General features: G+C 38.6%; 3 protein-coding genes and 1 long non-coding RNA gene across 4 annotated transcripts; all 4 read right to left on the bottom strand.

The window, feature by feature from the left end:
* Positions 1-30,206: 30,206 nt before the first annotated feature.
* LOC113291234 lies at positions 30,207-30,866 on the bottom strand. The gene has a single exon (XM_026540790.1). The coding sequence runs from the start codon at positions 30,864-30,866 to the stop codon at positions 30,207-30,209; it is 660 nt and encodes a 219-aa protein (XP_026396575.1).
* A 4,510-nt stretch (positions 30,867-35,376) lies between these two features.
* On the bottom strand, positions 35,377-38,960 carry LOC113291233. The gene is made up of 6 exons (XM_026540789.1): positions 38,709-38,960; positions 38,291-38,354; positions 37,130-37,501; positions 36,793-37,040; positions 36,091-36,654; positions 35,377-35,934 (listed from the first exon to the last, which is right to left on the bottom strand). The coding sequence occupies exons 1-6, from the start codon at positions 38,958-38,960 to the stop codon at positions 35,377-35,379; spliced, it is 2,058 nt and encodes a 685-aa protein (XP_026396574.1).
* A 9,327-nt stretch (positions 38,961-48,287) lies between these two features.
* On the bottom strand, positions 48,288-49,229 carry LOC113285994. The gene is made up of 2 exons (XR_003329050.1): positions 49,068-49,229; positions 48,288-48,801 (listed from the first exon to the last, which is right to left on the bottom strand). It is a non-coding gene; the product is annotated as an uncharacterized LOC113285994 (long non-coding RNA).
* Positions 49,230-59,995: 10,766 nt separating this feature from the next.
* Positions 59,996-61,267, bottom strand: LOC113291231. Its single transcript, XM_026540788.1, has one exon. It carries the CDS (start codon positions 61,265-61,267, stop codon positions 59,996-59,998), a length of 1,272 nt encoding a protein of 423 aa, XP_026396573.1.
* Positions 61,268-72,089: the final 10,822 nt, after the last annotated feature.

Below are 72,089 nucleotides of genomic sequence, written 5' to 3'. Positions count from 1 at the left end.
GTCTCCAGGCCTGGCCACGACCTCCTTGTCTATTAGCCTGGCGAACCATGTCTACCGTATCCTCGTTAGCCGTCCTAGCCTGGCCTAATCACGAAAAGTGCCTCTCTAACTCCTAGCATGACATGGACTCCCTGTCTCTCGGCCTAGCCTAGACACGACCTCCTTGCTAGTTGTCCTAACCTAGAATCTAACTAGCCACGACCTCCTTATCTTTCGGGCTAGCTTATCTTTCATCCTACTATGCCTGTGGCCACAACCACGAACCAATGTGTCCAAAACTTCATAAGCACCCATGTACATGTCGACTCAGCTAGATATCGATTAGGTCGCGCCTGCGCTACGTCTTAACTAGATATTAGCTTGGTGCATTCACTTTCATGTATTAATATGGTTAGATTTTATACAATTGCATCTTATGGAGGATTCATTATTATCCATGCATAACCTTGGACCTAAGTTGTCTCTTCAAGCTATGTCATTCCGACTAGCTTAGTTTATTACTCAATCAAGTGTATATAGGAAAGACTAAAGATAACCCACGACTCTACTAATTCCTACGAGAAATCAAAACATGTCACGTGGTGGAATTATTTACGGGTATTGGTATGGTGGTTTAAAACAACTTGCAGCGTGGAAACACCCCATGATAAGGAAGTTACAAGTAGTGGTAACAGTTGAGAGAGGTTAAAGGAAGTGGCTAAGTAATGGAGTAATGGTTTACGGATTCCAGAAACTTACCTAGTATAATGGGCGTAACTATACCAGTATCCCACTATCTCAATCTTTCAATCTCTACTACTTATGAGGAAATAGTGATTGCTTCTTACAACTATAAATAAACTACCTTGTCTATTCGGAAGAGAGAACAAGATTATCATTCCCAAGCTCTTGTTCTTCTATAGTTCAATAAACTCACACCTAATTCAATCACCACTGATCTCCTCAACTTTCTTTTCTTTTCAAAATGCGGGGGGTCTAACAACCACACCCAACAATTCGTTTGGCAATATGAGAGGACTTACTCCAATATACTTTCTAGAGAATCAAATAGATAGTACGACTCTATATAGAATACAAGAGAGATAACTTGGATGGTACCAAAGACCAATGTCCAAGTGTAAATCAATGTAAATCAACAACCAAAGGTTGGATATTCTAATTGATTGATCTAACGCACAACCTGTGATATTTCAATTATATAACAAAATATAATGCGGAAAAGAAATAACACAGACACCAGAATTTTGTTAACGAGGAAACCGCAAATGCAGAAAACCCATGGTACCTAGTCCAGTTTGAACACCACACTGTATTAAGCCGCTACAGACACTAACCTACTACCAATTAACTTCGGACTGGACTGTAGTTTCACCCTAATCAATCTCACATTGATTGAAGGTACAGTTTCGCTCCTTACGTCTCTGATCCCAGCAGGATACTATGCACTTGATTCCCTTAGTTGATCTCACCCACAACCAAGAGTTGCTACGACCCAAAGTCGAAGACTTAATAAACATATCTGTCTCATGCAGAAAAGTCTATAGGATTGAATAAATCTGGCTCCCACAAAAATATCCAAAAGTTTTTTGTTCCGTCTTTTGATAAATCATGGTGAACATGAACCAATTGATAAACCGGACTTATATTCCCAAAGAACAACCTAGTATTATCAATCACCTCACAATAATCTAAATCGTATGATGGAGAAACTAGATATTGTGGAATCACAAATGATGAGACGAAAGATTTTTTGTGACTACTTTTTTTATCTTGCCCATCGGAGAAATAAATCTCAAGCCAATTTTACAATTGCACTTGTACGATAGAAACAACAAGATCAGATCACACAACTAAAAGATAAGTTATATCGGTCTGGCTTCACAATCCCAATGAAGTCTTCAAGTCATTAACCTACAGGGTCTCGAGAAGAAACCTAAGGTTAAAGGAGAATCGACTCTAGCTTATACAACTAGTATCACACAAGAGGTGTGGGGATTAGGTTTCCCAGTTGTTAGAGTTCTCCTTTATATAGTTTTCAAATCAGGGTTTGCAATCCAAGTTACCTTGGTAAGAAAGTATTCAATAATCACTGTTAGATGAAAAACCTGATTCAACCAAGCTAATATCTTTCAACCGTTAGATCAAACTTAGCTTGTTACACACAAATAAAATGTACCCTCATTTAGGTTTATGTAACCGTACCCAAACGTGTACACCCATGTTGCCTCGACAATGGTCAACCGAAGTTAGCCATATGGTTACTCTCATATTAACCTTATTCTTCTTATCCATAACTAGTTCAAATGACTCAAATGAAACTAGTTAAAGAGTTGTTCAATTGCATAGAAGACACAATTGAAACCAAATCGGTTTGATTCACTCGAATCAATCATGAACATTATAGCCATGGTTTGCAAGAATTGCATTCCTTAAGATTTAAATGTTTAAGTTCATGAACAAACCAATTTGACAAAATAACTAGCTTAAGTATGCGTACTTAAGCAACTGTATTTGAGTTTGTTAAGTTTCCAAACTCAGCAGAAATTCTCGGTTCGAAAACTTTCGCCAGTATGCGTATGGGTACGCATACTTAAGGTGACTAGTTTAGAAGTTTGTAATTCTCAAACTCAGCAGATATTTTCGGTTTGAAAACTTCCTCTAATATGCGCACGGGTACGCATACTTAAGGTGACTAGTTTAGGAGTTTGTAATTCCTAAAAACAACAGATATTTTCGGTTCAAAATATTCTACCAGTATGCGTACGGGTACGCATACTTATGCTGTCTCCTTCACTAATTTTGTATACACACATATGCATACACTTGGTTCCCATTTTATGGATTTATACACTAATGTGCAAACACACTATATATGCTTATATCCAAAGATGGTCATATCATCTACTCTTAATTTCAATCATTGAAACTTTCTTAGAGGACGTTATATAGTTGTTGTTCACAAATTATTTTTCGTCAAAACAATTTTCAAGTTATTGAAATTATCATAATGAAACATTCCAAGGCAACACCAAATGATTGTATCACACAAACCATATTAGATGTAACTCGGCAATTTTCATATGATCTTATTCGGACTTTCGTCACGAATGTAAGATGAACATGCCTAAAGAGAAAGCTTGCCAACACATATTTCCAGAAATATATAAGCGACATAAACTCAGCTCAAAATCTCAAATGTATATAATAGAAAAATATATCGTAATATGACTTATGTCTCAATATAGGAGATAGAATAGAAATAGACTTTCCAAATGATAAATGAGTTCAAGTATCCACATACCTTTTGTTGATGAAGTTCCACAAGCTCCCTTTAGTAGTTCTTCGTCTTCAAATGATGAACGCCGAGAGATCTAAGCTCAACTATACTATCTATGTCCTAGTCCGAGACATCTATAAATAGGATAGAAATCAAGAATTATAATTTTGATCACTAACATTGACAAACATGCTTGAGATAGAATACATGCGAGTTCGACCGAGCAATGCTCTAACAACTTTCCCTCCCCTAAGATCAACCCATTTTCTCTCTTTGTAACCGATGCAAAACGTGAACGGCCAACTTCTTGGTTTAGGCTCGTTTTTTGCGATTTTGATTTTTGAACCTAAAGAAAGTACTTTGACAGTACATTGTTTTACCTAGGAGCGATTTTTGGGTATTAAAAATTGGCGACCACAGTCGGAGATCAATCTCTCAGCTACAGATTTAGTTTTTCAATTGGATGAAGGAAAAAACGAAATGGTGGATCTTATGTCTGGTTCGGTGACCAATCCCAATGCAAGCTCAATAGCCGCCCATAATTCAAAAAACACTGGCGAGCTCAGAAGATACTATTAATCCAACGACACCGGTGGAAGGACTCCAGAGATCACTCCCCAAACATGTCCAATGAAAACAACAACACTCCTCCCCCCCACCGCCGGGGATGTCAGGAACGAAGAGCAGGAACCAAAACCATAGATGATTTTATGAAAAGGAAAGATACCTTGGCTGCAACGTAAGTAACCATGGCCACAACTCAGAAGGAAGTTCTCACCTATCTGAAGAATTGAATGGAGCGGCTTACACCCGAGCAACGTCATCACCAAATGTAATAAGATAGGAATGCATCTGTCGGCGGTGCCAGCACCTCCAGAGTCAAAACTCAGGTAGATGATGAAGTACGGGTTATCACTAATCACACAGCAGAAAGGAGTCAGCCGCAGCAAAATTCTATTATGCGGGAATATCTCGAAAGGCTCCTACAGAACCGTGCAAAGAAAATATCAGCCTCATTTCATCAGCACTAGTCTCCCTACCCAATAGATATCCATAGGATTCCGCTGCCAAGAGGTTATTCATCTCCTCATTTTTCACTATATGATGGTATATATAGTGCCGGAAACGCCATAGAACATGTCTCCCGATTCCTGGAGTCGTTTGGAGAGCATGAGGATAATCAGATGTTGCTACTCATAGAGTTCTCCAAATCTCTTACTGGGAGAGCTTACACCTGGTACAACAATATCGCCCCCAACAACATCTCCAGTTGGTCTCAGATGGTTAATATTTTTTACAAAAAATATTTCTTTGTCTCGGAGCAAATCACACTTTCATACTTGGGAAGAATATTCCAAAAAAATAACGAGCACCCAAACGACTTTGTGAAAAGGTTCTGGACTCAAGCTCTCGACTTCCACGATCAGAACGTGACTGAACTACAATTAGTGGAGCTCTATATCAATGGTATGATCCCTGTCTATCGTGCCTTGTTATAAAATTTATGATTCCAAACCTTTTTTGAGTTACATGAAGCTGCTAAGCGGTCGGAAACGATGGCTCCAGCCTTGTTGGAAAGAACGAGGCCCTCCAGAGAGGAAAGTCATGGAGACACTCGCGGAGATAGGCGCTTAGTAAACAAGCAATACGCTGGTAAACCATCCATAACTGTTGTCACCGACGAAGGGACTAAGAGGAAGGCTACACCTAAGCCGACATCGCAAACTAAGCGTTTTGCATCAAATCCAACCAAAGCTATGCGCCAGCAACAACAACAACAACCAAAAGAATATCCAGCGTCTCCAGGTTTTCCATTTCCCATGGAGGAAGTCCTCGAACTATTAGAAGTATGGATACAATACAGAGCTATCAAGTTACCACTTGTGCGACGTCCACTAACTGCCGAAGAAATGGCAGACCCAAAATATTGTCGCTTTCACAGATTTTTCAATCACCCCACTAATGAATGTAATAGCTTAAAGCGCATCTTTAAGGAAAATTAGATTCAGGAGAACTGCAACTGAGGACTGAAGGCGTTCACAAATACCCCCACCCTGTCAAGAATTTTAATCTTTTCAGAGACTCGGTCAACAAAACCATTCAATCTACGATGGAACGTATGTGCGAGATTCTCCACCTCCCAAAAGCACAACGCAAAGACATTTTCTCCGCCCTTAATCGTGTTGTGTCTGGTAAGCGTTTACTCTTTGCTGAAAAATATACTTTGGAAGATGTGGTTGTCAAACACAATGGAAAGCCTGGTTGGGGACTTCTAAATACTGCTTGCCTCATGGATGCTGAATTTGAGCAAGTATTAATTGATGTGGGGACCGACGTCAACATCATCTCTATCAATACTTTGAGGACGAAAGGAATCCCCAGACATGAAGCTACCTATTCACCATCCATAATAAAAGGTTCTTGTAAGGACCCTCGAGCTCGTAAACGCTATTAGACCAGTCAAGAGACGTCTTAGCCGATAATAACTCGATTAGTTTAACACGAACGTTAATTAATAGGAATTAATCTAACAACGTTCTAAATACGAAACTAGTATCATTGAATAAATCTCGAAAATTTATGCGAATTGGGCTACTCGAACGTGTCATTCGGATACCGGGCGAAGAAGATATCATCAGATCAGTTTGAAGGGAAAAATAGTCATTTTGCATTTTAAACGACTTGGAAGCCCTTATCCATAACGTTGTAAGCCTCGGTAATTTGGCCGGCCTTATCTACACCTAATCAAGAATAGTTATTCGTTTTCTTTTCTTTCTTCTTCTTTCTTCTTCCTTCTTTTCTTCTCTGTTTCCTCTGTTATTCGGCCTAGTGATGGTTAAGAAACATAAATGAGTGACTAGGAGATGATTAAAGAGGGGATGGATTATGCAGTGACTTTTGGTGGTGGTGTTGGTTAGAGTAAACTATTTAGAGTTGATGAAAAGAGCTTCTGAATTCATTGAAGATGTGATATGAGACGATTAAAGAGGAATTAATGATTGAGTTTTGAATAGCTTGAGGTATAGAAGAAGTTTATAATGTTAATTTGAGAATTCAGTTATTAAGAATAACTTTAATTGACATATTGAGGAATTAGGGTTTCTGGAGTTGGTTTTGAGTTTGTGTAAAATTGAAGATGAAATCGAAACAAGAGGAGGAAGATAGAGGATGGGTTGCTGACAGTGAGGATTACATGAAGTTTAATTTTGATTCAAAGGGAATTAGGGTTTCTGTTCTTCCCCAATTTTTTGAATTAGGGTTTAGGATTTGAACTGATTTTGAGGTGATAGTTTTAGGTAGAGTGCTGAATTGAGTCAAAGCAAAGAAGAAGTGGATTCACACGCTAGAATCAACTGTTGGGGTGAAACCAAATTGAGGTAATTGTTTTCTCTGTAAACTTAGTTAAGAATTGATTCAAGTTAATTATTGAGTTTATAAGTTAGTCTTTGAGCTAATACTTGAGACGGATGAATTAGTATTGCAAGAGCTGTAATTGTGTTGATAGTTTTGAATGAATGGTTTCTGAAGATTTCAGTTGAGATGGGTTTGGGATTGTGAATATGAAGTGTAGTTGAAATTGCAGAACTGGAGTTGTTGTGCTGATGTTATTTCAGTTAGGGAATTAGTCTCGCAGAAGATGAAATGGTTATGTGAACTGAATATAGTGGATTGAAAGGTTAGTGATAGGTTAATTGCAGGTGGTATCTAAGGATAGTGGTGGTGTTTGTGTAATGGAATTCCTGAGTTTGTATCTCAGATAATGAAAATGTGTGTTTGTTGAGTGATAGGGAAACTTGGTGATATTGTGAGAGTTGTATAGGGTTGGAGTTGAAGTTTAGATGAATTGGTTGTTTGTACGATGGATATGGTGTAGCTGCTTATAGTGATGATGCTTTTGGATTATGAAAGCTGATTGAATTGGAATTGAATTATAGTTTATGGTTATTTGTATGGGATATAGAAGTTGATATTCAGTGTGGGGTTGAATGTAAGTTAGGAACTGCCTGTGGGTAAAAGATGTACTTAAAGCTGCAATTGCAGGTAGGCAAAGTTGTTGGTTGTAATTGAATGTCAAATTTGTTTTGTATTCGATTTGAAGTTGACATGTTAAATAATAAGATGAGAATGTTAGAATTAGAGTTGAAGTAAATTTACCTTTGGATTTAGCCTGTTAGTCATCCCAGTCAGATTCTGATTGATGTTCTTTCCTGACTCAGTTAATCTGACTGAGAATGTTAAACTGAGTTGAATCAGTTCGACTCACTGTGTCACTAAACCCGAGTCATTGACTTGTTGACTGTTGACTTGACCCAATGTTGACCTGGACTTAGACGTTGACTGTTAGTTTACTCTTTCTGACCAAACATGGACCGTTAGTGACCGTTAGTTGACCAGACATACCAAGTCTTGGATTAATGGACTTGTTTAGTGGACTTGGGCTTATGACTAGATTTCCTAGTTTTATGTTTGACCCCTCATGGTACGAATTAGATTTTGATTCCTTCTACAAAGTTGTAGATATTCATTAGACTTATTTAATGAGTTATATAACCAATCTAATTGAATTAGTAAATCTTCTTTATGTTAAAGATAGAGAATGAAAAGGGGTAGAATCATAAACGGGCTTAGAACCATTAGATAAAATTGTATGATTCTTGTGCGAGTCATTGTGGCTAGATTCTTAGAGTTCTCGTGTGATTAACAGTTAGTTATTAACAACGATCGATTCAAAGGATGAACCAATGTATAATGGATTTCGAGGTAGGCTTGGATTGTCATCAAAACAGGTGGGAACTCTGTAACCTTCTTGTAATCATTAAGTTCCTTTTCATAAGCGAGCATGATATGTCATTACTTCTTATGAACATATTTGTATGTAATTGAATGGGTATGAGTTGTGATATGTGTTACCTAGTATCCCCTAAGGGAGTGTCTATGATTTCCCCATGGCTCCTTGCTAAGTCTTATTCAGCACAGGAAGTGTAAATATTATATAGCACGGGAAGTGCAATATAGCTATTTCAGCACAAGGGTGTAAATAGTATTACTTTTTATATTATATAGTAAATTTATGTTTTATTCGGCACGGGAAGTGTAACTATTATCTGCGAGGTATTTGGGGAAAACGGTCATTTGCATATCATACTGGTTTGATCGCAGAGATTGTAGTATGGGCTGCAAAATCTGCATTTCCTTTCCTTCTTAAAATGTTATATTTGGATGTTATGCTCGGTGGTTGGTGTAAAAGGTTTTATTTGCTTTCTCATATTGTTACACTTAAATTGTTTATCACTTAGTAACATGTTAGTGATTACTTGAAAGTTATTCAATTGGGCACCCTTTTGGGATGATGTGCTCACTAGTCCCCACTTCAGTTTCAGTTACACCAAGAAATGATGCACGCGAAGATATCTGTTTTAGTAGCATAAAGTTTTAGCGAACTGAAGATGTTTATGTATCTTTTATATATGTATTCTTTTTCTGTAAAACAACACATTAATATCAGAGAGTTTGGGTTTTGTTATTAGCACCTTATGTAATTATGATTCTTAAAATCGGTAATCTAAGATTAATGCTTCAATTAGGTTGCAATCCTATTATCTAAGCAGGTGATTAGGTTGGGGCGTCACAGTTCTGAAGTAAGTTCAAAAAGTGCATACGGTCACATCACTCTTGAGGCAAACATGGATGATATTCAGACATATGTTAAGTTTCACATTATCAAAGAAGATATGAATTATGACATGGTATTGGGAATCCCATGGATTTGCAACAATAAGATGAAAACAAGTGAACATTCTTTGTTGGAAACAATACCTCCAAGACTTTCCAACAAGCCGGCGAATCCGGGGGACGACATGTTAGACGAATTTCGCCGCATAGGAGAGGACATGGGCTCATATGTCCACAAATTCCGTGTACAAGTAAGTCACGCTTATCCGATTTCCACACAACTAGCTGCTTAATGCCCGATCAAGACTTGGGGACTTGACTCGGATATCAATCCCAAGATGACTCGTCCATGTGAATGGGAAGTTGATTCTTTTAGATATTTTATTAAGTAGGTAGGAATCGTCTGCGTCGAAAATAAAAAAACTAGTAACCCAACTATCCTTGGGATATGCGATAAGCCTGAGGTACCAAAGACCAACTCCTTCCAAGTCGGAGACACGGTCAAGAAGGTTACTGCTTCACCTGAAGAAGATCTATATTTGGTCATTGAATCCATATTAGGTGGTTATTACAAACTCATCAGTACAGATAAACCACAAGGGTTGGTCATACAAGGCAAGTGGTTCGAAGTATTCGGCACTTAAACATTATACCATATCTTTACAACATTTTATGTTTTCTGCAGTCTTTGTAATTCCTCCAAAATGTTTGCAATATTTTGCATTCATACTTAGGATTTCCATTTATTAGCCAAGCAAAGTATTATTTTCAAAATACCTTTGCAAATCGTTCAAAAATCTCTTTACCTACCGAAAAATCCCACAGAAAACAAACCATATGTTTCAGAAGCATAAGCAACTTTCAATTCCTGCCAAAGATCGTGGCCCTTGCCACCTTTATTCGAGCACACGGACAACCAACATCTTCGCTCGAGCAAACGGTCATACCTTCTCCAACCCGGTCGCAACTATTATCAAAGATACTTTCCTAACCAGTCTATGAATACATATCCTTTATGACATCGAAAGAAAAGATAAGTATTCACTCTTTGTCTTATGAATTTCAAATTTCTTTGAGATCTTCTGTACTGTAAATGTCACCATCTAGTGCATACCACGGAACATTACTGTTCCACGCTAAGCAGGGGACTTAATGTAGATGGTGGGTTTTTTACAAGGGAAAAACTTGTAAAAATCGCCTCTGAACCTACACATAAACGTATCTATAATCACGTATGTACTAGAGATTCACCCATCTGAACTCTTGGTATTATATATATATATATATATATATATGTTTATAAATATGTATAAATTCCTGACCCGGCATCAGAATTATAGATTCGTACTTCTACATCATATTCTGAAAGATAATTAAGAATGCGTATCCTGCTAATGGCCATAATGGCCTTCAATATGCGTGCAAGATTTTAGAGCTTCACCCAGATGAACTCTCATTATTTTATGCACAATCGTATGAATTGGCATGCATTGATTAGTCTACACTGATGCTGCAATTATGAATATTCAGAATAAGCTACCACGCTATTATGAATTACCAGAACCATAATATTTGGAATATTACTTCGAGCTGCAGAACTTCCACGAATGAATTCCTCAAATATGTTTCGTATGCTACAAACGAAGTGCTAGCGCCAACATGGTTGCTCTCCATAGCCAGGCCACGTCCATTAACTCCCTAGCTAGCCAACTAGCTAGCCAGGCCACGACTTCCTTATCTTTTATCCTGGCCATGTCTTTGGCCACGACACTCCTATCCCTATCTAGCCAACTACTAAGGTCGTAGCCACCAGTTCCCTAACTAGTTACGGCCTCCTAGTCTAGCCCAACCGGCCATGGAAACCTTGTCTTGGCCACGACTATCTTATGTATTAGCCTGGCCATGTATCTGGACAAGACATCATTATCTCTTAGCAAGCCACGCCGCTTCCACCTTTCCTTCTGTCCTAGCCATGCCTCGGCCTAGACTAGCCATATGGCTACGACCTAGTTTCCTAGTCCGTCCTAGCCTCCCTTCCTAGATAGACAACTATCTAGTCAGGCCACGACCTCCCTATCTCCCGGCTTGGCCTATCTAGCTATACATGGCTACCTTTCTCTAAGCCTAGCCTAGCCGGCCACCTTGCCTCTCAGGCCACGTGATGAGTGCCAAATATTGTATATATTTATCCCTTTTTGTTGGCATTTAACTCATCTTTTGCGCATTAATTCTACATTTTATCCCATATTCTGTATTTTCATTGTTTTCAAGAATAAATATTTTTATTAATTAATTTTGCATTTTTAGGTAATAAATAAAGTTCGGATGAGACGTGGAGCGAAAAGAGCAGAAAAGTAGTGAAAAGCCGGGAGAAATTACGCAAGGAAACCGCGAAGAATGGTGCGCACAACCTCATTTTCTACACACAAAAACGCCTCCGTTCTCAGCCATCAGATCAGTTCTCAGAAGCATCCGACGGTCGCTCCTTCATAGAGCATCAAAATCTGAAGTCTCTGCCAAGCACCACAGCGCTGAAATTCCAAGCCTTCAGATTAGATGGTAGTTGAATCCAACGGTCGCTCCCTTGCTGTTCATCAAATCCCGATACTTCCGCTTAACACTACAACACCTAACCCCATCTAGAGCCGTTAACTTCGTTGTATCAAAAAATCTGACGGTCGCTACCAACCTCTTCAGGAGGAACCATCCGATCCACCTACCAGCTCCACACCCCACGGCTAAGCATCGCAAGACATCGAAATACGATGGGCCCGCCTCACACTCAAGCAGTCGAGAACCTACACCCAACCAAACAGATCCTTCTCCTCAAACCCATCGACCACCTCTGCCATCACCTTCTCCTTCACAGGCTCTGCAACACCATGTCCTGCCACCACCATCGCCTGCAACCCACTGCCACCACCAGACCTCGAGCTTCCTTCACCACCACCAGTTCCATCACTGCCACCACCATCTCCAACACCCGACAACACCCTAGCCTAGCTATTTTCTTCATCTCACAACCTCTGAAACCCTAGGTTTTGGGGTGAGTAAAATAGCTAGAAATTAGGGGACAATAGGAGCAGGAAGAGCATCATAAGGACGATTCAGAGCATGGGTCGAGCAATTTTTGGAGTTTGGAGGCCAAATTTTGGGTAATAATTTATCCCTAAATTGTACTGTGTATTGATACTTTTGGGAAAAATGTGTGTGAAACCCTAATTTGTTAATTTGGGTATAAATAGGCAATGTGTAGGAGATGAAAAACTTGTTCTTGGACTAGCCAAGTTTCCACCCAATTTGGGTTAGGTTAATTCCAATGTCAAATTGCACTGTTAATGTCTAAATGTGTGATATTCCTGTAATGCTTGTGTTCTTGTTATAATTGTATTTGCATCCTGTTAGTGTGTTAGATGTTTGTGTTCACATGTTAATTTCAGTTCAATGTTTGTTTGTGTGTGTTCATGTTAGACTTTCTATTCATTGTTACTCACTGTTATGATGTTTGTCATGTTCTAAACCACCATGCTAGGGACTTGATGAATCTCTAATGTCTTATTGTGTAGTACACTGAATATATTGCTCTAGAAGGCTAAACAAGTTTAGGAAAAACTTGAACTTAGCTCATCATCACCTCACTTTCACAATGTATGCCAAGTATGCTTTGTAGTTAGGTTCATGAGCTGCTGATAAGCTGCAACTCAAGCTGAATTCATAATCCCTTGACTAGTTGTGCTGTAGAAAGACAATTAGTGCTTTGGAAATAATACCATAGTTGTGTTTAACTTTCTATAGGAGAATACACAGTAAAAATTAGAGTGAATTCAACCCCTAGTTCCCATCCATAATCTACTTCATTCTCAACCACAATTCATTCTTCAACTGTTTAGTTTAGCTTTGTTCTTGCTTTGTTTTGCTTTTACCTTGATTGTTCCCCCCTGCCCTGCAACTCTGTTGCACCCCTGCTTTGCTTTTTGTTCACTGCTTGAGCAGCTGCAGCTGCTGCTGCAGCTCTGTTGTTACTGCACTGCTGTGCATTTTCTGTGCTGCTGCCACTTCTTCTGGTGTGCTGCTGCTGGTGCCTGTTACTCTACCAGGTTGCTGCTGCTGGTGCCTGCTGCACTGCTTCTTGCCTCTCTGCAGCTGCCGCTGCCAATCCACTTCTCTGGGCTGTTGCATTGCTGCTGATTGCTTTGCTCTCCACAGCTCACTTCCAAAAGCCCAGAGCACAATCTGAGCCCAACTGTAAGACCAAAATCAAAGCCCAGTTCAGTAAGGCCCCAAGTCAAATTCATAGTCAAGGCCAAAGCCTAGTTCTCTGTTAAGCCCAACTCATAGTTGAACTGCTGAGCCCAAAGCTCAAATCAGCTCACTGAAACAAAGCCCAACTCTCAAATACCAAGCCCAATTACTGTAAAAGGCCATTTCACTGTTCAGGTGAGATTGAGCCCAAAGCTTAAACAAAGAACCAAAGCCCATTTGCACTTTAAATATAACTGAGCCCAGGCTCAGTTCATTTTATGTTTAACAAAACCCACTAAGCCCAATCCATTCAAAGGGCATTCAAACCCAATAGTACATTAAGCCCAACACTTCCAAAGGGCTTCTAAGCCCAAAGCAAATCTAGGAACCCAATTAGCTAAAACACTTCCGAAACACACCCGATCTCTGTGGATCGACCCGTACTTGCACGAGCTACAACCGACGACCGTGCACTTGCGGTATTACTGTAGGCCCGTTTCCATTGCACCAAATTTATACGCCTTTCCTGGCCCGCCAAGTTTTTGGCGCCGCTGCCGGGGATTGGTGCTGTGTTTTATCTGTGTTTTTCTTAGCTATTTTGCATTTCATTTCATAGCATTTGCATTTGCATCTGCTTCATTTCATTTGCTATTGGACCTGCTGATTCTGAACCTGTTTTTCCTCTGCTGGGACGCCACTAAGGAAAAGAACCAAAACCCAACTGGGTTTTTGCAACAATATCAGAGCAGCTGGGCTGTGCTAAAAAGGTAAGCCTAAACCCATTCAATTGAGAGAACCCAACCTGTGGGCTTCCAATTTTTTATTTGTGGGCTTGTAATAATTAACCCAATTTTTTGGGCTTTTTATTTTTCTATTTTGGGTTTGTAATAATTTATTTGTGGGCTTGTTGTTTAATTTGTGGGCTTGTATTTATTTTGTGTGGGCTTGTTTAAATTTTTCCATTGGACTTGTATTTTGGACTCTGGGTTTAAACCCAGCTGAGCTGATAACCGATTGTGGGCCGCAGCCTTCCTTCCATTTCCTTAGAGGCTTGCACAGTGGGCTTGCTCCCATTCAAAAACCAAATTTTACTTTTACTTTAAAAAAAAAAAAAAAAAAAAAAAAAAAATATTTCTACTTTGCTCCCAATTTTAAAACCAAATTTTTACTTGCTCCCATCTTAAACCAAATTTTTATTTTTACTCCCATTTTAAACCAAATTTTCAAATGTCTCCCACCAAAACCAAATTTTTCCCAAAAATCCAAACCCTTTAAAAACCAAATTTTTCCCAAAAATCCAAACCCTTTAAAAACCAAATTCTGAGCTTTGTAACATAGTTACTTAGCTTTTGAGCCAATCATGTCTGGATATTGGTCTGCTCCTGGAGATGGAAATAAAACTCTTAGAGAACTTGCTTATGGACAAACTTCACGTTATGAACCTCCCACAGACCATGATGTCAATAGTCATAGGAATTATTATGGACATTTTCAAAGTCCCGAGCCTCAATACATGAACCCTAATGACTATTCACACATGCATCGTTTGCCACAACGTGAAAATGAACATTTTGCTAATGCCTCACTCACACAATCATCTCTTGTGGATCAATTAGAAGCTCGAATCGCAGCTTTAGAAATGCAATCACATGAGGAATCTGTCACATCTAATTTTCTTAGGCAACCTGAAATCTATGCATGTCCCGCATGTGGTAGTTTAGACCACCCTGTTGAGAATTGTCATATTTTGCATAATTTTAGGCAATCTAGAGAAAATCCAAGGTATGAAACGCCCATAAATTGTGAGAATGGTAGTCATTGGGACCATAATCAATCCTTTGAGGGTTGCGATCAATATTTTGTAAACCCTAATGACCATGCACACATGTACCATTCACCACAATTTGAACATGAAGAATTTTGTACTCCCATGAATTTAGACTCCACCACAGAAGCTTTCAGACTCAGTGAGCAAAACTTCGATAGATCTACATCACGAATTCAGGCATATTTAGATCAGATTTTGCTTCACCTACAAAAGGGGAAATTCATGAGGAAATGTATGTTGTCCCTAATGAAGTGTCTAGTCCCATCCATGTAAATGATGATTATGAACCTAATTTAGAGGAACATGAATCGACTAATGACACCACCACTTTTAATGAGGACCAATATGCATGCTACCATGATGATGATTATGATGATTATGATGATGTGTTAGAAGAACATGAAAATATTGTGGAACCTGTTGGTTCAATAACATATGGCTTCTCGCCCTCACCTTCATGAATGTTGTTTTTTCTAATACTCATTGTAATTCATATGATTTTGATATTGACATGGGATTCGTACAATTATTCTGTGAAGATGAACATGACATAGGAATAGTTGAATCTTCTGTAGACACTAATATGCATGAAAATATATTTGATGTGTCTGATTCTCTACCTAGGTCACATTGTGATATTTCTCCTGATTTGCCGATGCATGAGAATGAATCTGTTGATGATGTTGATGATTCTAAGTGTGAACTTGCCAATGTGAGTGATGATTGTGAGCATGATGTGACATGTGTAGATGAGTTAGAAGATTTTGATTGATTTAATGATATGCCTATTCTTCTACCTAGTCACAATCTTTGGCCTTCCACCCAACCTAGATTTGGTTTGTACCAATATTGTAAAACCAATTTTTCTGAAAATTCCTAACCTAGGTTTGGAACTGTGTGCTTCCCAAGTCCTCTTGGACTATTTTGCTTCCAAATATAATACATTTGAGGAACCACAGTTGGAAAGCATGTTTGCCCGTCCCTAGCACAGTTCATTTTGAGCTAGACCTTGTGCATGATGAACCCCCAAAACTGCGCGATTTTGTTTTCAAAATTATATCTTCTGTAAAATCCAGGTTTGGGGGTAGCTCATTTTGTTTCACAGTTTCACTTGCGTTTCTTTCCTGTTATTATTGTGTGAAGCTGTTGAAATGTCTACACTTCGTCTTTTGGGTTGATCCTCAACTCTTTAGATTGTTAGTGTATGGTGAATTTTTTGTATATAATCCAGTAGATAAAATTTTAAAAACACTTTTGTTCCTTTTGTATATATTTTACTAATCCAATATGATCTCGGCTGAAATATGTTGGATTTTTGCCTTGAATAACGGAGTTTTAATTCTGCTTTCGCCGAAATCGGGTATTCTCTCTCCTTTTACTCTACTCAGCATGTCCCTTTCCATATGTTGCATTTTAATCCTTTCCATATTTTGAAACATTGAGGACAATGTTTAGTTTAGGTTTGGGGGTATAGAGTAGATACCATGATAATTTGCTATAATTGAAAACAACTCCTCTTCTTTTGAAAAAATGAAAAATTCCAAAAAAAAAAATCAAATAAAAAAAATTAAAAAATGAAAAATCATAAAAAATGGAGCTCATTTACCTTGAAATGTTGACTCTTGTGCAAATATGTATTTTATTAGGAGTCTTAGTCTAGATATTTAGGCACCCTGATTCTAGCACAATTCACATAGTGATAAGAAATTTGCACGCGCACGATCTACCAATACATGTATGGCCTCGATCTTCAAGGTGTTGGATAGGAAGTTACGATTGCCAATCACTTTAGAATACTGAACGAAACTTGACTAGCTTGTTCTTTGGTTGGTTGGGATAGAAGGTGGAGGTTACATTAAGAAAGACAACCATCGAATTTAACTGGGTGCATCAAAAAGGGCTACCTCTTGCAAAGTGTCATGTAATTTTTGTTTCTTCTTGTTATGTATCAAAAGTGTTTCCTTGTTAAAAAAAAAAAAAAAAAAAAAAAAAAAAAAAAAAAAAAAAAAAAAACGATGTATATATTCAGAAAAAAAAAAAAAAAAAAAAAAAAAAAAAAAAAAAAATACAAAAAATACAAAAAATCAAGTATTTATCAATTCCATCATCTCTTGTTCCAAAAATAAAAAGAGATTTGTCAATGTAAATAAGAGTCATGTAAAGAGTTCTTTTGTGTTTCGTTGTAATAAGCAAGGAGGGTGTATGCCATTGATGTACAACGCGAGAATTGTGAAATACCTCCAACTCATTCACAATTCTCGTAAAGTCCGGACAGCTAGCTAGATTTCGACCTCAGTTCTTAGCCTGAGAAACTATCTCTTGGTGATTAGTAGTCATGACTTCAGATCTTTCTTTACACATGTGTAGATACACTTTACACTCTTATCACATGTCCTTATTTGTTATCAGTGCTAGGATTGTGCCTTGATAGCTAGATTGACATCTCCATTTTGCTGTGAGCTTAACTGTTTTGCACATGTCACGTTTGATGGAATCTGAGCTTATATTTTGTCCTTAGGTTTTGTAGGCACACCTCTGGTAAACCTTCACGAGACTTCAACTCGTCCACTAGGGACACTTAGTGGTTTAAAAGGCTTAGTGCATACGCTAAATGCACTCGAGAGACCAGCGACAGTGGTATAGTTAGGATTTCCTTAGTTCTGTTTTACTTGAGGACAAGTAAAATTCAGGTTTGGGGGTATTTGATGAGTGCCAAATATTGTATATATTTATCCCTTTTTGTTGGCATTTAACTCATCTTTTGCGCATTAATTCTACATTTTATCCCATATTCTGTATTTTCATTGTTTTCAAGAATAAATATTTTTATTAATTAATTTTGCATTTTTAGGTAATAAATAAAGTTCGGATGAGACGTGGAGCGAAAAGAGCAGAAAAGTAGTGAAAAGCCGGGAGAAATTACGCAAGGAAACCGCAAAGAATGGTGCGCACAACCTCATTTTCTACACACAAAAGCGCCTCCGTTCTCAGCCATCAGATCAGTTCTCAGGAGCATCCGACGGTCGCTCCTTCATAGAGCATCAAAATCTGATGTTTCTGCCGAGCACCACAGCGCTGAAATTCCAAGCCTTCAGATTAGATGGTAGTTGAATCCAACGGTCGCTCCTATGCCTGTGCATCAACTCCCGATGATTCCGCCTAACACTACAACACCTAACTCAATCTAGCACCGTTGACTTCGTTGTATTTTACATCCTACGGTCGCTACAAGCTGCCTCTTCCTTAGCCGTCCGATCTACCTACCATCTCCACACCCCACGGCTAAGCATCGCAAGACATCGAAATACGATGGGCCCGCCTCACACTCAAGCAGTCGAGAACCTACACCCAACCAAACAGATCCTTCTCCTCAAACCCATCGACCACCTCTGCCATCACCTTCTCCTTCACAGGCTCTGCAACACCATGTCCTGCCACCACCATCGCCTGCAACCCACTGCCACCACCAGACCTCGAGCTTCCTTCACCACCACCAGTTCCATCACTGCCACCACCATCTCCAACACCCGACAACACCCTAGCCTAGCTATTTTCTTCATCTCACAACCTCTGAAACCCTAGGTTTTGGGGTGAGTAAAATAGCTAGAAATTAGGGGACAATAGGAGCAGGAAGAGCATCATAAGGACGATTCAGAGCATGGGTCGAGCAATTTTTGGAGTTTGGAGGCCAAATTTTGGGTAATAATTTATCCCTAAATTGTACTGTGTATTGATACTTTTGGGAAAAATGTGTGTGAAACCCTAATTTGTTAATTTGGGTATAAATAGGCAATGTGTAGGAGATGAAAAACTTGTTCTTGGACTAGCCAAGTTTCCACCCAATTTGGGTTAGGTTAATTCCAATGTCAAATTGCACTGTTAATGTCTAAATGTGTGATATTCCTGTAATGCTTGTGTTCTTGTTATAATTGTATTTGCATCCTGTTAGTGTGTTAGATGTTTGTGTTCACATGTTAATTTCAGTTCAATGTTTGTTTGTGTGTGTTCATGTTAGACTTTCTATTCATTGTTACTCACTGTTATGATGTTTGTCATGTTCTAAACCACCATGCTAGGGACTTGATGAATCTCTAATGTCTTATTGTGTAGTACACTGAATATATGCTCTAGAAGGCTAAACAAGTTTAGGAAAAACTTGAACTTAGCTCATCATCACACCTCACTTTCACAATGTATGCCAAGTATGCTTTGTAGTTAGGTTCATGAGCTGCTGATAAGCTGCAACTCAAGCTGAATTCATAATCCCTTGACTAGTTGTGCTGTAGAAAGACAATTAGTGCTTTGGAAATAATACCATAGTTGTGTTTAACTTTCTATAGGAGAATACACAGTAAAAATTAGAGTGAATTCAACCCCTAGTTCCCATCCATAATCTACTTCATTCTCAACCACAATTCATTCTTCAACTGTTTAGTTTAGCTTTGTTCTTGCTTTGTTTTGCTTTTACCTTGATTGTTCCCCCCTGCCCTGCAACTCTGTTGCACCCCTGCTTTGCTTTTTGTTCACTGCTTGAGCAGCTGCAGCTGCTGCTGCAGCTCTGTTGTTACTGCACTGCTGTGCATTTTCTGTGCTGCTGCCACTTCTTCTGGTGTGCTGCTGCTGGTGCCTGTTACTCTACCAGGTTGCTGCTGCTGGTGCCTGCTGCACTGCTTCTTGCCTCTCTGCAGCTGCCGCTGCCAATCCACTTCTCTGGGCTGTTGCATTGCTGCTGATTGCTTTGCTCTCCACAGCTCACTTCCAAAAGCCCAGAGCACAATCTGAGCCCAACTGTAAGACCAAAATCAAAGCCCAGTTCAGTAAGGCCCCAAGTCAAATTCATAGTCAAGGCCAAAGCCTAGTTCTCTGTTAAGCCCAACTCATAGTTGAACTGCTGAGCCCAAAGCTCAAATCAGCTCACTGAAACAAAGCCCAACTCTCAAATACCAAGCCCAATTACTGTAAAAGGCCATTTCACTGTTCAGGTGAGATTGAGCCCAAAGCTTAAACAAAGAACCAAAGCCCATTTGCACTTTAAATATAACTGAGCCCAGGCTCAGTTCATTTTATGTTTAACAAAACCCACTAAGCCCAATCCATTCAAAGGGCATTCAAACCCAATAGTACATTAAGCCCAACACTTCCAAAGGGCTTCTAAGCCCAAAGCAAATCTAGGAACCCAATTAGCTAAAACACTTCCGAAACACACCCGATCTCTGTGGATCGACCCGTACTTGCACGAGCTACAACCGACGACCGTGCACTTGCGGTATTACTGTAGGCCCGTTTTCATCGCATCATTTTTATACCCTCTTCCGGACCTACCACCACGCCTCCCTGTCTTCAGGCCTGGCCACGACCTCCTTGTCTATTATCCTGAATAACCATGGATAAGGTGTCCTCGTTATCCGACCTAGCCTGGAATATTCAAGACAAGGGCATGTCTATCTCCTAGCATGGTATGGACTCCCTGTGTCTCGGTCTAGCCTAGACACGACCTCCTTTCTAGTTGGACTAACCTAGAATCTAACTAGCCACGACCTCCTTATCTTTCGGCCTAGATTATCTCTCAGCCTACTATGCCTGTGGCCACAATCACGAACCAACATGGACAAAACTTCATAAGCACACATGTACATGTCGACTCAGCTAGCTATCGATTAGGTCGCTCCCATGCTACGACTTAACTAGCTATTATCTTGGTGCCCGCACCTTCATGTATTAATATGGTTAGCTGTTTACAATGCCATCTTATGGCGGATTCATTATTATCCATGAATAACCTTGGAGCTAAGTTGTCTCTTCAATACATAACATTCCGATTAGCTTAGGCTATTACTCAATCAAGTGTATCGTGGAAATACTAGAGATAACCCATGACTCTACTAATTCCTACGAGAAATCAAAACATGTCACATGGGGGAATTATTTAAGGGTATTGGTCTGGTGGTTTACAACAACATGCGGCGTGGAAACACCCCATGATAAGGAAGTTACAAGTAGTAACTGTTGAGAGTGGTTAAAGGAAGTGGCTAAATAATGGAGTAATGGTTTACGGCTTCCAGAAACTTCCCTAGTATAATGGGCGTAACCATACTATTATCCCACTATCTCCATCTTTCCATCTCTCCACAATCTCCACTACTTACGAGGAAATAGTGAGTGTTTCTTACAACTATAAATAGACTACCTTGTCTATTCGGAAGAGAGAACAAGCTTATCATTCCCAAGCTCTTCTTCTTCCATAGTTGAATAACCTCACACCCAATTCAATCACCACTGATTTTCTCAACTTTCTTTGCTTTCCCTCTCGTAAGATCAACCCAGTTTCTCTCTTTGTAACCGAAGCAAAACGTGAACGGCCAACTTCTTGGTTTAGGCTCGTTTTTTACGATTTTGATTTTCGAATCTAAAGAAAGTACTTTGAAAGTACATTGTTTTACCTAGGAGCGATTTTTTGGGTATTAACAGGACTGAATGTATCTGAGTAATCTAGTCCTTTATTCTGATGAAATTCTTCGGCAACCATTCTAGATTTGTATCTCTCAATAGTACCATCATGATTTTTATTTATTTTAAAGACCCATTTGCATCCTACTAAATTTTGAGAAGGATTTGGATCCACCAAACTCCATGTACCTGCATTTTTAAGAGCTGTAACTTTATTTACCATAGAGACTCTCCATTTTTGAATATTGTTTGCTTGAGTGAAGCATGTTGTTGTTGTAGAAGGAGCCATTGCAATAAGAGTAGCAGACAAAGCATGTTTGTTCGAAAATAGTTTCTTCTTATATATTGATTTTTACCCCTTGTGATCATAGGATGGTTATTGAAAATGGTAGCGGTCAAATCTTGTGCAGGGGAGATGTATGTTGTTCCAGAAGTTGCTGAAGACTCATTGGAAGCATCTGTATACCAACAAAGGTGTTATAACTGTCGTATCTCCAGAAGCATGATCATATATAGATGGTATTTCAGAAGTTAAAGAAACTGAAAAAGCATTACCAGTGTCTATAGTAACTGAACTAATAACAGTGGGCATATCCAAATTTTGTGTACTCAGTGACGTACGATATGTAGCAGTGGCAGTTGATGCATAGTGAATTAAAGCTTTGGGTCTCAGTGGAAAGACCGACTCATGAAAAATCACATGCCTTGAAATATATATTCTCCATGTAGTTGGATTGTAACATCTATACCCTTTGTGCATAATACAATAGCCAATAAAAATGCATTGTTCTACGAGCCAGTTTGTTTGGTGTATATGATCTTAACCATGGATAACAAAGACAAGTAAAAGCTCTTTAGAAGTTATAGTCAGATACCTGTTGAAACAGTTGCTCAAATGGTGATTTGAATTGAATTGCTCTTGTAGGTAGTCTGTTAACCGTATAATTAAGCTCATAGATAAACGTACACGTGATATAGTCATTTAACTAGGTTTAATCAAACACTAATTAATTCCAAATTGGCATGTTAAGTTGTCAAATTAAGAGTGTTTAGAAACCATCCCCAAATTTAATCACCATCCCTAGATTTAATTGCTTAAACCGGTAACAATATCATTTAACTAAGGTTAATTAAATGCTAATCACTCTCATCTTGTTTCTATCCACATAGAAGTCAAATTGGAGAGCTAATAGTATCCAACTTGGGGATATTAAAAACTAAGGTTGCGTTGATATGAACTTAAAGTATATTATTAAACCACAAGATTCGTATCAAAAGATTCAAAGGTGCCTATCTGAGCGAGATGGGGAACCTGGTAACTATCTACTTATCCATTGTGAGGTAGCTTATATAGCGGATCCTAAATGGATGACTCCTCCGGACATTAACAGTGTTTTGATCTCAAGTTGGTCTGGTAAGTCCCTCAGAAAGAAAACTTGTATGTGCTTAGGGTTTTACCAGCAGCAATACGCTGGTGTTTGTTTATTTAGAAATAACACCTCTTGAAATTACGGAAAATGGGTTATTTGTCCAAATATTTTTAAAACATGGTTCAAATGGACGAGTAAAAATTAGTATGGATGAAATGGACAAAAAAAATTTAGTAAGGATGAAATTGGATTCATCCTTGCTTAAACTTAAAAAATAATTAGGATGAAACTGGATGCATCCTGTGTAAATTAAAAAATAAGAAAAAGTATTTGAAAATTGGCAGGATGAAACTGTTTACATCCTGTCTATTTTATACATTTTTGTCCATTTAAACAGTATCAAAATCTAAGTGTCTTTTTCACCCAAGAAGTATAGGTTTTGGTCTTTTTAACCAATTTTGTGTTGAAATTATTGATTTTGTGAAGCTAACAGTGGCATGCATATTAGCTTCATATCAGAGGTATCTTTCAGGATTTTCCTTGGAGCAATTTGTTAGTCGGAAGGAGATGGTTTTTCACTTTTTTGAACCTTGGCAGTAAATTGTCTGGTTAGCAAGTTCATGGTTGTTGTCTGGTTGTGCGTGTTGTAGTTTTTATATATTTGAGTTCAGCTCTTGTTGTTTTGGAGCTCCATTATGTTTTTTTCTTTTCTTTTCGGTCAAGGGTATCACGGCATCCCTTTCATGTACTTATAACTACTTTATCTGTATAATGAAACAACCATTTGGACAACCTTGATCAAAAGCACAAAAATAAAATCTTTTATCGATCATAAACGATAACTTCTTCACAATTGACATAAATGAAAATGAAATAAAATGAACAAAGATACATGAGCAACCTACAACAAAGTGGTCACACATTTTTCAAAATAAATAATGAAATCACGCACGTAATCAACAAAAACCATGCACGTTAGAACTTATCACCTTTGGGTAGTTCTTTCTTTATCTCCGTGATTGCAATTTTCCCTTCCAGCTCCTTGATAAAGTTGGGAGAGCTAAATGGACTCGCCTGCGCACACACTATCCACGGTTGAACACATTTAGGCCACCAGCTTTGTTGTCCGAACCGACATTTACACCTCCCGAGTTGCCGTTCGAGGGAGCATTTACGCCACCCGAGTTTCCGTTCGAGAGAACATTTACGCCACCCGAGTTTCCGTTCGAGAGAACATTTACACCGCCTGTGTTGCCGTTCGAGAGAGCATTTACGCCTCCTGTGTTGCCGTTCGAGAGAGCATTTACGCCGCCGGTGTTCCCATTCGAGAGAGCGTTTATGCCTCCTGTGTTGCCGTTCGAGAGAGCGTTTACGCCGCCGGTGTTCCCGTTCGAGAGAGCGTTTACGCCGCCGGTGTTCCCGTTCGAAACAACATTTAGGCCGTCTGTGTTGCTGTTCGAGATAACATTTACCCCCCCTGTGTTGTTGTCTGAGAACAGATCATTCAGGCCGCCAGTGTTAGCTAACCGCCTCTGTATAGATATATAAAAACTGTCAGAAAAGATATTAACACAAAAAAGAAATGAATTTTGCCATTTGGGATAGATGCCACATATTTTTAGTCGTATTACATTAATATCAACTTTCTAGACTGAATAATATGTATTTGGAGAATATATACTTACTGCGTCGACAACCATTGAAGATACCATGATCACAACAAAGATCGCAGAGAAAATACTGAGTTTCGCCATCTAAATCAATTTTACTTGAATTCTGGTGCAGTTATCTCGCTAACAAAGATCTTCAATTGCCTCTATTAGAAAGATAACTTATTTTATAAGACTTGTGTACACAATAATGCGCTATTTATAGAACTAGATTTTATGCTCAATGGGAATAAGGACAGTTGTAACAATTGAAGATTATCTTTTAGACATCCAAATTTCAACTATTCTGATTTCAAGTCGTGCGTCGTGAGATAAAATATTTAGTTTTTGGTAATGACTCACCAATGATTTTAAGTTTTTAACAATTACCAGTGAGCACGTCGTAGCACCAGCCCTAATATCACGAATTCACGATGAGTTAGCTTTTAGCCAGTTAGGTTATATACATGGGGAAATTAGGGAAATACCCAAAATAAATAATATTTTCGTCCGCAATTAATTTTGGGTACCGTGAAACCCATAATTATTTCCGTGACATCCATAATTATATGAAATTATTAAAAATGTCTACATGACAGATATGCATCCGCATGATGGGCTATACATCAGGGGTATAATTGGCAATGCAACTTGGATATAACATATCTAAAAATCCGCGCCTTGGAATTATACAAATTTTATATCGTTGGAAATCTTTTTAAGAGAGCTATGTCAACTAGTACAAATAAGAATATCAATATTTTGTTTTTCACGAAACAATCGGAGGTGATCATCATTTTAGGCAAAATTATCGAAAACACCTGACCATTATGCAGCCACCAAAAAAGATGCATAACACATTCTGCAGATGCATAACGAATTATGCAACCATTTTCTCGACTTCGTAACAAATTATGCATCTATAACAAGTTATGTAGCCACTATTTTGGTTGATTTTAGTGCGTACATAAAAAATGGATGCATAATGCATTATGCAACCATATTTTCGGATGCATAACAGGTTATGCATCAATTTTCTCGATGCATAAAAGATTGTGCAACAATTTTCTCGATGCATAATGCATTATGCAGCCATATTTTCGGATGCTTAACAGGTTATGCATCAATTTTCACGACTGCATAACATGTTATGCAGATATTATTCTTGGTGCATGACAAGTTATGCAGTCTTTGTTTTTGTTGGTTTCAATAGTGACGAAAAAGTTGATGCATAACGTGTTATGCAACCGTTTTCTGGACTGCATAACAAGTTATGCAACGAATTTTGTAGATGCATAACAGGTTATGCAACCAATTCCATAGCTGCATAACGGATTATTCAACTATACGAATACAAAATACTTTCCTAATGTAAAAAAAATTCCACTATTTACAATTGAGTTCAAGTTCTATCCAAGTAAATTGCAATTTGATCAAAAGAAAATCCTAAATTGCAATTGAATCTCAATACCAGCGAAACCTTCTTCCACTTCTTTTCTTTCCTGTCTTTGCTTCCTTGGTTCAACCACACAACCACAGCTCACATTCCCTGTAATAGCATTAGCACATTCCTTCACTTGTCGCTGCATTACTTGCATCTTTACTGCCACCATGTAACCAATTCATCACCAAGTTCTCTTCTTCTCGGATATCAAAGCATCATTGCTGAAGCACACACACCAGCCATACATCACCACTATTTTCTCTCAACCACAGCTAACTCACCAGCAACACTTCCTTTAATTCAGATGCATTTCTCAAGAGTCAATAGCTCAGTACCGAGTATCATAAACCAATGAAGCCATTTCAGCTGCACAAACAATACAGTTCGTGCCTGCAATTTCATTTTAGCTTCAATTATTCTCAAACAGCACCAGACCCACACTGGAATCAGCTGCAACTCATCATACACTGTCATTGCAGCATCAACATCATCATATTCTAGAGTTTCACCTGTCCTAAACATACATCTAATCAACTCATAAAAGAAAACAAATTATCCTCAATTCCTTTGTTATTTGTTGTCGGTGCAGGCACCGTCTTTACAACTACATGTTAACCCACACAGCTTACCATTTTTACGGCAAATGAAGTTTTGCATTCCACAACATAATCTATCAGTAAATTTTCGATAAAAAGAATACAGGAAAACAAATTCAAACCATAAGAGAAAAGTCTGCAAATTAGCATTCATAACCTCTCAATCCCATAAATTCATTACATGATAGCCTAACCACTGCAACAACAGCGCCACCAGAACTTAAGACTTGTCTCAATTTTCTCCACCAGTCACTTCCCTGCAACTGAGTTCAATTCATACCCACACGGCACACATCACCTGAGTCATTGAAAAGCATCAACACCACATGCCATTCATTCACCAACAAAGCTCATTTCCTGCAGCTTGCATCTTCTTTGTAATCACAGCAACCAGAAACAACAACTTCTTGTTCCTCTCGGATTCAGCAAACCCATCCTTCTTAGCATCTAGTTCTTTCAAAATCAACTTCACATCCACCAGAAATCGAGCTTAGAGACCCTTGCTTTGATATCTCGAAACCAATCAATCAATCTCAACAACAACCTATTATTCCTTGTTCTTCCATTGTAATCTGAGCTTCTAAAAGTCTTCAATTCATCACATCGACATCATAACAGACTCAAATTAATTTCAAATTCACACCACAAAATTAAACCTCTCACAACCATTTATACTTCAATTAACAACAAATCCATTGACAATTGATCGATTAAAATCAATTTCACACAAAATATCAATCAATTACGTAAATTAGCTTACCTTTTTCTTCTTCTTCCAGTGCTCAATCGACTTCAACACCATCACCTTCTCTCGATTCATCAAGCTACTAAACTTCCTAGAGATTATTCACACCAAATCAAGCTCGATTCCCTTGAACTGAGGTCAATAGAGAGACAAGAAGAAGAACAGTAGAAAATGAGAGAAAGAAGAGAAAAAAATAGAATATTAGAAAATATGGGTTTGTGAATAATTTAGGCGACAATAATGGGTGCGCCCGTGGGTTTTCACGCCCGTGGGTTTGAGAGTAGGAAAAAAATGAAAAATGGGTGTGGTAGTAGTTTTCACTATATACATTTCCAGCAAGAAATGTTTGGCCCACAGGCTTAGCCCATTTGTCTGTCCAATAGAATCTCTAGATTCATCTCAGAGTCTCAGACCATCACTTTATAGATTAGTGCAAGTAGATTATAGTTATTGTAATGGCTTATACTGAGATCATGCATTTTTTTTCCTTTTCCCAGCCCAGAATGAATTCTTTTACGAGGCATACCAAGAATGTAATCCTTCAAACACTCATTTATATGTTTAAAATTCGGAAAATGGGTCAAATGACCACAACTCATAAAGTGTGGGAGCAATAAACTTGTAAAATATACGTCTGGGTAAAAAACATAGAAAAATTAGTCATATGTACCCTTAACTTTAAACTTTATTCTTTATCATATCCTTTTTTCTCTCTTTTATTTATTTTCTCACTTCAATATAAAATTAATCACGAAAAATGTCTTAACTTCCAAAATATAAGTCCAATTTTAATAAAATTTATATTTTTGGAAAGTTCTCGAAAATCACTATAAAACAAGATCCATTGTTGATATGAAATTCGAAAAAAAAAAAATTAAACGAGGTCGTTAATACATTATGCACCCAGGTACAACCTGTCCAAAATTTATTTCCTATGGAAGATGCATTATGCACCGAGGTGCAACTTGGCCAGAATTCATTTTCTATAAGAATATGCATTTTGCACCCAGTGCAACTTGACCAAAATTTATTTTCTATAAGAATATGCATTATGCACCCAGGTGCAACTTCGCCAAACCATTTTCCTATAAGAATCAAAAAAAATATGCATTATGCACTCGGGTGCACCAGGAAAAAACCTATTTCTACTGAGAATATGCATTATGCACTCAGGTGCATCTTGTGTATTTCGTGGATAAATATAAGCTTATCCTAAAAATCATCAAAATATATTCTACACAACCATAATCACTAGTTCATAATCTCGAACAATAAATCCAGCATCGTTAACACCACATTTACCATCAACCAAAAACAAATACTATATAATAAAAATAAGAGGAACAACAAAAAAATGCTAAAAAGATACACATTATGCACCTGGGTGCATCTGGGCCAAAACCTAGTTTTCTGTTAGGATATGCATTATCCTGGTAAACACGTGCAATGTAATATACCAAGTCATAGTCCTACAAAAAAAAATTACTAGATTTTGCTAGGGCTAATGATTAGTGGAGGTGCGCCAGCGTGCAACAATTATACCGTGCAATAAACTTTTCAATTAACATCATGCAAACCAAAGGTGTTATATACTCCTTTGGTTACCAGCAGTATATATTTACCTATAAATCACACAATCCAGAACCAGAGCAAACAATGATACTGGAGAATGCACGGTAGAGAATCAAAATGGGTTTAATTGGTAAAAATACGGAATAGGGAAATGCTAGAACATTACCGCCTACACTAATCCTACCCCATCCGATGTCTTTCGGACCAAATAACATTATAATCACCACCTCAATGGACAGAACAAAATACCACCTTAATGACCAGTACGGCTTCTATTAACATAAAATCTCTACAAAACAAGTTAGGGAAATGACCAGTAGTCCAGTACTACTACTATTAACATAAAACATGTACCATACATGAGAGATAGCTTCGTTTTTTTCTTTTTTGTCTTTACCACGTACAATAATCACTCTACTCATCTCTTAAGCATCGTCTTCTCTCAGGGATTGCTTTAAGATCTCCTCAAAGTGCCAGTACATAGCCACACTGATTTAGCAAGATAAAAACTTTTACCTCTTACTCTCCGGGGACTTCTGTTGAGCAAGTTCTAGGCATTTTGTTATTGACAGAGAGGTAACCCGTTGTTGTTCTGTTTTGCCGCTTATATAGCTTCTTTTAACCTGCAAATCAAGTTGGATGAAACCCAATATCTCCATCCATACAAACCTCACAACCATTCATTAACATAAGATATCTGCAACAACACCCCATTTCAAATATTTTCAAACTTTTTGGTTTTTGAACTAATAAATAATAATATGATTGTATATCATTTTTGTACCCAAACCAACATTGTAAGCAAACAATGGCAGCCTTAAGAAAACATACTTAGTGTATATTGTAAGATTCAATTGATTACATTTCTAGAGCTAAATTAAGAAAACAATGGTATCATCAAAGAAGAGACTAAAGTAAGAAAAAAGGATCGGACCAGATAAGTATAGCAAACAGGAGTGAGAACTAATTACACCTGCAACTTAATTGTTCAACAAAATATCCTTTATTTGTTAACTGGTAGTAAAAACATACCACCTAGCTCAATTACACATAATTTCATAGCATCCTCACCTTGAATTTGTCATGAAACAGGTAAGAAGAATTCACTAACTGCAATACCTTCTCTTCCTAACTTAAAGGATAGAGGCTAATTTTCATTAACTTTTCTCATTAGTTCTCCTACAAAAATATCTGACCAATAAATAGCCTTACACCCACACAGTTCTCTAATTGGTTGTAAACAAAACCACTAAATTCACCAATTGGGTGGTAACAACCAATCAGGTGCCTTAAACAAAACATAAGCTAAATGGGTTTACAAGGATTTAAGGCCCAAAACAGAATTTGCTAATAAGAGACCCATTTAGTTACATGACAATACTCTCCCCTTTTGAAGATCCTTGTCCTCAAGGATAAACTCTGGGAATTGAGAATGAATGTGATAGGCATCTTCCCATGTTGCATCTTCTACAAGAGCTCCAGCCCAATGAATAAGTAATTGGTGAATGGTGGTGTCTCCTCTGAGGATGTATCTGGAATCCAGAACTGCAATTGGAGTGATAATGAAGGAACCAGCAGGATCAACCAGTGGCAGGGAAGTGGTAGTTGAAACATGTTGGCCTATCTTCTTCTTCAGCTGAGACACATGGAAAACTGGGTGAATTCTTGAATCCACTGGTAATTTGAGTTTGTAAGCTACCTTGCCAATTCTCTGCAACACTTCAAATTGTCCAAAGTATTTAGCAGACAACTTCATATTAGATCTCAGAGAAACAGAAGATTGTCTGTAAGGCTGCAATTTTAAGAATACCAAATCTCCTACAGTAAAAGATCTGTTAGTCCTGTTGGCATCTGCAAAATGCTTCATTCTGTGTTGAGCTTTAGAAAGGTCTTCCTTGAGTAATTGTAGCATGTGATCTCTCTCAACAAGGTAGTCCTGAACAGCAACAACTGAAGTGGTGCCTTGTACTGGAAATGCTAGGTGGGGTGTAGTGTAGCCATACAAGGCTTGAAATGGAGTCATCTTGAGGCTAGTGTGGTAGTTTGTGTTAAACCACCATTGTGCTAAGGCTAGCCAGTTGAGCCACAATTTAGGAGTTGAACCAGTTATGCATCTAAGGTATTGTTCAAGGCAAGCATTTGTTCTCTCAGTTTGCCCATCAGTTTGTGGGTGATAAGAAGTACTGAGGGTAAACTGAGTACCTAAAGATTTAAATTGATATTTCCAAAAGTGACTGAGAAATACCTTATCTCTGTCTGATACAATGGAGCTGGCAGACCATGAAGCTTGAAAATATGATGCATGAACTCCTTAGCCACGGAGATTGCAGTGAAGGGATGGCTCAAGGAAATGAAGTGATTGTATTTAGTCATCCTGTCCACTACCACCAATATAACATTCTTCTTGTAAGATATGGGTAATCCCCCAATAAAGTCCATTTATATGCTTCCAAGCTGTGTCTGGGATTGGCAAAGGTTGTAGAAGGCCAGCAGGGGCAGAATGCTCTATTTTGTTACACTTGAAGATGTCACACTGAGCAACAAACTGGAAAATATCTTCCTTCATTTTAGGCCAATAGAAATAAGCAATGGCTCTTTTATTAGTTACCAACATGCCAGAGTGGCCACCCACAGCTGAGGAATGCACAGAATGTATAATTTGATTCCTAACTTGCAGGGTGTTTCCAATATAAATTCTTGTTTTGTATTTGAGGATGCCATTGTGCAAGGAGTATTGAGGATGATCTGGTGAAATAAGTAGCTGTGAGATGATCTGTTGACCTATAGTGTCTTCAACATAGTTGGATATGATATCTTGAGCCCATTGTGGTTGAGCCACTGAGAGAGAGTGACAAACAGAAGTATCATGAGGAATTCTGGATAAAGAATCAGCTGCCTTATTCTCAAGACCTTTCTTGTACTTGATAATGTATTTCAAACCCAAAAGTTTCATGAGCCATTTTTGTTGTAATACAGTAGTGATTCTCTGTTCCATGAAGTATTTCAAGCTCTGGTGGTCAGTGTGAATTCTGAATTGCTGGTGAGTTAAATAGTGTTTCCACTTTTGAACTGACATGACAATTGCCAATAATTCCTTGTCATTGGTGGACAACGCTAGAGATTGTGGTCCTAATGGCTTGCTGTAGAAGGCTATGGGCTGACCAGATTGCACCAATACTGCTCCAAGTCCTGTAGAACAAGCATCAGTCTCAAGAACAAAAGGTTGAGAAAAATCAGGCAGTGCCAAAATAGGTGCAGATGTCATGGCCTCTTTGAGAGCTAAGAATGCTTGTAAAGCTGAAGGTAACCAAGAGAAACAATCCTTCTTCAACATATCAGTCAGTGGTTTGCTGATGTTTCCATAACCTATGATAAATCTTCTATAGTACCCAGTTGTTGATGGTAGTTTTTAGCTTAGGGTTAAAATCGTAAAACCGCACATCTGACATGACGTCACTATGATCATTAGCACATTTATTGAATCGATCAGCATGCCTATGTAAGAATTACCAGGGTACCTTTTTTTTATGTGTCATGTTCTACGGCAGAACCCTTAACATTGACCGACATCATCTATGTCAAACCCTAATTCTCATGCTACCGCGCCAAGGAATGCCAACCATGCCAGCCGCACCACTGTGACAATGGCAAACCATGTCAGCCACATCTTCGCGCCAAGGCATGCCAGCCACATATTCGCGCCAAGTCATGCCAACCATGCCAGCCGCACCACTGTGACAATGGCAAACCATGTCGGCCACATCTCTGCGCCAAGGCATGCCAACCATGCCAGCCGCACCACTGTGCCAATGGCAAACCATGCCAGCCACATCTCCACGCAAAGGCATGCCAACCATGCCAGACGCACCACTGTGCCAATGGAAAACCATGCCAGCCACATCTCCGTGCCAAGACATGCCAACCATGCCAGCCGTACCACTGTGCCAATGGCAAACCATGCCATCCACATCTCCGCGCCAAGGCATTCCAACCATGCCAGCCGCATCACTATGCCAATGACAAAACATGCCAACCACGTCTACCGCTCCAAGGCATGCCAACCATGATAGCCGCACCATGCGCCAATGGCATGCCAAACCCTTTGCCCACCATGCCAAACCAACCGCACCTTGCCTTGGCCCCAACCATGCTAGACGAACCATGCGTCAATGGAATGACAAACCCTTGGCCCAACCATGCCAAGCCAACCACGCCTTGCCTTGGCCCCAACCATGCTAGTCGCACCATGCCCCAATGGCATGCCAAACCCTTGGCCCACCATGCCAAGCCAACCGCACCTTTCCTTGGCCCCACTATGCCAAGTCATCCGTACCAAACCCTTGGCACCACTATGCCAAGCCATCCGCTCCATTGGCCTTGGCCCCATTATGTCGGCCTTCCCCATGCGACTACCAAAACGAAGGCGTGCGACGTTCAACGGCCACCCTTCCATCCTGGATGCAAATCCTAGCCGTCCAAGGTCTCCAAACAACGCATGGTAACCTTTGGCCCAAAACCCTAATTTTGGCCACGCCAAACCGCGCCAAGGCATGCCATGTCACATGTGCCAATGGCATGCCAACCACCTTGCCGCGCCATACCATGTCGGCCTTCCCTATGTGGTTACCAAAACGAAGGCGTGCGACGGTCAACGGCCACCATTCAATCCTAGATAAAAATCCTAGCCGTCCAAGGTCGCCAGACAACGCATGGTAACCTTTGGCCCAAAACCCTAGTTTTGGCCATGTCAAACCGCGCCAAGGCATGCCATGCCACATGTGCCAATGGCATGCGAACCACCTTGCCGCGCCATACCATGTCGGCCTTCCCTATGCGGCTACCAAAACGAAGGCGTGCGACGATAAACGACCACCCTTCAATCCTAGATGAAAATCCTAGCCGTCCAAGATCGTCAAACACCGCATGGTAACCTTTGGCCCAAAACCGCGCCAAGGCATGCCATGCCACATGTGCCAATTGCCTGCCAATCACCCTGTCGCGCCATACCATGCCGCTCTTCCATATGCGGATACCAAAACGAAGGCGTGCGACGATCAACGGCCACCCTTCAATCCTAGATGCAAATCCTAGTCGTCCAAGGTCGCCAGACAATGCATGGTAACCTTTGTCCCAAAACCCTAGTCTTGGCCACGCCAAACCGCGCCAAGACATGTCATGCCACATGTGTCAATGGCATGCCAACCACATTGTCGCGCCATACCATGCCGGCCTTCCCTATGCGGCTACCAAAACGAATGCCTGCAACAATCAACGACCACTTTTTAATCTAAGGTGCAGATCTTAGCTGCCAAGGTTACCAGCTAACGCATGGAAACCTTTTGCCCTAAATTTTGGACACGCCTAAACTAGGCCATATTAAAGCCATATTGTTCATACTTTCATGCCACTGGATACCAAACGAAGGATTGCAATAATCAACGACTACCTTTCCTCTTAAGATGCAAAATCTCGATCGTCGAAGGTCACCACTGAGCCCGCAAGTCTCCCAAGCTCAACTTGTCAGAAAACAACAACGTGCTACATGTTTTCCATGAAAACACTCGAGACATCAACGCATGTCACAAACTGGGGGATGCTCATTGGGTATTGGTTTGGCGGTTTACAGCGTGCGGCGTACACTACGCCCGTTATAAGAAAGTGTCATAAGGATGAGGCGGTTAGTAAATACAGGGAGTAATGGTGAAACGCTTTCTTTTATGGAACATCAATTCCAAGCGTTAACGGTTACCACCGCCTCCCATTTATTCACTCGTTTTTCATTTCTTAATGAGACCAGAGTACGTTTCAATTCGAAATGTATAAATAGGCATTACCTATTTCCACCGAAAAACAAGTTCTGGTCAGGAGCATACAACAATCAGAAAATGTTTGCTAGATTTCCCATCTGTTAGCTTCCCACTTTCTGATACAAGTCACAAACACAACTACTCTTCCAGAATCAACTATTCTGGTCTCAACACTCTCTTCGCTTCCCTCCCCAAAACCAACCCTTTTTATCCACTTTGTGACCGAAGCAAGTCTGGAACGGTCATTTCTTGGTTTAGGACGAACTTGTATATATTGATCTCTCGAATATAAAGTACTCCCTTGCAGTACATTGTTTAGGGTTTATATTTGTTTCTCACCCACATCACACGAAATTACCGAAACTAGCAGAAACAGTTTTCATCCTCAAACACCAGTCAACCCAAGAAATCCTCTCAACTGCTTCAGAGTAGTAGGTTATGGCCATTGTTGCATTGTAGTTATTTTGTCAGGATCAGCAGCTACACCCTCAGAAGTGATTAAGTGCCCCAAATAAGCTAACTTGGTTTGAGCAAAACAACATTTGTTCTTACTGGCAAATAAGGAATGGTGTCTCAATAATGAATGAACTTGAGCTAAACGCACTGCGTGTTCTTCTATTGATTTACTAATAGATCAAAATGTCATCAAAAAACAACAAGACAAATTTTCTTAAAAAAGGTTTAAAATAGTGTTCATAAGGGACTGAAAGGTGGCAGATGCATTAGTTAACCAAATGGCATGAATCTAAATTCATAATGCCCTTGATGGGTTCTAAAAGCAGTTTTATGAATATCAGCAAAATGCATTAGGATTTGATAATACCCATATTTAAGGTCAATTTTGGTAAAAATGACAACACCATGAAGTTCATCCAATAAATCATCAATCAATTGAATGGGAAAATTATCTTTGATGGTGATGTCATTAAGTTTTCTGTAGTCCACACAGAATCTCCAAGAGCCATCTTTCTTCTTGACTAGAAGTATAGGTGAAGCAAAAGGACTGTGGATGTCCTCTATAAACCCAGCATCCAACATTTCTTGGACTAATTTTTCAACTACTGATTTCTTCATATGAGGGCATCTGTATGGCTTCTGAGAGATGGGAGCATAATTATGCTTCAAAGGTATTTGATGATCTATAGCTCTCTGAGGTGGTAAGGAAGTAGGAGGTTCAAAAACATCAGCATAGGATTCTAACAATGTAGAAATCTCAGGACGAATTGGTTCCAAAGGGGTAGTGGAAATTGAAAATAATTGGCCAATGAGAGTAGGTTTATTATTCTTTAAAAAATTCAGAAAAGAGCTACCACTGATCAAGTTACAAGAAGGTAAGGTGGAGCTGCCTTGTAGAGTAATTTGATATCCTTTATGATAGAATGCGAGCTTCAGTTCAGCCGAGTTGAAAGTAATGTCACCCAATTGCTTGAGTCAATCTACACCAAGAACCATGTCACAACCACCAAGTGGTAAGACCCTTAAATCTTCCTGGTATTCGTAGTCCTGCATACACCAATGTAATTGATTGCAGATGCCTCTACTGATAGTTGAATCATCATTAGCCACTGTCACTAGCATTTGACCAGTGGGCTCTACTGGAAGTTGGAGTTGCTCAGCTAATTTAGCATCAACAAAACTGTGAATGCTGCTTGTATCAATAAGTATAAGTATATCATGAGAATAAAGCTGACCAGGTACTCTGATGGTATTTTGTGTTACCAATCCAGTGAGAGCATGTAAAGATATTTCCATGGTAGACAATTCTGGAGCATGAGGAGAAGGAACATCCTCATCAATGTCAGAAGAAGGAGATGCAACATCATCTGATGCTATCAACATAAACAACTGTTGATTCTTACATATGTGAACCCGTTTATATAATTCATCACAATTGTAGCATAAACCTTTGTCTCTTCTGACTTTCATCTGAGCTGGAGTCAGTTTCTTAATAGGAGGTGTATTAGGTTCAAGTCTAGTAGGTGTAGAAGGAAGTGTCACAAATGGCTTGGTGTTGGAAAAAGATGGTTTAGGTGGAGTAGTGAGGGGTGATAAAATTGGTTTGGAAGTAGAGGGTCAATAATTATTTGTAGATGGTTGAAATGGTCTAGAAAATGGTTTATGGTGTTTGGATTGAAAATCAACAGAGGTTTGTTGCATTCTAGCAAGGTAGAAGGCATCAGTATCTGAAGTAGGCCTGAGCATTTGAACATCATTACGAATCTCCTCCTTTAACCCACTAACAAAACTCATAGTATGATAATCTTCAGATAGAATGGGATTGCGAGACTTCATTAAGGCTTTTAAAGACTCATAACGTTCATAATATTCTTCAACAGTAGTAAGTTGAGCCAGTTTGTTAAAACTGCCAGCATAATTATTATAGGCTACATCTTCAAATAGACAGCATCAGATGAAAATTGAGACCAATCTATGAAAGGTTTACCCTCTTGATAATCTAGAAACCAGGAATCTTCCTTACCATCAAAATGAATTGAGGCTATATCTACTTTATGAATTTCATAAATAGAATTTAACTGAAAATACCTATTACACTTACGAATCCAACCCCTAGGATTAGAACCATCGAATCTGGGAAAATCAATTTTTGGGTGTCGAGAGAATTTACGAGATTGAGGAATCAAATCATGAGTAGATGGTATAGCAGTTTGCACTGGATTTTCCGGTTGAATTAGATTAGTAGGAATACCCAATCTTTGACACAGCAGAACGATTGTGGTGAGAGATTCTTTAACAGGAATGATCTCAGTAGATAAAGAACGAACCTCAGAAGAGATGTTCTTAACAGCCTCCTCCAGTCTCAACAATCGATCTGAATGAGCCTGCAACTGATCTGCAGCCTTTTTTTATTGTAGTAGCTTTATCAAAACCTCCGGTCATAACTACATGTGATCAAGATCTTAATGGCTGATAAAAATTGTCATGAAACAGGGAAGAAGAATTCACTAACTGCAATACCTTCTCTTCCTAACTTAAGGATAAAGCCTAATTTTCATTAACTTTTTTCATTAGTTCTCTTACAAAAATATTTGGCCAATAAATAGCCTTACACCCACAGAGTTCTCTAATTGGTTGTAGACAAAACCACTAAATTCACCCATTGTGTGGTAACAACCAATCAGGTGCCCTAAACAAAACATAATCTAAATGGGTTTACAACAATTTAAGTCCCAAAACAGAATTTGCTAATAAGAGACCCATTTAGTTACATGACAGAATTCACACAGAATCATTTCAATTCTTGAATCTTAGGTTCAAAAATCCCTATTTTTTTATTTTTTTTTTTGATAAAAAGGAAATTCATTAAAACTAAACAAGGAAAGATACATTATCCAACTTACAGACATTTTTAAGAAAATTAAACTTTAAACCTGAGTTCCACCTACTAAAGTTTATATCCTGATATACGAGCCTATTTAACGTTTTGGCTATTCTATCCGATACGAAGTTACAATCTCTGTTGACACAAAAGAAAAGCAAAAGAATTGGTGATGTACAGAGCTTTATCAATAAATACTTATACCTCCAGTTTGCGGACAAATTTCTTCTTCTCATACAATTAATAACATTGAGATTGTCATTGAGAAAGATGATATCTTTTATTCCTGATCTTCTAGCCCACCTTGTGGCTTCCCGACAAGCTCTTGCTTCTGCCTCATTAGAGTATGAGCACTTCCCTGATCCTCCTGCAAAATCATAAATTGAACTAGTTTTATCAAACAACACCAGAGCGTAAGCAAATCTCTTAGTCTGTTTATTAAAAGCAGCGTCAAACATAATATACTCAGAGCTATTAAACATATAAGAAGAGACCTCTTTACAACCTGAGTGAGAAATATCACAAGCTTTTTTTGGTATAACTGTATGACAAGTATTATTGCTCGGATAAGTGACTTGGAAAAAATTAAGATCTTTTTTAATAGTGCTTATCAAATCAATGGGGTTAGGCTTAACGCCGTCAAAGGAGACTCTAATCTTTCTTTGACTCGCAGACAATCACTTAGGGATTTCCACATGAACATTTGCACTCTAGGAATTACTTGTAGCTTCCAAATATCCAACCATTCTACTATGGCATCTAAATGTTTTTTATTATTACATAAATAATTATAGGCAGATCCAACTGTAACCTCTCCATCCTGGGTACCAATCCATTTAGGTTTGTCAATGTTTTTAATGTTAGGCTCAATCATTTTAATTTTCATAGTATAATCATCATCAAACAAACTTTTAATAAGACTAACATTCCACTCTCCATTATTTATCTTTCCAAATATTAATGTTTTCCCCATTTCCTATGTCCTAACTATGATTCTCTTTTATGATGTCTAATCCCTTACATATACTATTCCAGACCCATGATTTGTTATTCTTTTTTTTGTACTTCAGTGGTTCAGTTTTGGGAAAATACTTACATTTGAGGATTCTTGACCATATCTTATTTGGATTATTTATTAATCTCCAAGCTAACCTAGTAAGAAGAGCTAAATTGAATTTATGAGGATTCCTAATACCTAGACCACCATTAGTTTTGCTAGTACATATAACATCCCACGCTTTTATATATAAACCTCTATTGTTTCTAGTTTTCTTCCACCAGCAATCTCTTTGAAGTGCATCTAATCTGTCCAGGGTTTTCTTGGGCAAAGAGAAGCACATCATCTAGAACATTGGCATAGCACTGGTGACAGATTTAATGAGAGTAGTCCTCCCACCTTGTGACACATCATCTAAAAACTCTAAGTATGTCTAAAAGGTTGTGAGTCTGAGAAATACTAGAAGCTGAAAAAATAAAAGAATCATCGGCAAAAAATAAATGAGAGACATATGGATTTTGAATTGTAACTTTTATACCAATTATTTTACCAGAAGTTTCAGCATGAAGTAAAAGAGCAGACAAAGCTTCCATGCAGATAATAAATAGGGCTGGAGATAAAGAATCTCCCTGCCTGATTCCCCTAGTGGGATAGAAAATCTCAAGACAACATAGGAAACAGATGATATACAAGCATAAATGAGATCACATAAGTCCTTTGAAAATCCTCGACATTCTAAATTTTTGATGATAAAGTTCAATTCAAGCCTGTCAAAGGCTTTTGAGAAACGGGCGGGAGGGGATGGCTTGTTACGGGTTACAAGGGTTCGGGTTAGCACAGGCCAAAACCTGCGGGTTGATATTCTTCACGGGTGGTTATTTCTTCAACCCGCGCCCGCAACGGGTAAAACTTGCGGGTTCACAGGTTACCCGGATTGTTTAGTTAAAAACAAAATTAAAGCTTAATTATAATTAAAAATAAAATGAGTACAGATTATATATTTTTGCAACTTCTAAAACAGTAAACCTAGTTTACTCCAGAAGCGAAATGCAGATACAACAAAAAGAATGAAGAGAACACATATTCTACAGAACACAATAAAAGACTGGAGGGACAATGTTGTATAACAGAAGACAACAATGGGATGTGGGAGTCAAACTGCTTTCTAATCATTCATCTAATCCCCACCTTCAACAATATTCACCACTTTAATTTCATTCAACAGATCCAAGACCAACTCTTTCTTTCCTGGTTCTTCTTTCTACAATACAATCACAACCCATCTTGTTCTGTTCAGCACCAAACCCCTTCAGCCTTCTTTAATCTCCCCCACAGCAGACAACTCTTAAATTTTGATATCAATCATCAATAACAGTTCAGATCCCCCTTTTTCTCCTCTCGGTTGCAGCAGCTTCAAGTGAGTATCAATTCGAACAAACCCATCGATCGATCTCATCTCAAATTCATCTTATTTTAATTACAACCAAAATTGAATAACACCACCACTAAATCGAACCAAATACCACCAGCAACAAACCCATCTTATCAGAAAACTAGCCGAAATTGTGGATATTCAGAGGCAGTTCCAGGCAAAATTTCCCAATGACAAAGTTCAAGTTCTTCACAAATAGTGCAAAATTTGGCCGGCCTTATCTACACCTAATCAAGAATAGTTATTCGTTTTCTTTTCTTTCTTCTTCTTTCTTCTTCCTTCTTTTCTTCTCTGTTTCCTCTGTTAATTGGGCGAGTGATGGTTGAGAAACATAAATGAGTGACTAGGAGATGATTAAAGAGGGGATGGATTATGCAGTGACTTTTGGTGGTGGTGTTGGTTAGAGTAAACTATTTAGAGTTGATGAAAAGAGCTTCTGAATTCATTGAAGATGTGATTTGAGACGATTAAAGAGGAATTAATGATTGAGTTTTGAATAGCTTGAGGAATAGAAGAAGTTTATAATGTTAATTTGAGAATTCAGTTATTAAGAAGAACTTTAATTGACATATTGAGGAATTAGGGTTTCTGGAGTTGGTTTTGAGTTTGTGTAAAATTGAAGATGAAATCGAAACAAGAGGAGGAAGATCGAGGATGGGTTGCTGACAGTGAGGTTTACATGAAGTTTAATTTTGATTCAAAGGGAATTAGGGTTTCTGTTCTTCCCCAATTTTTGAATTAGGGTTTAGGATTTGAACTGATTTTGAGGTGATAGTTTTGGGTAGAGTGCTGAATTGAGTCAAAGCAAAGAAGAAGTGGATTCACACGCTGGAATCAACTGTTGGGGTGAAACCAAATTGAGGTAATTTTTTTCTCTGTAAACTTAGTTAAGAATTGATTCAAGTTAAGAATTGAGTTTATAAGTTAGTCTTTGAGCTAATACTTGAGACGGATGAATTAGTATTGCAAGAGCTGTAATTGTGTTGATAGTTTTGAATGAATGGTTTCTGAAGATTTCAGTTGAGATGGGTTTGGGATTGTGAATATGAAGTGTAGTTGAAATTGCAGAACTGGAGTTGTTGCGCTGATGTTATTTCAGTTAGGGAATTAGTCTCACAGAAGATGAAATGGTTATGTGAACTGAATATAGTGGATTTGAAAGGTTAGTGATAGGTTAATTGCAGGTGGTATCTAAGGATAGTGGTGGTGTTTGTGTAATGGAATTCCTGAGTTTGTATCTCAGATAATGAAAATGTGTGTTTGTTGAGTGATAGGGAAACTTGGTGATATTGTGAGAGTTGTATAGGGTTGGAGTTGAAGTTTAGATGAATTGGTTGTTTGTACGATGGATATAGTGTAGCTGCTTATAGTGATGATGCTTTTGGATTATGAAAGCTGATTGAATTGGAATTGAATTACAGTTTATGGTTATTTGTATGGAATATAGAAGTTGATATTCAGTGTGGGGTTGAATGTAAGTTAGGAATTGCCTGTGGGTAAAAGATGTGCTTAAAGCTGCAATTGCAGGTAGGCAAAGTTGTTGGTTGTAATTGAATGTCAAATTTGTTTTGTATTTGATTTGAAGTTGACATGTTAAATAATAAGATGAGAATGTTAGAATTAGAGTTGAAGTAAATTTACCTTTGGATTTAGCCTGTTAGTCATCCCAGTCAGATTCTGATTGATGTTCTTTCCTGACTCAGTTAATCTGACTGAGAATGTTAAACTGAGTTGAATCAGTTCGACTCACTGTGTCACTAGACCCGAGTCATTGACTTGTTGACTGTTGACTTGACCCAATATTGACCTGGACTTAGACGTTGACTGTTAGTTTACTCTTTCTGACCAAACATGGACCGTTAGTGACCCTTAGTTGACCAGACATACCAAGTCTTGGATTAATGGACTTGTTTAGTGGACTTGGGCTTAGGACTAGATTTCCTAGTTTGATGTTTGACCCCTTATGGTACGAATTAACTTTTGATTCCTTCTACGAAGTTGTAGATATTCATTAGACTTATTTAATGAGTTATATAACCAATCTAATTGAATTAGTAAATCTTCTCTATGTTAAAGATAGAGAATGAAAAGGGGTAGAATCATAAACGGGCTTAGAACCATTAGATAAAATTGTATGATTCTTGTGTGAGCCATTGTGGCTAGATTCTTAGAGTTCTCGTGTGATTAACAGTTAGTTATTAACAACGATCAATTCAAAGGATGAACCAATGTATAATGGATTTCGAGGTAGGCATGGATTGTCATCAAAACAGGTGGGAACTCTGTAACCTTCTTGTAATCATTAAGTTCCTTTTCATAAGCGAGCATGATATGCCATTACTTATTATGAACATATTTGTATGTAATTGAATGGGTATGAGTTGTGATATGTGTTACCTAGTATCCCCGCAGGGAGTGTCTATGATTTCTCCATAGCTCCTTGCTAAGTCTTATTCAGCACAGGAAGTGTAAATATTATATAGCACGGGAAGTGCAATATAGCTATTTCAGCACAAGGGTGTAAATAGTATTACTTTTTATATTTTATGGTAAATTTATGTTTTATTCAGCACGGGAAATGTAACTATTATCTACGAGGTATTTGGGGAAAACGGTAATTTGCATATCATACTGGTTTGATCGCAGAGATTGTAGTATGGGCTGCAAAATCTGCATTTCCTTTCCTTCTTAAAATGTTATATTTGGATGTTATGCTCGGTGGTTGGTGTAAAAGGTGTTATTTGCTTTCTCATATTGTTACACTTAAATTGTTTATCACTTAGTAAAGTTTTAGCGAACTGAAACTTGAAAGTTATTTGTTTCCATTGGGCACCCTTTTGGGATGATGTGCTCACTAGTCCCCACTTCAGTTTCAGTTACACGAAGAAATGATGCATGCGAAGATATCCGTTTTAGTAGCATAAAGTTTTAGCGAACTGAAGATGTTTATGTATCTTTTATATATGTATTCTTTTTCTGTAAAAAAACACATTAATATCAGAGAGTTTGGGTTTTGTTATTAGCACCTTATGTAATTATGATTCTTAAAATCGGTAATCTTGGATTGATGCTTCAATTAGGTTGCAATCATATATCTAAGCAGGTGAGTATTGGTTGGGGGGCGTCACATTCTGGAGTTCAAAAGTGCATACGGTCACATCACTCTTGAGGCAAACATGATGATATTATTCAACATATTTAAGTTCACATTAGCAACGATGATATGATTTGCATGGTATTGGGAATCCCATGGATTGCAACAATAATGAAACAAGTGAACATTCTTTGTTGGAAACAATACCTCCAAGACTTTCCAACAGCCGCACGATCCGGAGGACGACATGTTAACGAATTTTCGCCGCATAGGAGAAGGACATGGCTCATATGTCCACAGATTCCGTGTACAAGTAAGTCACGCTTATCCGATTTTCTCACAACTAGCTGCCTCATGCCCCGTCAACAAGTACTTGGGGACTTGACCCGGATATCAATCCCCAAGATACTCGGCCATGTGAATGGGAATTTGATCCTTTTTAGATATTTTATTAAGTAGGTAGGAATCGTCTGTGTCCGAAAATAAAAAAACTAGTAACCCAACACCTTGGGATATGCGATAAGCCTGAGGTACCAACGACCAACTCCTTCCAAGTCGAGACACGGTCAAGAAGGTTACTGCTTCACTGAAGAAAGCTATATTTGGTCATTGAATCCAAATTAGGTGGTTATTACAAACTCATCAGTACAATAACCCAAGAGGTTGGTCATACAAGGCAGCGTTCGAAGTATTCGGAAACTTAAACATTCTACCTCTCTTTACAACATTTTATATTTTCTGCAGCCTTTGTAATTCCTCCAACAAACTGTTTGCAATATTTTGCATTCATACTTAGGATTCCCATATATTAGCCAGCAAAGTATTATTTTCAAAATACCTTTGCAAATCGTTCAAAAATCTCTTTACCTACCGAAAAATCCCACAAAACAAACATATTTTCAGAAGCATAAGCACTTTCATTCCTGACAAAGTCATGGCCCTGGCCACCTTTATTCGTGCACACGGCCAACCAACATCTTCGCTCGAGCAAACGGTCATACCTTCTCCAACCCGGTCGCAACTATTATCAAAGATACTTTCCTAACCAGTCTATGAATACATATCCTTTATGACATCGAAAGAAAAGATAAGTATTCACTCTTTGTCTTATGAATTTCCAATTTCTTTGAGATCTTCTGTACTGTAAATGTCACCATCTAGTGCATACCACGAAACATTACTGTTCCACGCTAAGCAAGGGACTTAATGTAGATGGTGGGTTTTTTACAAGGGAAAAACTTGTAAAAATCGCCTCTGAACCTACACATAAACGTATCTATAATCATGTATGTACTAGAGATTCACCCAGCTGAACTTTTGGTATTATACATATATATATATTTTTATAAATATGTATAAATTCCTGACCCGACATCATAATTATAGATTCGTACTTCTACATCATATTCCGAAAGATAATTAAGAATGCGTATCCTGCTAATGGCCATACTGGCCTTCAATATGCCTGCAAGATTTTAGAGATTCACCCATATGAACTCTCATTATCTTATGAACAATCATATGAATTGTCATGCATTGATTAGTCTACACTGATGCTGCAATTATGAATATTCAGAATAAGCTACTACGCTATTATGAGTTACCAGAACCATAATATTTGGAATATTACTTCGAGCCGCAGAACTTCCACGACTGAATTCCTCAAATATGTTTCGTATGCTACAAACGAAGTGCTAGCGCCAACATGGTTGCTCTCCATAACCAGGCCACGGCCATTAACTCCCTAGCTAGCCAACTAGCTAGCCAGGCCACAACTTCCTTATATTTTAGCCTGGCCATGTCTTTGGCCACGACACTCCTATCCCTATCTAGCCAACTACTAAGGCCGTAGCCACCAGTTCCCTAACTAGTCACGACCTCCTAGTCTATCCCAACCGGCCATGGCCACCTTGTCTTGGACACGACTATCTTATGTATTAGCCTGGACATGTATCTGGACACGACATCATTATCTCTTAGAAAGCCACGCCGCTGCCACCTTGCCTTCTGTCCTAGCCATGCCTCGGCCTAGACTAGCCATATGGGTACGACCTAGTTTCCTAGTCCGGCCTAGCCTCCCTTCCTAGATAGACAACTATCTAGTCAGGCCACGTCCTCCATATCTCCCGACTTGGCCTATCTAGCTATCCATGGCTAACTTTCTCTAAGCCTAGCCTAGCCGGCCACCTTGCCTCTCAGGCCACGGCCTCCCTGTCTTCAGGCCTGGCCACGGCCTCCTTGTCTATTAGCCTGAATAACCGTGGATAAGGTGTCCTCATTATCCGGCCTAGCCTGGACTATTCAAGACAAGGGCATGTCCATCTCCTAACATGACATGGACTCCCTGTCTCTCGGTCTAGCCTAGACACGACCTCCTTTCTAGTTGGCCTAACCTAGCATCTAACTAGCCACGACCTCCTTATCTTTCGGCCTAGATTATCTCTCAGCCTACTATGCCCGTGGCCACAATCACGAACCAACATGGACAAAACTTCATAAGCACACATGTACATGTCGACTCAGCTAGCTATCGATTAGGTCGCGCCCATGCTACGACTTAACTAGATATTATCTTGGTGCCCGCACCTTCATGTATTAATATGGTTAGCTGTTTACAATGCCATCTTATGGCGGATTCATTATTATCCATGCATAACCTTGGAGCTAAGTTGTCTCTTCAATATATAGCATTCCGATTAGCTTAGGTTATTACTCAATCAAGTGTATCGTGGAAATACTAGAGATAACCCATGACTCTACTAATTCCTACGAGAAATCAAAACATGTCACATGGGGGAATTATTTAAGGGTATTGGTCTGGTGGTTTACAACAACATGCGGCGTGGAAACACCCCATGATAAGGAAGTTACAAGTAGTAACTGTTGAGAGCGGTTAAAGGAAGTGGCTAAATAATGGAGTAATGGTTTACGGATTCCAAAAACTTCCCTAGTATAATGGGCGTAACCATACCATTATCCCACTATCTCCATCTTTCCATCTCTCCACAATCTCCACTACTTACGAGGAAATAGTGAGTGTTTCTTACAATTATAAATAGACTACCTTGTCTATTCGGAAGAGAGAACAAGATTATCATTCCCAAGCTCTTCTTCTTCCATAGTTGAATAACCTCACACCCAATTCAATCACCACTGATTTCCTTAACTTTCTTTGCTTTCCCTCGTAAGATCAACCTAGTTTCTCTCTTTGTAACCGAAGCAAAACGTGAACGGCCAACTTCTTGGTTTAGGCTCGTTTTTTACGATTTTGATTTTCGAACCTAAAGAAAGTACTTTGAAAGTATATTGTTTTACCTAGGAGCGATTTTTTGGGTATTAACAGGACTGAATGCATCTGAGTAATCTAGTCCTTTATTCTGATGAAATTCTTCGGCAACCATTCTAGATTTGTATCTCTCAATAGTACCATCAGGATTTTTCTTTATTTTAAAGACCCATTTGCATCCTACTAAATTTTGAGAAGGATTTGGATCCACCAAACTCCATGTACCTGCATTTTTAAGAGCTGTAACTTTATTTACCATAGAGACTCTCCATTTTTGAATATTGTTTGCTTGAGTGAAGCATGTTGGTGTTATAGAAGGATCCATTGCAATAAGAGTAGCAGACAAAGCATGTTTGTTCGAAAACAGTTTCTTCTTATATATTCATTTTTACCCCTTGTGATCATAGGATGGTTATTGAAAATGGTAGCGGTCAAATCTTGTGCAGGGGAGATGTATGTTGTTTCAGAAGTTGCTGAAGACTCATTGGAAGCATCTGTATACCAACAAAGGTGTTATAACTGTCGTATCTCCAGAAGCATGATCATATATAGTGAAATAAAGCTTTGGGTCTCAGTGGAAAGATCGACTCATGAAAAATCACATGCCTTGAAATATATACTCTCCCTGTAGTTGGATTGTAACATCTATACCCTTTGTGCATAATACAATAGCCAATAAAAATGCATTGTTCTACGAGCCAGTTTGTTTGGTGTATATGGTCTTAACCATGGATAACAAAGACAAGTAAAAGCTCTTAAGAAGTTATAGTCAGATACCTGTAGAAACAGTTGCTCAAATGGTGATTTGAATTGAATCGCTCTTGTAGGTAGTCTGTTAACCGTATAATTAGCAGTTTGAAATGCTTCTACCCAAAAGGAATTTGCAACTCCTGAGTGAATAAGTAAGGTTTTTCCTACATCAACTAAATTCATATGCTTTGACTCTGCTACGCCATTTTGTTCAGGATGATGTGGACGAGATATCTCATGAGTGATACCACAATTTGACAGGAAGCCATCAGTCATTATAACAACAATATGACACTAAGTCACTTAAGCAAATTTTCCACTTGGACTTTAAATCGTAGAAACACTGTTTTATGGGGTAAATAGATAAGCTAATTAGACTTTCTTAATCATTTTGATCGTAAGGAAAATATATTTTCTGCTAAAAACATGAAAGACACCTCAAGATTAAGACAACAAACAATGAATTTTCTAAAGCCAGTACCAACATACCCAAATAGTTTCCGTTAACGGGGTGGCGTGGTGCAACAAAATGGGGTGACAAACAAAATCTGAAGTTTTGGTATGAAGCCTGATGATAGTTTTCTGGAAAAGTTGCAGTTCTATTGGTGGATCCAAGCACCGGCCAGTTGGCTTTTCTATTTTCTTTTTTTTCACAGCATCTCTTTTTAGAATTGTTTTCTGTTTAGTTTTAGTACTAATTGATTTTCCAGTTTTCTGAATTTGTTTTAGCCTTCGACAAACTAAATAAATAACTTCTCTTAACATAATATTTTGTGAAGCAAATACATGTATGATCCATAGTACTACGTATGAAACGCAATCATGTGTACAACTGGTACATGCATTACGGACGTAGTAGTCTAGTAGGTTAAATGTTTCACATACGGTAGTGCAGAATTATTTTCCTAAACTAGCAGCTGATAATATCTAAATAGCTACATTTAAGTAGTTAACTAAAAATACTGCTTTTATTTAATAGCAAATGATTAAACAGCACTTAGTACGACAGTACAGTTTGCCATAGTCCCGTACTGCTTTGCCTCCGTCTATAATAAGCTGATGTAGCAACAGAAGCATACATTTGCAGTGACTGAAGCGACACCAGGCACGCATACGGAAGCGTCCAATCTGAGGCCTACTGGCGCCGTACAGTAACTATCACACTTCAGATCAGTCGGGCAACTTTCTCCTGCAGGTAGCTTGACCTCCACTAGTGCAGTGGCACAATTAAGAGGTAAACCAGCTGATACCATCTCTGCGTACACATAAATATACACAACAACATGCTTAGTCATTTATTAATGATCATAAAATGATTGTTGCTACTGCAAAAATACGGAGTAATACATTAAATTAAAGTAACACTATATATGGAAACGTACACGAGGACAAGAAAGAACTTAACGAGATCCCAACGTTGATACGTTATGATAAACACAAAAAGTAACAACTGAAGGAAAATTCATAAAATCATAGAGAAGAACCTATCAATTAATTACACAGTACATAAGTTACACTTACGCATATTCGCAGAAATAGCGATCAAGGCAAATAGAAAGAACATCAATGAAGTCTTAGTAGCTGCCATTACGAAGGATAAGTAGAACACTCAAAGTTTTGCTAATGCTTAAAATTGTGTATGAAGATGAATGGATGATTACTTGTATAGCTTGGGATGAAGATTAAGAGCCAATACCACCTTCTATTTATAGCATGCTAGCTTCATTAGGTTAAACCAAGATATTAATTGCTTACGTTTTAAGAGGAGGTCCCCAGCCTCAAGTATACAGTCGATTCGTTTATGGTGGTGGTATCCATACGTCGGTAAGCTCATAGATAAACGTACACGTGATATAGTCATTTAACTAGGTTTAATCAAACACTAATTAATTCCAAATTGGCATGGTAAGTTGTCAAATTAAGAGTGTTTAGAAACCATCCCCAAATTTAATCACCATCCCTAGATTTAATTGCTTAAACCGGTAACAATATCATTTAACTAAGGTTAATTAAATGCTAATCACTCTCATCTTGTTTCTATCCACATAGAAGTCAAATTGGAGAGCCAATAGTATCCAACTTGGGGATATTAAAAACTAAGGTTGCGTTGATATGAACTTAAAGTATATTATTAAACCACAAGATTCGTATCAAAAGATTCAAAGGTGCCTATCTGAGCGAGATGGGGAACCTGGTAACTATCTACTTATCCATTGTGAGGTAGCTTATATAGCGGATCCTAAATGGATGACTCCTCCGGACATTAACAGTGTTTTGATCTCAAGTTGGTCTGGTAAGTCCCTCTGAAAGAAAACTTGTATGTGCTTAGGGTTTTACCAGCAGCAATACGCTGGTGTTTGTTTACTTAGAAATAACACCTCTTGAAATTACGGAAAATGGGTTATTTGTCCAAATATTTTTAAAAGATGATTCAAATGGACGAGTAAAAATTAGTATGGGTGAAATGGACAAAAGAAAATTTAGTAAGGATGAAACTGGATTCATCCTTGCTTAAACTTAAAAAATAATTAGGATTAAACTGGATGCATTCTGTGTAAATTAAAAAATAAGAAAAAGTATTTGAAAATTGGCAGGATAAAACTGTTTACATTCTGACTATTTTTTACAATTTTGTCCATTTAAACAGTATCAAAATTTAAGTGTTCTTTTCATCCAGGAATTATTGGTTTTGGTCTTTTTAACCAATTTTGTGTTGAAATTATTGATTTTGTGAAGCTAACAGTGGCATGCATATTAGCTTCATATCAGAGGTATCTTTCAGGATTTTCCTTGGAGCAATTTGTTAGTCGGAAGGAGATGGTTTTTCACTTTTTTGAACCTTGGCAGTAAATTGTCTGGTTAGCAAGTTCATGGTTGTTGTCTGGTTGTGCGTGTTGTAGTTTTTATATATTTGAGTTCAGCTCTTGTTGTTTTGGAGCTCCATTATGTTTTTTTCTTTTCTTTTCGGTCAAGGGTATCACGGCATCCCTTTCATGTACTTATAACTACTTTATCTGTATAATGAAACAACCATTTGGACAACCTTGATCAAAAGCACAAAAATAAAATCTTTTATCGATCATATACGATAACTTCTTCACAATTGACATAAATGAAAATGAAATAAAATGAACAAAGATACATGAGCAACCTACAACAAAGTGGTCACACATTTTTCAAAATAAATAATGAAATCACGCACGTAATCAACAAAAACCATGCACGTTAGAACTTATCACCTTTGGGTAGTTCTTTCTTTATCTCCGTGATTGCAATTTTCCCTTCCAGCTCCTTGATAAAGTTGGGAGAGCTAAATGGACTCGCCTGCGCACACACTATCCACGGTTGAACACATTTAGGCCACCAGCTTTGTTGTCCGAACCGACATTTACACCTCCCGAGTTGCCGTTCGAGGGAACATTTACGCCACCCGAGTTTCCGTTCGAGAGAACATTTACGTCACCTGAGTTTCCGTTCGAGAGAACGTTTACACCGCCTGTGTTGCCGTTTGAGAGAGCGTTTACGCCGCCGGTGTTCCCATTCGAGAGAGCGTTTACGCCGCCCGTGTTGCCGTTCGAGAGAGCGTTTACGCCGCCTGTGTTCCTATTTGAAACAACATTTAGGCCGTCTGTGTTGCTGTTCGAGATAACATTTACGCCCCCTGTGTTGTTGTCTGAGAACAGATCATTCAGGCCGCCAGTGTTAGCTAACCGCCTCTGTATAGATATATAAAAACTGTCAGAAAAGATATTAACACAAAAAAGAAATGAATTTTGCCATTTGGGATAGATGCCACATATTTTTAGTCGTATTACATTAATATCAACTTTCTAGACTGAATAATATGTATTTGGAGAATATATACTTACTGCGTCGACAACCATTGAAGATACCATGATCACAACAAAGATCGCAGAGAAAATACTGAGTTTCGCCATCTAAATCAATTTTACTTGAATTCTGGTGCAGTTATCTCGCTAACAAAGATCTTCAATTGCCTCTATTAGAAAGATAACTTATTTTATAAGACTTGTGTACACAATAATGCGCTATTTATAGAACTAGATTTTATGCTCAATGGGAATAAGGACAGTTGTAACAATTGAAGATTATCTTTTAGACATCCAAATTTCAACTATTCTGATTTCAAGTCGTGCGTCGTGAGATAAAATATTTAGTTTTTGGTAATGACTCACCAATGATTTTAAGTTTTTAACAATTACCAGTGAGCACGTCGTAGCACCAGCCCTAATATCACGAATTCACGATGAGTTAGCTTTTAGCCAGTTAGGTTATATACATGGGGAAATTAGGGAAAGACCCAAAATAAATAATATTTTCGTCCGCAATTAATTTTGGGTACCGTGAAACCCAAAATTATTTCCGTGACATCCATAATTATATGAAATTATTAAAAATGTTTACATGACAGATATGCATCCGCATGACGGGTTATACATCAGGGGTATAATTGACAATGCAACTTGGATATAACATATCTAAAAATCCGCGCCTTGGAATTATACAAATTTTATATCGTTGGAGATCTTTTTAAGAGAGCTATGTCAACTAGTACAAATAAGAATATCAATATTTTGTTTTTCACGAAACAATCGGAGGTGATCATCATTTTAGGCAAAATTTTCGAAAACACCTGACCATTATGCAGCCACCAAAAAACATGCATAACACATTCTGCAGATGCATAACGAATTATGCAACCATTTTCTCGACTTCGTAACAAATTATGCATCTATAACAAGTTATGTAGCCACTATTTTGGTTGATTTTAGTGCATACATAAAAAATGGATGCATAATGCATTATGCAACCATATTTTCGGATGCATAACAGGTTATGCATCAATTTTCTCGATGCATAAAAGATTGTGCAACAATTTTCTCGATGCATAATGCATTATGCAGCCATATTTTCGGATGCTTAACAGGTTATGCATCAATTTTCACGACTGCATAACATGTTATGCAGATATTATTCTTGGTGCATGACAAGTTATGCAGTCTTTGTTTTTGTTGGTTTCAATAGTGACGAAAAAGTTGAGGCATAACGTGTTATGCAACCGTTTTCTGGACTGCATAACAAGTTATGCAACGAATTTTGTAGATGCATAACAGGTTATGCAACCAATTCCATAGCTGCATAACAGATTATTCAACTATACGAATACAAAATACTTTCCTAATGTAAAAAAAATTCCACTATTTACAATTGAGTTCAAGTTCTATCCAAGTAAATTGCAATTTGATCAAAAGAAAATCCTAAATTGCAATTGAATCTCAATACCAGCAAAACCTTCTTACACTTCTTTTCTTTCCTTTCTCTGCTTCCTTGGTTCAACCACACAACCACAGCTCACATTCCTTGTAATAGCATTAGCACATTCCTTCACTTGCCGCTGCATTACTTGCATCTTTAATGCCACCCTGTAACCAATTCATCACCAAGTTCTCTTCTTCTCGGATATCAAAGCATCATTGCTGAAGCACACACACCAGCCATACATCACCACTATTTTCTCTCAACCACAGCTAACTCACCAGCAACACTTCCTTTAATTCAGCTACATTTCTCAAGAGTCAATAGCTCAGTACCGAGTATCATCAACCAACGAAGCCATTTCAGCTGCACAAACAATACAATTCTTGCCTGCAATTTCATTTTAGCTTCAATAATTCTCAAGCAGCACCAGACCCATCACTGGAATCAGCTGCAACTCATCATACACTGCCATTGCAGCATCAACATCATCATATTCTAGAGTTTCACCTGTCCTACACATACATCTAATCAACTCATAAGAGAAAACAAATTATCCTCAATTCCTCTGTTATTTGTTGTCGGTGCAGGCACCGTCTTTACAACTACATGTTAACCCACACAGCTTACCATTTTTACGGCAAATGAAGTCTTGCATTCCACAACATAATCTGTCAGTAAATTTTCGATTAAAAGAATACAGGAAAACAAATTCAAAACATAAGAGAAAAGTATGCAACTTAGCATTCATAACCTCTCAATCCCATACATTCATTACATGATAGCCTAACCACTGCAACAACAGCGCCACCAGAACTTAAGACTTGTCTCAATTTGCTCCACCAGTCACTTCCCTGCAACTGAGTTCAATTCATACCCACACGGCACACATCACCTGAGTCATTGAAAAGCATCAACACCACATGCCATTCATTCACCAACAAAGCTCATTTCCTGCAGCTTGCATCTTCTTTGTAATCACAGCAACCAGAAACAACAACTTCTTGTTCCTCCAGGATTCAGCAAACCCATCCTTCTTAGCATCTAGTTCTTTCAAAATCAACTTCACATCCACTAGAAATCGAGCTTAGAGACCCTTGCTTTGATATCTCGAAACCAATCAATCAATCTCAACAACAACCTATTATTCCTTGTTCTTCCATTGTAATCTGAGCTTCTAAAAGTCTTCAATTCATCACATCGATCATCATAACAGACTCAAACTCATTTCAAATTCACACCTTAAAATTAAACCTCTCACAACCATTTATACTTCAATTAACAACATACCCATTGACAATTGATCGATTAAAATCGATTTCACACAAAATATCAATCAGTTACGAAACCCTAAATTAGCTTACCTTTTTCTTCTTCTTCCAGTGCTCAATCGACTTCAACACCATCACCTGCTCTCGATTCATCAAGCTACTAAACTTCCTAGAGATTAGTCACACCAAATCAAGCTCGATTTCCTGGAACTGAGGTCGATAGAGAGACAAGAAGAAGAACAATAGAAAATGAGAGACAAAAGATAAAAAAATAGAATATTAGAAAATATGGGTTTGTGAATAATTTAGGCGACAATAATGGGTGCGCCCGTGAGTTTTCACGCCCGTGGGTTTGAGAGTAGGAAAAAAATGAAAAATGGGTGTGGTAGTAGTTTTCACTATATACATTTCCAGCAAGAAATGTTTGGCCCACAGGCTTAGCCCATTTGTCTGTCCAATAGAATCTCTAGATTCATATCAAACTCTCAGACCATCACTTTATACAACAATGGCATTCTCCCGATCGGGATTTGTTCATTTCCAGATTCCAGGATTTCGTTACTTACGCTTATTTAATTCAGTTAGGGTGCTGATGAATTGAGTTAGCATAATTAGTTGAGTGTGATATTAAGTTAGGGTGATTAAAATTATAGATTAGTGCAAGTAGATTATAGTTATTGTAATGGCTTATATTTAGATCATGCATTTTTTTTCCTTTTCCCAGCCCAGAATGAATTCTTTTACGAGGCATACCAAGAATGTAATCCTGCAAACACTCATTTATATGTTTAAAATTCGAAAAATGGGTCAAATGACCACAACTCATAAAGTGTGGGAGCAATGAACTTGTAAAATATAAGTCTCGGTGAAAAAACATAGAAAAATTAGTCATATGTACCCTTAACTTTAAACTTTATTCTTTATCATATCCTTTTCTCTCTTCTATTTATTTTCTCACTTCAATATAAAATTAATCACGAAAAATGTCTTAACTTCCAAAATATAAGTCCAATTTTAATAAAATTTATATTTTTGGAAAGTGCTCGAAAATCTCTATAAAAAAAGATCCATTGTTGATATGAAATTCGAAAAAAAATAATTAAACGAGGTCGTTAATACATTATGCACCCAGGTACAACTTGTCCAAAATTTATTTCCTATAGATGTTGCCAAAAGTGACTGAGAAATACCTTATCTCTGTCTGATACAATGGAGCTGGGCAGACCATGAAGTTTGAAAATATGATGCATGAACTCCTTAGCCACGGAGATTGCAGTGAAGGGATGGCTCAAGGAAATGAAGTGATTGTATTTAGTCATCCTGTCCACTACCACCAATATAACATTCTTCCTGTAAGATATGGGTAATCCCCCAATAAAGTCCATTGATATATGCTTCCAAGCTGTGTCTGGGATTGGCAAAGGTTGTAGAAGGCCAGCAGGGGCAGAATGCTCTGTTTTGTTACACTTGAAGATGTCACACTGAGCAACAAACTGGAAAATGTCTTCTTTCATTTTAGGCCAATAGAAATAAGCAATGGATCTTTTATTAGTTACCAACATGCCAGAGTGGCCACCCACAACTGAGGAATGCACAGAATGTATAATTTGATTCCTAACTTGCAGGGTGTTTCCAACATAAATTCTTGTTTTGTATTTGATGATGCCATTGTGCAAGGAGTATTGAGGATGAGCTGGTGAAATAAGTAGCTGTGAGATGATCTGTTGACCTATAGTGTCTTCAGCATAGATGGAGATGATATCTTGAGCCCATTGTGGTTGAGCCACTGAGAGAGAGTGATAAACAGAAGTATCATGAGGAATTCTGGATAAAGCATCAGCTGCCTTATTCTCAAGACCTTTCTTGTACTTGATAATGTAGTTCAAACCCAAAAGTTTCATGAGCCATTTTTGTTGTAATACAGTAGTGATTCTCTGTTCCATGAAGTATTTCAAGCTCTGGTGGTCAGTGTGAATTATGAATTGCTGGTGAGTTAAATAGTGTTTCCACTTTTGAACTGACATGACAATTGCCAATAATTCCTTGTCATAGGTGGAAAACGCTAGAGCTTGTGGTCCTAATGGCTTGCTGTAGAAGGCTATGGGCTGACCAGACTGCATTAATACTGCTCCAAGTCCTGTAGAACAAGCATCAGTCTCAAGAACAAAAGGTTGAGAAAAATCAGGCAGTGCCAAAACAGGTGCAGATGTCATGGCCTCTTTGAGAGATAAGAATGCTTGTAAAGCTGAAGGTGACCAACAGAAACAATCCTTCTTTAACATATCAGTCAGTGGTTTGCTGATGTTTCCATAACCTATGATAAACCTTCTATAGTACCCAGTTGTTGATGGTGGTTTTTAGCTTAGGGTTAAAATCATAAAACCGCACATCTGACATGACGTCACAATGACCATTAGCACATTTATTGAATCGATCAGCATGCCTATGTAAGAATTACCAGGGTATCTTTTTTTTTATGTGTCATGTTCTACGGCAGAACCCTTAACATTGACCGACATCATCTATGTCAAACCCTAATTCTAATGCTACCGCGCCAAGGCATGCCAACCATGCCAGCCGCACCACTGTGCCAATGGCAAACCATGTCAGCCACATCTTCGCGCCAAGGCATGCCAACCATGCCAGTCGCACCACTATGCCAATGGCAAACCATGCCAGCCATATCTTCGCGCCAAGGCATGCCAATCATTCCAGCCGCACCACTGTGCAAATGGAAAACCATGCCAACAACATCTCCGCGCCAAGGCATGCCAACCATGTCAGCCGCACCACTTTGCCAATGGAAAACCATGCCAGCCACATCTCCGCGCCAAGGCATGCCAACCATGCCAGCCACACCACTGTGACAATGGAAAACCATGTCGGCCACATCTCTGCGCCAAGGCATGCCAACCATGCCAGTCACATCTCTGCGCAAAGGCATGCCAACCATGCCAGCCGTACCACTGTGCCAATGGTAAACCATGCCATCCACATCTCCGCGCCAAGGCATGCCAACCATGCCAGCCGCATCACTATGCCAATGGCAAACCATGCCAGCCACGTCTACCGCGCCAAGGCATGCCAACCATGATAGCCGCACCATGCGCCAATGGCAAGCCAAACCCTTTGCCCACCATTCCAAACCAACCGCACCTTGCCTTGGCCCCAACCATGCTAGCCGAACCATGCGTCAATGGCATGCCAAACCCTTGGCCCAACCATGCCAAGCCAACCACGCCTTTCCTTGGACCCAACCATGCTAGCCGCACCATGCCCCAATGGCATGACAAACCCTTGGCCCACCATGCCAAGACAACCGCACCTTTCCTTGGCCCCACTATGCCAAGTCGTCCGTACCAAACCCTTGGCACCACTATCCAATCCATCCGCGCCATTGGCCTTGGCCCCATCATGCCGGCCTTCCCCATGCGACTACCAAAACGAAGGCGTGCGACGTTCAACGTCCACCCTTCCATCCTGGATGCAAATCCTAGCCGTCCAAGGTCTCTAAACAGCACATGGTAACCTTTGGCCCAAAACCCTAGTTTTGGCCACGCCAAACCGCGCCAAGGCATGCCATGCCACATGTGCCAATGGCATGCCAACCACCTTGCCGCGCTATACCATGTCGGCCTTCCCTATGTGGTTACCAAAACGAAGGCATGCGACGGTCAATGGCTACTATTCAATCCTAGATGCAAATCCTAGCCGTCCAAGGTCGCCAGAAAACGCATGGTAACCTTTGGCCCAAAACCCTAGTTTTGGCCATGTCAAACCGCGCCAAGGCATGCCATTCCACATGTGCCAATGGCATGCGAACCACCTTGCCGCGCCATACCATGTCTGCCTTCCCTATGCGGTTACCAAAACGAAGGCGTGCGACGATCAACGGCCACCCTTGAATCCTAGATGAAAATCCTAGCCGTCCAAGATCCTCAAACACCGCATGGTAACCTTTAGCCCAAAACCGCGCCAAGGCATGCCATGCCACATGTGCCAATGGCATGCCAATCACCCTGCCACGCCATACCATGCCGGCCTTCCATATGCGGATACCAAAACGAAGGCGTGCGACGATCAGCGGCCACCCTTCAATCCTAGATGCAAATCCTAGTCGTCCAAGGTCGCCAGACAATGCATGGTAACCTTTGGCCCAAAACCCTAGTTTTGGCCACGCCAAACCGCGCCAAGAGATGTCATGCCACATGTGCCAATGGCATGCCAACCACCTTGTCGCGCCATACCATGCCGGCCTTCCCTATGCGGCTACCAAAACGAATGCCTGCAACAATCAACGACCACTTTTTAATCTAAGGTGCAGATCTTAGCTGCCAAGGTTACCAGCTAACGCATGGCATTCTTTGGCCCTAACTTTTGGCCACGCCTAAACTAGGCCATATTAAAACCATACTGAGCATACTTTCATGCCCCTGTATACCAAACGAAGGATTTCAATAATCAACGACTACCTTTCCTCTTAAGATGCAAAATCTCGATCGTCGAGCCCGCAAGTCTCCCAAGCTCAACTTGCCTGAAAACAACAACGTGCTACATGTTTTCCATGAAAACACTCGAGACATCAACGCATGTCACAAACTGGGGGATGCTCATTGGGTATTGGTTTGGCGGTTTACAGCGTGCGGCGTACACTACGCCCGTTATAAGAAAGTGTCATAAGGATGAGGCGGTTAATAAATACAAGGAGTAATGGTGAAACGCTTTCTTTTATGGAACATCAATTCCAAGCGTTACCGGTTACCACCTCCTCCCATTTATTCACTCGTTTTTCATTTCTTAAAGAGACCAGAGTACGTTTCAATTCGAATTGTATAAATAGGCATTACCTATTTCCACCGAACAACAAGTTCTGGTCAAGAGCATACAACAATATGAAAACGTTTGCTAGATTTCCCATCTTTTAGCTTCCCACTTTCTGATACAAGTCATGAAACAACTACTCTTACAAAATCAACTATTCTGGTCTCAACACTCTCTTCGCTTCCCTCCCCAAAACCAACCCTTCTTATCCACTTTGTGACCGAAGCAAGTCTGGAACGGTCATTTCTTTGTTTAGGCCGGACTTGTATAGATTGATCTCTCGAATCTAAAGTACTCCCTTTCAGTACATTGTTTAGGGTTTATATTTGTTTCTCACCCACATCACACGAAATTACCGAAACTAGCAGAAACTGTTTTCATCCTCAAACACCAGTCAACCCAAGAAATCCTCTCAACTGCTTCAGAGTAGTAGGTTATGGCCATTGTTGCATTGCAGCTATTTTGTCAGGATCAGCAGCTACACCCTCAGAAGTGATTAAGTGCCCCAAATAAGCTAACTTGGTTTGAGCAAAACAACATTTGTTCTTACTGGCAAATAAGGAATGGTGTCTCAATAATGAATGAACTTGAGCTAAACGCACTGCGTGTTCTTCTATTGATTTACTATAGATCAAAATGTCATCAAAAAACACCAAGACAAATTTTCTTAAAAAAGGTTTAAAATAGTGTTCATAAGGGACTGAAAGGTGGCAGGTGCATTAGTTAACCAAATGGCATGAATCTAAATTCATAATGCCCTTGATGGGTTCTAAAAGCAGTTTTCTGAATATCAGCAAAATGCATTAGGATTTGATAATACCCATATTTAAGGTCAATTTTGGTAAAAATGACAACACCATGAAGTTCATCCAATAAATCATCAATCAATTGAATGGGAAACTTATCTTTGATGGTGATGTCATTAAGTTTTCTGTAGTCCACACAGAATCTCCAAGAGCCATCTTTCTTCTTGACTAGAAGTATAGGTGAAGCAAAAGGACTGTGGATGTCATGTATAAACCCAGCATCCAACATTTCTTGGACTAATTTTTCAACTACTGATTTCTGCATATGAGGGCATCAGTATGGCCTCTGAGAGATGGGAGCATAATTATGCTTCAAAGTTATTTGGTGATCTATAGCTCTCTGAGGTGGTAAGGAAGTAGGAGGTTCAAAAACATCAGCATAGGATTCTAACAATGTAGAAATCTCAGGATGAATTGGTTCCAAAGGGGTAGTGGAAATTGAAAAGAATTGGCCAATGGTAGTAGGTGTATTATTCTTTAAAAAATTCAGAAAAGAGCTACCACTGATCAAGTTACAAGAAGGTAAGGTGGAGCTGCCTTTTGCGGAAAAATTTCTTCTTCTCATACAATTAATAACATTGAGATTGTCATTGAGAAAGACGATATATTTTATTCCTGATCTTCTATCCCACCTTATGGCTTCCCGACAAGCTCTTGCTTCTGCCTCATTAGAGTCTGAGCACTTCCCTGATCCTCCTGCAAAATCATAAATTGAACTAGTTTTATCAAACAACACCAGAGCGTAAGCAAATCTCTTAGTCTGTTTATTAAAAGCAGCGTCAAACATAATATACTCAGCGCTATTAAACATATAAGAAGAGCCCTCTTTACAACCTGAGTGAGAAATATCACAAGCTTTTTTTGGTCTAACTGTATGACAAGTATTATTGCTCAGATAAGTGACTTGGAAAAAATTAAGATCTTTTTTAATAGTGCTTATCAAATCAATGGGGTTAGGATTAACGCCGTCAAAGGAGACTCTACATCTATACTTCCAAATAAACCAAAATATATACGCACAAACATCTATATTAGTTTTATCCATAAGCCAATCAAGACACCAATTTTTAAAACCTGAGTTTCTTTTGTTATAGAAAATATGTGAAAAAGACAAGCCTCTCCAAATAGCTTCAGAGAAATTACACTCAAGGAAAAGATGGTCAGTTCTTTCACTAGTAATTCTATTACACATAATACACTGAGTGTCTAATAGGATATGTCTCCCTAATCTTTCTTTGACTCGTAGACAATCACTTAGGGATTTCCACATGAACATTTTCACTCTAGGAATTACTTGTAGCTTCCAAATATCCAACCATTCTACTCTGGCATCTAAATGTTTTTTATTATTACATAAATAATTATAGGGAGATCCAACTGTAACCTCTCCATCCTGGGTACCAATCCATTTAGGTTTGTCAATGTTTTTAATGTTAGGCTCAATCATTTTAATTTTCATAGTATAATCATCATCAAAAAAACTTTTAATAAGACTAACATTCCACTCTCCATTATTTATCTTTCCAGATATTAATGTTTTCCCCATTTCCTATGTCCTAACTATGATTCTCTTTTATGATATCTAATACCTTACATATACTATTCCAGACCCATGATTTGTTATTCTTTTTTTTGTACTTCAGTGGTTCAGTTTTGGGAAAATACTTACATTTGAGGATTCTTGACCATAGCTTATTTGGATTATTTATTAATCTCCAAGCTAACCTAGTAAGAAGAGCTAAGTTGAATTTATGAGGATTCCTAATACCTAGACCACCATTAGTTTTTCTAGTACATATAACATCCCACGCTTTTATATATAAACCTCTATTGTTTCTAGTTTTCTTCCACCAGCAATCTCTTTGAAGTGCATCTAATCTGTCCAGGGTTTTCTTGGGCAAAGAGAAGCACATCATCTAGAACATTGGCATAGCACTAGTGACAGATTTAATGAGAGTAGTCCTCCCAGCTTGTGACAAAAATTTTCCTTTCCAACCCTGAATTCTATTATAAACTCTATCAAACAAGTTTTGGTAGTTAAAAGATTTATACCTATTAAAGAATAAAGGAGTTCCTAGATAAGTATCAGTTTTGGTTATTCTACTAACATTAAGAATTCTAGCTAAGATTTTACAATGTTTATTTTGGACTTTTTTACTAAAGTAAATACCAGATTTTTGATGGTTTATTAGTTGTCCTGAAGAATTACTAAAAACTCTAAGTATGTCTAAAAGGTTGTGAGTCTGAGAAATACTAGAAGCTGAAAAAATAAAAGAATCATCGGCAAAAAATAAATGAGAGACATATGGACTTTGAATTGTAACTTTTATACCACTTATTTTACCAGAAGTTTAAGCATGAAGTAAAAGAGCAGACAAAGCTTCCATGCAAATAATAAATACGGCTGGAGATAAAGGATCTCCCTGCCTGATTCCCCTAGTGGGATAGAAAATCTCAAGACAACATAGGAAACAGATGATATACAAGCATAAATGAGATCACAGAAGTCCTTTGAAAATCCTCGACATTCTAAAATTTTGATGATAAAGTTCCATTCAAGCCTGTCAAAGGCTTTTGAGAAACGGGCGGGCGGGGATGGCTTGTTACGGGTTACACGGGTTCGGGTTAGCACGGGCCAAAACCTGCGGGTTGATATTCTTCACGGGTGGTTATTTCTTCAACCCGCGCCCGCAACGGGTAAAACTTGCGGGTTCACAGGTTACCCGGCTTGTTTAATTAAAAACAAAATTAAAGCTTAATTATAATTAAAAATAAAATGAGTACAGATTATATCTTTTTGCAACCTCTAAAACAGTAAACCTAGTTTACTCCAGAAGCGAAATGCAGATACAACAAAAAGAATGAAGCGAACACATATTCTACAGAACACAATAAAAGACTGGAGGGACAATGTTGTATAACAGAAGACAACAATGGGACATGGGAGTCAAACCGCTTTCTAATCATTCATCTAATCCCCACCTTCAACAACATTCACCACTTTAATTTCATTCAAAAGATCCAAGACCAACTCTTTCTTTCCAGTTTCTTCTATCTACAATACAATCACAACCCATATTGTTCTGTTCAGCACCAAACCCCTTCAACCTTCTTTAATCTCCTCCACAGCAGACAACTCTTGAATTTCGATATCAATCATCAATAACTGTTCAGATCCCCCTTTTTCTCCTCTCGGTTGCAGCAGCTTCAAGTGAGTATCAATTCGAACAAACCCATCGATCGATATCATCTCAAATTCATCTTCTTTTAATTACAGCCAAAATTGAATAACACCACCACTAAATCGAACCAAATACCACCAACAACAAACCCATCTTATCAGAAAACTAGCCGAAATTGTGGATCTTCAGAGGCAGTTCCAGGCAAAATTTCCCAATGACAAAGTTCAAGTTCTTCACAAATAGTGCAATATCCAGCTAATGTTACCTTATCAGAAGAAAAGGCAGCAGACTGCAGACCCAAATTCAAAAAAGAATGAAAAATAATGAATCATTTAATCTCATCACTAACATATTAAAAAATCGTAACAAGACAACAATAATCAGAAGCAGAAAAGAGACCGATCAGAACGTGACTGAACTACAATTAGTAGAGCTCTATATCAATGGTATGATCCCTGTCTATCGTGCCTTGTTATAAAATTTATGATTCCAAACCTTGTTTGAGTTACATGAAGCTGCTAAGCGGTCGGAAATGATGGCTCCAACCTTGTTAGAAAGAACGAGGCCCGCCAGAGAGGAAAGTCATGGAGACACTCGCGGAGATAGGCGCCTAGTAAACAAGCAATACGCTGGTAAACCATCCATAGGTGTTGTCTCCGACGAAGGGACTAAGTGGAAGGCTACACCTCATCCGACATCTCAAACTAAGCGTTCTGCATCAAATCCAACCAAAGCTATGCGCCAGCAACAACAACAACAACCAAAAGAATATCCATCTTCTCCATGTTTTCCCTTTCCCATGGAGGAAGTCCTCGAACTATTAGAAGTACAGATACATTACGGAGCTATCAAGTTACCACTTGTGCGACGTCCACCAACTGCCGAAGAAATGGCAGACCCAAAATATTGTCGCTTTCACAGATTTGTCAATCACCCCACTAATGAATGTAATAGCTTAAAGCGTATCTTTAAGGAAAAAGTAGATTCAGGAGAACTGCAACTGAGGAATGAAGGCGTTCACAAAGACCCCCTCCCTGTCAGGAATTTTAATCTTTCCAGAGACTCGGTCAACAAAACCGTTCAATCTACGATGTAACGTGTGTGCGAGATTCTCCACCTCTCAAAAGCACAACGCAAAGACATTTTCTCCGCCCTTAATCGTGTTGTGTCTGGTAAGCGTTTACTCTTTGCTGAAAAATATACTTTGGAAGATGTAGCTGTAAAACATAATGGAAAGCCTGGTTGGGGACTTCTCAATGCTGCTTGCCTCATGGATGCTGAATTTGAGCAAGTATTAATTGATGTGGGGACCGACGTCAACATCATGTCTATCAATACTTTGAGGACGAAAGGAATCCCCAGACATGAATCTACCTATTCACCATCCATAATAAAAGGTCCTTGTAAGGACCCTCGAGCTCGTAAACGCTATTAGACCAGTCAAGAGACGTCTTAGCCGATAATAACTTGATTAGTTTAACACGAACGTTAATTAATAGGAATTAATATAACAACGTTCTAGATACGAAACTAGTATCATTGAATAAGTCTCGAAAAGTTATGCGAATTGGGATACTCGAACGTGTCATTCAGATACCGTGCGAAGAAGATATCATCAGATTAGTTTGAAGGGCAAAATAGTCATTTTGAATTTTAAACGACTTGGAAGCCCTTATCCAGAACGTTGGATGCCTCGGTAATTTGTCCGGCCTTATCTACACCTAATCAAGAAGAGTTATTCGTTTTCTTTTCTTTCTTCTTCTTTCTTCTTCCTTCTTTTCTTCTCTGTTTCCTCTGTTATTCGGGCGAGTGATGGTTGAGAAACATAAATGAGTGACTAGGAGATGATTAAAGAGGGTATGGATTATGCAGTTACTTTTGGTGGTGGTGTTGGTTAGAGTAAACTATTTAGAGTTGATGAAAAGAGCTTCTGAATTCATTGAAGATGTGATTTGAGACGATTAAAGAGGAATTAATGATTGAGTTTTGAATAGCTTGAGGAATAGAAGAAGTTTATAATGTTAATTTGAGAATTAAGTTATTAAGAAGAACTTTAATTGACATATTGAGGAATTAGGGTTTCTGGAGTTGGTTTTGAGTTTGTGTAAAATTGAAGATGAAATCGAAACAAGAGGAGGAAGATCGAGGATGGGTTGCTGACAGTGAGGATTACATGAAGTTTAATTTTGATTCAAAGGGAATTAGGGTTTCTGTTCTTCCCCAATTTTTAAATTAGGGTTTAGGATTTGAACTGATTTTGAGGTGATAGTTTTGGGTAGAGTGCTGAATTGAGTCAAAGCAAAGAAGAAGTGGATTCACACGCTGGAATCAACTGTTGGGGTGAAACCAAATTGAGGTAATTTTTTTCTCTGTAAACTTAGTTAAGAATTGATTCAAGTTAATTATTGAGTTTATAAGTTAGTCTTTGAGCTAATACTTGAGACAGATGAATTAGTATTGCAAGAGCTGTAATTGTGTTGATAGTTTTGAATGAATGGTTTCTGAAGATTTCAGTTGAGATGGGTTTGGGATTGTGAATATGAAGTGTAGTTGAAATTGCAGAACTGGAGTTGTGTGCTGATGTTATTTCAGTTAAGGAATTAGTCTCGCAGAAGATGAAATGGTTATGTGAACTGAATATAGTGGATTGAAAGGTTAGTGATAGGTTAATTGCAGGTGGTATCTAAGGATAGTGGTGGTGTTTGTGTAATGGAATTCCTGAGTTTGTATCTCAGATAATGAAAATGTGTGTTTGTTGAGTGATAGGGAAACTTGGTGATATTGTGAGAGTTGTATAGGGTTGGAGTTGAAGTTTAGATGAATTGGTTGTTTATACGATGAATATGGTGTAGCTGCTTATAGTGATGATGCTTTTGGATTATGAAAGATGATTGAATTGGAATTGAATTACAGTTTATGGTTATTTGTATGGGATATAGAAGTTGATATTCAGTGTGGGGTTGAATGTAAGTTAGGAACTGCCTGTGGGTAAAAGATGTGCTTAAAGCTGCAATTGCAGGTAGGCAAAGTTGTTGGTTGTAATTGAATGTCAAATTTGTTTTGTATTTGATTTGAAGTTGACATGTTAAATAATAAGATGAGAATGTTAGAATTAGAGTTGAAGTAAATTTACCTTTGGATTTAGCCTGTTAGTCATCCCAGTCAGATTCTGATTGATGTTCTTTCCTGACTCAGTTAATCTGACTGAGTTGAATTAACCCTGTTAAACTGAGTTGAATCAGTTCGACTCACTGTGTCACTAGACCCGAGTCATTGACTTGTTGACTGTTGACTTGACCCAATGTTGACCTGGACTTAGACGTTGACTGTTAGTTTACTCTTTCTGACCAAACATGGACCGTTAGTGACCGTTAGTTGACCAGACATACCAAGTCTTGGATTAATGGACTTGTTTAGTGGACTTGGGCTTAAGACTAGATTTCCTAGTTTGATGTTTGACCCCTTATGGTACGAATTAGCTTTTGATTCCTTCTACAAAGTTGTAGATATTCATTAGACTTATTTAATGAGTTATATAACCAATCTAATTGAATTAGTAAATCTTCTTTATGTTAAAGATAGAGAATGAAAAGGGGTAGAGTCATAAACGGGCTTAGAACCATTAGATAAAATTGTATGATTCTTGTGTGAGCCATTATGGCTAGATTCTTAGAGTTCTCGTGTGATTAACAGTTAGTTATTAACAACGATCGATTCAAAGGATGAACCAATGTATAATGGATTTCGAGGTAGGCATGGATTGTCATCAAAACAGGTGGGAACTCTGTAACCTTCTTGTAATCATTAAGTTCCTTTTCATAAGCGAGCATGATATGTCATTACTTCTTATGAACATATTTGTATGTAATTGAATGGGTATGAGTTGTGATATGTGTTACCTAGTATCCCCGCAGGGAGTGTCTATGATTTCCCCATGGCTCCTTGCTAAGTCTTATTCAGCACAGGAAGTGTAAATATTATATAGCACGGGAAGTGCAATATAGCTATTTCAGCACAAGGGTGTAAATAGTATTACTTTTTATATTATATGGTAAATTTATATTTTATTCAGCACGGGAAATGTAACTATTATATACGAGGTATTTGGGGAAAACGGTCATTTGCATATCATACTGGTTTGATCACGGAGATTGTAGTATGGGCTGCAAAATCTGCATTTCCTTTCCTTCTTAAAATGTTATATTTGGATGTTATGCTCGGTGGTTGGTGTAAAAGGTGTTATTTGCTTTCTTATATTGTTACACTTAAATTGTTTATCACTTAGTAACATGTTAGTGATTACTTGAAAGTTATTTGTTTCCATTGGGCACCCTTTTGGGATGATGTGGTCACTAGTCCCCACTTCAGTTTCAGTTACACGAAGAAATGATGCATGCAAAGATATCCGTTTTAGTAGCATAAAGTTTTAGCGAACTGAAGATGTTTATGTATCTTTTATATATGTATTCTTTTTCTGTAAAAAAACACATTAATATCAGAGAGTTTGGGTTTTGTTATTAGGACCTTATGTAATTATGATTCTTAAAATCGGTAATATTGGATTGATGCTTCAATTAGGTTGCAATCCTATTATCTAAGCAGGTGATTAGGTTGGGGCGTCACAGTTCTGAAGGAAGTTCAAAAAGTGCATACGGTCACATCACTCTTGAGGAAAACATGGATGATATTCAGACATATGTTAAGTTTCACATTATCAAAGAAGATATGAATTATGACATGGTATTGGGAATCCCATGGATTTGCAACAATAAGATGAAAACAAGTGAACATTCTTTGTTGGAAACAATACCTCCAAGACTTTCCAACAAGCCGGCGAATCCGGAGGACGACATGTTAGACGAATTTCGCCGCATAGGAGAGGACATGGGCTCATATGTCCACAGATTCCGTGTACAAGTAAGTCACGCTTATCCGATTTTCTCACAACTAGCTGCCTCATGCCCGATCAAGACTTGGGGACTTGACCGGGATATCAATCCCAAGATGACTCGGCCATGTGAATGGGAAGTTGATACTTTTAGATATTTTATTAAGTAGGTAGGAATCGTCTGTGTCGAAAATAAAAAAAAATAGTAACCCAACTATCCTTGGGATATGCGATAAGCCTGAGGTACCAAAGACCAACTCCTTCCAAGTCGGAGACACGGTCAACAAGGTTACTGCTTCACCTGAAGAAGAGCTATAGTTGGTCATTGAATCCATATTAGGTGGTTATTACAAACTCATCAGTACAGATAAACCACAAGGGGTGGTCATACAAGGAAAGTGGTTCGAAGTATTCGACACTTAAACATTCTACCATCTCTTTACAACATTTTATATTTTCTGCAGCCTTTGTAATTCCTCCAAAATGTTTGCAATATTTTGCATTCATACTTAGGATTTCCATATATTAACCAAGCAAAGTATTATTTTCAATATACCTTTGCAAATCGTTCAAAAATCTCTTTACCTACCGAAAAATCCCACAGAAAACAAACCATATGTTTCAGAAGCATAAGAAACTTTCAATTCCTGACAAAGATCATGGCCCTGGCCACCTTTATTCGAGAACACGGCCAGCCAACATCTTCGCTCGAGCAAATGGTCATACCTTCTCCAACCCGGTCGCAACTATTATCAAAGAGACTTTCCTAACCAGTCTATGAATACATATCCTTTATGACATCGAAAGAAAAGATAAGTATTCACTCTTTGTCTTATGAATTTCCAATTTCTTTGAGATCTTCTGTACTGTAAATGTCACCATCTAGTGTATACCACGGAACATTACTGTTCCACGCTAAGCAGGGGACTTAATGTAGATGGTGGATTTTTTACAAGGGAAAAACTTGTAAAAATCGCCTCTGAACCTACACAGAAACGTATCTATAATCATGTATGTACTAGAGATTCACCCAGCTGAACTTTTGGTATTATATATATATATATATATATATATATATATATATGTTTATAAATATGTATAAATTCCTGACCCGGCATCAGAAATATAGATTCGTACTTCTACATCATATTCCGAAAGATAATTAAGAATGCGTATCATGCTAATGGCCATACTGGCCTTCAATATGCCTGCAAGATTTTAAAGCTTCACCCATACGAACTCTCATTATCTTATGCACAATCATATGAATTTTCATGCATTGATTAGTCTACACTGATGCTGCAATTATGAATATTCAGAATAAGCCACTACGCTATTATGAGTTACCAGAACCATAATATTTGGAATATTACTTCGAGCCGCAGAACTTCCACGACTGAATTCCTCAAATATGTTTCGTATACTACAAACGAAGTGCTAGCGCCAACATGGTTTCTCTCCATAACCAGGCCACGGCCATTAACTCCCTAGCTAGCCAACTAGCTATCCAGGCCACAACTTCCTTATCTTTTATCCTGGCCATGTCTTTGGCCACGACACTCCTATACCTATCTGGCCAACTACTAAGGCCGTAGCCACCAGTTCCCTAACTAGTCACGGCCTCCTAGTCTATCCCAACCGGCCATGGCCACCTTGTCTTGGACATGACTATCTTATGTATTAGCCTGGACATGTATCTGGACACGACATCATTATCTCTTAGCAAGCCACGCCGCTGCCACCTTGCCTTCTATCCTAGCCATGCCTCGGCCTAGACTAGCCATATGGCTACGACCTAGTTTCCTAATCCGGCCTAGCCTCCCTTCCTAGATAGACAACTATCTAGTCAGGCCACGGCCTCTCTATCTCCTGGCTTGGCCTATCTAGCTATCCATGGCTACCTTTCTCTAAGCCTAGCATAGCCGTCCACCTTTCCTCTCAGGCCACGGCCTCCCTGTCTTCAGGCCTGGCCACGGCCTCCTTGTCTATTAGCCTGAATAACCATGGATAAGGTGTCCTCGTTATCCGGCCTAGCCTGGACTATTCAAGACAAGGGCATGTCTATCTCCTAGCATGACATGGACTCCCTGTCTCTCGGTCTAGCCTAGACACGACCTCCTTTCTAGTTGGCCTAACCTAGAATCTAACTAGCCACGACCTCCTTATCTTTCGTCCTAGATTATCTCTCAGCCTACTATGCCCGTGGCCACAATCACGAACCAACATGGACAAAACTTTATAAGCACACATGTACATGTCGACTCAGCTAGCTATCGATTAGGTCGCGCCCATGCTACGACTTAACTAGATATTATATTGGTGCCCGCACCTTCATGTATTAATATGGTTAGCTGTTTACAATGCCATCTTATGGCGGATTCATTATTATCCATGCATAACCTTGGATCTAAGTTGTCTCTTCAATATATAGCATTCCGATTAGCTTAGGCTATTACTCAATAAAGTGTATCGTGGAAATACTAGAGATAACCCATGACTCTACTAATTCCTACGAGAAATCAAAAATGTCACATAGAGGAATTATTTAAGGGTATTGGTCTGGTGGTTTACAGCAACATGCGGCGTGGAAACACCCCATGATAAGGAAGTTACAAGTAGTAACTGTTGAGAGCGGTTAAAGGAAGTGGCTAAATAATGGAGTAATGGTTTACGGCTTCCATAAACTTCCCTAGTATAATGGGCGTAACCATACCATTATCCCACTATCTCCATCTTTCCATCTCTCCACAATCTCCACTACTTACGAGGAAATAATGAGTGTTTCTTACAACTATAAATAGACTACCTTGTCTATTCGGAAAAGAGAACAAGCTTATCATTCCCAAGATCTTATTCTTCCATAGTTGAATAACCTCACACCCAATTCAATCACCACTGATTTCCTCAACTTTCTTTGCTTTCCCCTCGTAAGATCAACCTAGTTTCTCTCTTTGTAACCGAAGCAAAACGTGAACGGCCAACTTCTTGGTTTAGGCTCGTTTTTTACGATTTTGATTTTCGAACCTAAAGAAAGTACTTTGAAAGTACATTGTTTTACCTAGGAGCGATTTTTTGGGTATTAACAGGACTGAATGTATCTGAGTAATCTAGTCCTTTATTCTGATGAAATTCTTCGGCAACCATTCAAGATTTGTATCTCTCAATAGTACCATCAGGATTTTTCTTTATTTTAAAGACCCATTTGCATCCTACTAAATTTTGAGAAGGATTTGGATCCACCAAACTCCATGTACCTGCATTTTTAAGAGCTGTAACTTTATTTACCATAGAGACTCTCCATTTTTGAATATTGTTTGCTTGAGTGAAGCATGCTGGTGTTGTAGAAGGAGCCATTGCAATAAGAGTAGCAAACAAAGCATGTTTGTTCGAAAACAGTTTCTTCTTATATATTCATTTTTACCCCTTGTGATCATAGGATGGTTAATGAAAATGGTAGCGGTCAAATCTTGTGCAGGGGAGATGTATGTTGTTTCAGAAGTTGCTGAAGACTCATTGGAAGCATCTGTATACCAACAAAGGTGTTATAACTGTCGTATCTCTAGAAGCATGATCATATATAGATGGTATTTCAGAAGTTAAAAAAACTGAAAAAACATTACTAGTGTCTATAGTAACTGAACTAATAACAGTGGGCATATCCAAATTTTGTGTACTCAGTGACGTACGATATGTAGCAGTGGCAGTTGATGCATAGTGAAATAAATCTTTGGGTCTCAGTGGAAAGATCGACTCATGAAAAATCACATGCCTTGAAATATATACTCTCCCTGTAGTTGGATTGTAACATCTATACCCTTTGTGCATAATACAATAGCCAATAAAAATGCATTGTTCTACGAGCCAGTTTGTTTGGTGTATGTGGTCTTAACCATGGATAACAAAGACAAGTAAAAGCTCTTAAGAAGTTATAGTCAGATACCTGTTGAAACAGTTGCTCAAATGGTGATTTGAATTGAAGTGTTCTTGTAGGTAGTCTGTTAACCGTATAATTAGCAGTTTGAAATGCTTCTACCCAAAAAGAATTTACAACTCCTGAGTGAATAAGTAAGGTTTTTCCTACATCAACTAAATTCATATGTTTTGACTCTGCTACGCCATTTTGTTCAGGATGATGTGGACGAGATATCTCATGAATGATACCACAATTTGACAGGAAGCCATCAGTCATTATAACAACAATATGACACTAAGTCACTGAAGCAAATTTTCCACTTGGACTTTAAATCGTAGAAACACTGTTTTATGGGGTAAATAGATAAGCTAATTAGACTTTCTTA

This window comes from Papaver somniferum, chromosome 6 (assembly GCF_003573695.1).
Source record: "Papaver somniferum cultivar HN1 chromosome 6, ASM357369v1, whole genome shotgun sequence".
NCBI classification, from domain to species: domain Eukaryota; kingdom Viridiplantae; phylum Streptophyta; class Magnoliopsida; order Ranunculales; family Papaveraceae; genus Papaver; species Papaver somniferum.
The sequence above is the reverse complement of the archived record's forward strand: the minus strand, read 5'-3'. Positions and strand labels throughout refer to the sequence as shown.

Coding starts and splice junctions, on each gene's coding strand:
- LOC113291234 (XM_026540790.1), bottom strand. CDS start 30,866: ATGACTCCATTTCAAGCCTTGTATGGCTACACTACACCCCACCTAGCA.
- LOC113291233 (XM_026540789.1), bottom strand. CDS start 38,960: ATGGGGAAAACATTAATATTTGGAAAGATAAATAATGGAGAGTGGAAT. Junction 38,355..38,708: donor TGGATATTTGGAAGCTACAA/GTAATTCCTAGA, acceptor ATGATTTTGCAG/GAGGATCAGGGAAGTGCTCA. Junction 37,041..37,129: donor AGCCTCAATTCATTTTGATG/GTAAGGAAGATT, acceptor GTCTATTTGAAG/ATGTAGCCTATAATAATTAT.
- LOC113291231 (XM_026540788.1), bottom strand. CDS start 61,267: ATGGGGAAAACATTAATATCTGGAAAGATAAATAATGGAGAGTGGAAT.